A 70,821-nucleotide genomic window follows, 5' to 3' on the forward strand; every position below is an offset into this window, starting at 1 on the left:
ATCAATTCCAAAACAAAGCTTCATCTCATACTTACCGTAGGGATGGGGCCGGTTTTTGAGATGGCCCGAACTTTTGAATCCATCGATGCTTGGTTTATGAGCCCTTAAAAGAAACTTGAAGATGTGTTCTGCCTTGCATTTGTAGTTGATTGGTGGCTCCCCACTCAACAACGGTCCCGTGATTGAAATATTTTAAAGGCGGCCATGTATCGGGGCAATGTCTTGAAAGGTTTCAAAATCACCAAATACCATTTCAATAGCTTTTATGCCCCTTTTAAGCTTTTCTATAACTAGGAGTAAACAAATGCAATCTTTTATTTTTTCCCCGAACCGACTTAATACCGATGTATGGATCGACCATAATACATGGTATCAACATAGTAGCAATTCGGTGACTGTTCAAATTGAAATGATCCTTTCTGTAATCATCCGTGAGACAACTGTGGTGGAGATCCGCTTTGCCTGCCTTCCACATACCACTTGAAATTTCTCTGGATCCATTGTAACACCTCGTGCATTCGGGCTAAGATTTGACTCATAAGACAGGGGTATAATGAACCCAATTTGAATAGTGTATAAATGGAGTTTGAAACCCAATCAAGACATGAGAAGAGTCTTTGAGCAAAGAAAAGTCGGAAGCTTCTACGGAGCGTGTTTTCAAGTGAGTTTGCACCACGTCTCAATTAAAATGAGTATACGGAAAATATGTAAGGAATTTGGGAAAATTTCCTTCTTTAAAGTTGTAGATTTTTGAAATACCTTTCCAATGGTATATTATGGAGGTCAAATAGACATCTGTACAAAAAGTTATGCCCGTTTTACTAAAATAGTATTTTGCCTATATACGGTGAAATATACGGGCCGTGAAAATTATACGGGCCATATATTTAGACCGTAAAATTGGTCCAGAAAGCGCAAATCACTGTAATTGATTTACGGTGAGACATACGGTCCGTAAAACTTTTACGGGACGTAAAATGGGTCCGACAAAGAATTATAAAATTAAATTTCATTTTTAAGGCTTTTTCACTTCATTCTTCACACCCCCTGCCCTAGAACGACCTTCTATTCTCTCCCATCATCAAGAACACTAAGGTAAGCCTACTCTAATCATTCCAAGTCAATTCTAATATATATCCTTGTAATCTAAACAAGAAATCATCATTCCTAACCTAGGGTTTTCAAGAAAAACCCATCTCAAGGTTCAAGAATTCAAGATTTTGGAAATCTTCTTCAAAGTTAAAATCTTTGATTCAAGTTTGGAGCATTACTGTGTATGTAGGGTTACTATCTACGTGTGGGAACATCATCGTTCTTCCCACGCCTCCAAAAATCCATAAATTATGGTTCTCTACTAAAACTAGGGTTCTATACCATGCTCATGATAACCCTAGGCCTATGTCCATGATTATATTATGCATGAATTGCTATTATTCTTGTCCATGATTATATTATGCATGAATTGCTATTATTCTATCATTGTGTTCTTAATAACTCCATATGATTATTGAGAATCACTCCGTAATCCAAGAAAACCCATTCTTGTATTCCATGGGTTCTTGAATGCATGTTTTAGCTAAAAATGATTATTTCATGAATATCCTACATGTCTACAAGTTTTCACGCAACTATATTAAATAATTACTTTCATGCTATGATACAAGATACATAAATGCTAAATACAAGTTATTTCATGAAATCACGTTTACAAGTTATTTCATGATATCCGTGTACAAGCAAGTTATATTCATGAAAACCATGGGCAGCAAGTGCCACTTATTTTACATGTTCATGTTTTGGGGAGTTGCATTAATTACCTAGAAGGCTTCAAACAAACAAAACTACGTAGCCACCGTAGGATGAGGATTGCTCCACCCTGCTTAGGACAATCTCTCATAATGACCGGATCCTTTCATAATATTATTAAATCTGTCCCCGGAAAGGTATGACTGCTTATCGGTAGGACGCAAGCACTGCAGTCATGTTGTCGGTTATATTTTGCTCTCCCTACTCACGATACTTTACACATGTTATATATATATATGTACTCATGTTCATGATCATGTTTTACCTCTAGGTCGTTATGTTATTTTCATGTCCTATGTTATTTCATTCGCCTGCTTTACATACCGGTACATTCAACGTGGCCGTCCCTCTTTATTGCCGGGGGCTGCATTTCACGATGCGGACGGATTTGCAGGACGACGCCTCCACTCATTAGGATGCACGTACTCAGCCTTGGTGGAGCCCCATCTCATTCGGGGTTTAGGAATTGTCTTTCTTTATTTAGTTTTGCATCTAAAAAGGCCGGAGGCCTTGTCCCGACAAGTATGTTACGTGTTTCGTACCATGTTAGAGGTTTCATAGACAAGACAAGTGTCATGCTAGACTTCGTGAGTTGGTTAAGTTTCGCTTGACTCATTTATGATATTGTCCGCATTCATGACTTAACCAAGTACTTCGTGTTTAATATTATGACTTATTATGTTTTACAAAAGCTCATCATGCACTTCACTTGATAATTCCGTCATGTATGCCTCATGATGATTCAACAAGCCATGGTTCGCTCGATCACACGCAATGTGCACCGAGTGCCGTGTTACGCCCAAGCCATGGTTCGGGGCGTGACAACCATCCACTCACATCCCAACATATGACGCTTGCAAATAACCCTCCAAAATTTTACCTTGACCGATCACAAATGAACTCTTTCTTTTCTTTGAGACAATATTGTCCACCGCGCCTTTCATTTCGCTGTGTTCCGAAATAACATACCTAATTACATAATACGTGGAAAAATTATCAACCCCAAAAATGGGCCAACAAATAAAAAGAATATTCATTGCCACCAAACTAACCCGATCGATAAATTCAAGTTTTTTACAATTCGAAAGTGCATCGAACGGACCGTCATCTCTCGTGAAGGCAAAATCATCCGAAATTTTCTTCTCGTGTTATCCAACTATGGAATCGCATTAGAATGGTAGCTAACGTTACCATCACTTCGAGCAAGAATGTCTTCATAAGAATGACCATCATCATCGACGAGTGATCATCGTCGTTTGCTTCGTGCGATCTAATGGGATATCACTATCCGACTCCATCGGAGTGATCATTAGCTACATCATTATTGCTCACAATTTGTGTGAGCTGAGTTAATACGGGGTTTTCTTCAAAATCGTTACACCTACAAACATAGGAAAATTCAAGGGGTTCAAATCTCAGAAATAATTAGTTAGAAGTCTCCTAGTTTTAAGTGAACAAAACATCATTATATTTACCTTTCCGTAAATGACTCCACTTGAGTAGCGCGACAATGAACTATACTGCCGCCACCTAATTCACTAGTACCTAGAGCACTACTCGGTCCAAGAATATCACAACTCTGCACAGTCCAACCAAAGTTATGGATCGGCTACCAACTCCTACCATTGTTTCTGTCAAGTGTACCTCTTGAAGCCCAATATTCATAGCGGGAAGATACATAGTACCCCGAATATCAAACTCATCGTCGCCGTGGGTGCTACAACATTAGCAGAGCGTTCAACGATGTGCATACATGTCAAGTGTCGCTATACCGATATGATTGCTAAATATATCGTGACTTCGAGGAAATAACGATAAGGAGTCATTGTCCGAAATAAGAGTTTCCTCGTAAACGGGAAACTTCAGCCGTAATTGATGTTGGATATCATCCAAAGATAACCACCGAAAGGTTAGGATCGGTAATGGCCATTTTGCTTATGAAAACACGTTGTAGACGATCGTATTTGAGGGAAATCGGAAACCTTTGTACGGCTCCTGACGACGGTTATATCTCACCGAACCTTTTCGTACACAACTTCACCACCCCAATATAAGTTAACTCTTACATAATTTTCCGCCATATTATTTTCAAAAGAATACAAATGTAAAAATTAATGGAGAATGCAAGAGAGAAGTGGAGAATTCTTGAAAAATGAAATCTACAAGGGAGAAGTGGAGAATTTAGAGAGATATGTAGAATACAAATCTAAAAATTAATGGAGAATGCAAGAGAGAAGTGGAGAATTCTTGAAAAATGAAGTCTACAAGGGAGAAGTGGAGAATTCAGAGAGATATGCAGAATACAAATCCAACTGGTATATAAAACAAATGATTCACGGACCTTTGAATGTCATAATGCTGATGTTGAAAAAAATATATTTACTGTTTGATTTTACGAATGCATGCTTGATTTGACGATTGCATAAGTGATTTGACGACTGCATGCATTTTGCGCTTTAACAACAAAAATTTTACAAATTATTTTACTATTTTGCTTTTACAGCTGCATGCGTGATTTGATGACTGCAAGGATTCTCTGGCGTAAAAATTTTTTTCAAGAATCAATTATTGCTTCGTTGGCCGGCCAAGTTCAACAAAATGACAGGCAGGCTAACGTTTTGCAACAAAATGAATTGTTACAAAACATTGGCAACGTTGGCAACAAAATGAATTGTTGCAAAACGTTGGCCTGTCAACGTTTTACAACAATTCATTTTGTTGCAAAACGTTGGCAGTTTTGCAGTAATTGATGCATGAAACTTTTTATATGCACGTTTTAGCCGAGAATCCATGCAACATTAAACCGCTATGTAGTCGTAACATCAAGAATGCAATTGTTTTTCTTGTAAAACATTATCAAGCATTCAAATCTAACCTTTATTTATTGTAAAACGTTGGCAAGCATTCAAATCTAACCTTTATTCAAAACACAATATATATTCTTGAAAGATTACATAACTATTGAGATTTGAGATAAATTCAATAATTAATAAAAATTTAATTTTTACAAAGGTGTCCTTTTTTCCCCCGTGCCACACCGAGTTTGTCGGCGCTCTCGTTTTTGATCTACGTTGGTGAACCTCCTCTGTATCTCACCCGCATCCCGTAAATGCCATAAAAATAGAAGTTATTTTTGTATGATTGGATTCGTTAGATAAATTTTCTTAGCAATTACTTTGATTGTCTACATAAAATCGGACAAAGACATCTCCCCCGTAATCAAGGACTTCCTCCAATACCATATACCAACACAAACAACCAAAGCAACCAAGACAAAACACCACATAACAACCACAAGTCACCAAATACTTTGAATTAAAAGCTAACCTGTGGCTCTAAAGTCTGTACATCCGGCACAGGAATGTGTGAGGATCCAAGATCAAATGCCATGGGAGACTATGCAAAATAAATAATATAGACACATAAGGTAGCCATTACATTAATGAAATTAAACAAGATACAAGCTATTTGAGTGGTTAGAATACTCACGTCGGTAAAACTCAGTCTCCTCCCAATTGAAGAGCTCTCGTCCAAAGTGAATGCAGGTAAAGGCCCCTCGGCTTATAGCATACCGCTTGTCAAGTTTGTAATTAGAAGGATCAATCCTCAAAGACATGGTCCCGAATATGTTGCTTCCTACCGAACCGTTCGAGAACGCGCCTACCATGTGCCACTCCTCGATAGATCCCACAAATAAGGGAACCCGTGCCATCCAAATAACTTGGCCACGCCGACACCACTGTGGAGTCCATTAATGATGGCCTCTGAATAAGGCTGCCACATAAACTACGATAGAAAGAACATAAAATTACATGATAATAAAATAAATAAATTACACCTAAGCGTAACTATTATATCAAAACGCCATTAACAACCATAATTATGATAAAATACCTGACCATCTATTAGGTTGTCCAATACATCCCTACATATGGGTAGCACAACACGTGCCTCATTTTCGCGAGCTTTACGATGAGTCCACTTTCGTGCAAGAGCCGTGTGGCCGAAGTGGCCCCTGGTGGTGGCCGTCGTATCATTCGCTCCCAAGCCCAAACCTATATTAAAAATTTAAAATAAATACATAAAAACCTTATAACTATCAAATAGGATAACCAAATAAAATTATATAATTTTAAAGGTCACGTACCTGCAATAAGGAAATGAATCCACACACATCCTTGGCTTTCTTCAATGAAGCGCAAGCATAAACAAGTATACAAATATGACAATGCGCTTCCCAAGCTTGTCTACTCATTGCTCTAAGGTCACGCATGTCAAGCAAATAGTCTAAATTAAGTAAGTCACATCTGGACTTATCCGGAAATATCGTGCCGCCACAAAGCCATAGCAAGTACAACCCTAACCCGCTGTTGCACAACAATTTCTGGGGTCTGATCTGTAATGTCATCTAAGCCTCTAATATATTCAATTAATTTATTTAGTTCTAACCTACTAACACCATTAAAACAATCCAGACCGGGTGCCCAACCAATAAGCTCATGGATTAATTGTTGCCACCCAACAATACTTATATTTCTAGCATTAACATCATTCAAGGGATTACCATCAACAACCATGCCAAACATTATCTCAATATCTTGTAATGTGATGGTCGCCTCACCCGTACGCAGATGAAATGTGTGCGTCTCAGGACGCCATCTCTCTATAAGTGCGGATGATCGCCCAATCATATGATACACATCCTACCTCTACTACTCCCTAAATCCACACAAAGCCAAAGTTGTCAAGGATGTGAGGATGAAAAGGATGACGCTTCACGTGCTTCCAAAATTGCAGTATCCGCGCAATGCGGGAAACAGCATCCGGCCGGTCCTCTCAAGGCACCATCGCACACAAACCGTGATCGATGCTTCTCCCGGAGTGTTAACACATCATACACTCGTCCCGGATGTACGCATACCCGTGGAAGCTCCATACCTTAGATATAAAAAAAAAATTAAAGTCCAGATCAAGCTATTTGGAGTAACTTACTATTAAAAAAAATATTATTCCAATTTTAGCAGAACAAATATGCACTGGTTAGATAAAGTCAACTTCCATTCGCCTTATTTAGAAACCCGATAATGGACCACATTAATACCTATAATGTATAGACAAAATAATTGTCCACCCACTTAGACTTAGGTCCCATATAATAAAGCATTATCATGACATTTTAAGTATCTTTTTTTTGACATGAGGCATCAATTAAGTTTCACTTTTCTGACTATATAAATATCACATTAAAGGTATAATGAAAAACAATTAGTTATTCAGATCTTTAACATAACAATAAATTTCTTCAAAAGTGCTACTAAAAAAATCAGACATTTTATATAATAATGCTTCTAACAATCATATCTTAAGTTCAAATTAAAATAACACAAATAAGACAAACATATATCTTGTACGTATTAAAATAACACAAATAAAAAATAACAATTAAGATATACAAGACAAACAGATATTCTACATCTACTATAAATATACAATATTATATGAGTTAGAAAAAATACCTTAATTTAGATAGCAACAAAAGATAAGGATGAAGAAGTTGCTCCAAAAATTAGACTGTAACGCAAGGTTTAAAAAGAAAATAAATGGAGGAGAAGGAAAAGGAGAAGGAGACGGAGGCGGAGATGAAATTCTGTAAGTTCAGAGGATGGAGGAAGAGGCGGAGGAGAATGGAGAAAAATTAGGGCAACAATGCTGAATGAGTCGTGGTCAGTACCACGTTTTACAAATATATGTTGTAAAACGTGGACTGATCCACGTTATACAATTTTTTTTTTTTTTCGTTTTGCGATTCTGACAGAGGGGAAAAAAAAAGTTGGGGTATAACGTGGATCAGTCCACGTTATACCCCTTTGGTATATATATTTTTCGGCTACCCCTTTTGGTTTATACCGTGTATTTTTATACCCTTTAGGCTCCGGACTCTCAAGTTTTGCTACATGATTAACACCATGTCACTTGTTGTATTGGAGGCTAAGGTTTATGTCCTCCTTCATGTACTTATGCTTTGTGGAATACACAGGTAGGGGTCCAAGCCTAACCCCACGGATTTTTGATTTAAGAAAAAAATCAACGACAATTAGTAAAATTAGTATCCACGCATTGATATTATTGAAGCATAATTTGTAACACTACTGAAGACCAGAAATAGCACCATATATTGACGAAACTTAGCTTTGCAATCAAAATTAAATATTGCAACTTGTAGCATGACTATCTATTTCTGGTCCAATTTGTAAAATGTTCACAACCTTCCCTAACTCTCCTCTAAAAATTCCTAGCGCACCAATTCTTTATAACGTTAAATTCTAACAATCTCAATGAGATTATCTCATAGTACATCTTAATTAAAGGCAGTATATATTAGGGGTGAAAAGATTAGCCCAAACCCATTTAACTCGTTCAAGTTTTAATGGATTTGGGCTAAAGTGATTTTGAAGATGGGCTGATTTGAGCTAGCCTAAGTTAACCAATCACAATTCATCAACCCAATTTTGACCCATCAAATGAGCCCAAACTGCCCATCAACTGCCCTCCGTTCATAAGTGAAACAGCTACAACATGTGATTAACTCTTTTTTTGGTTTAACAAATTTTATACTAATTTGAAACGTTTCATTAAATGCTTTTATGGAAATAAGTCATGACATACTTTTTTTTTTTGGTGACTCTAAGCTTATTTTGGCTTTTAGATTAATATCACCTGACTATTCTTGAAGCCATGCGAACCCTAACCTTTATATAATCCCTCTATATCAGATTCATATTCTTCTCGTCCATCGATAGGAATTCACCCAAAAGTTACCCCCTCCTTAGTAACACGCTCCGACCAGAAGCCTGCAGCTATATATACATTTGAACCCAAATATCCAATGTCGTAAGCTCCACTTGCCTAGGGTTTTTCCCTGGCAGAAGAGGTCGTAGCACTATTGGGCTCTGTTGATAGTTCCACGGATCACCCGCCATATTCGTGCATAGTCCATGCTATGAAAGAACTGGCATAAAAAAGCATTATTTTCAACTTCCTTGATAGCCATCTTCTTTTCTGGCCACCGGGTCTTTCCCAATAAAATACTTAAAGGATAGAATATAGATTGGTTTACCAATATAGACACGGCCTACCAGATTGGTCATCGGGAAATTTAACGTCACGCTCCGCGTCCTCAAATCTAAACACGCGTATATCGCTGCAAGGGCTGCATCCTCTGTGTTTGGTGCAATGAAGATGACATGGTGAAGAAAAAAGATTATGATTAAATAATTCTAGATTGAAAAGCCCAAAAACTTATCACAGGACAAGAGAAAAAAGAAACCCCTCACGCAGAAGGAAAGAAAAAACCCTATATGTTTGCCTCATCAATTTATAAATTCTTCATTGGAAGACCCACAAATTTCCACATGTAGTGGAAGTTTTAAGCCAATAATATATATATATTTCGTAGAAAACTTTAAGATGGTGTTTGGTTAAGCTTTTAAGTTGTTTTTAGCGGGTTTATAAGAATCTTTTAGCTTATCTACGTATTTGGTAACATTCAAAGTACTTAGAAGTCAAAATCAACAAAAACTATGTGTGTTGAGCTTATAAACTATATTAGTTCAATCAAGATTTTTACTATTTTATCCATTACTCTAATTCTTAAAATACATTTTCCAACGTAAAAGACGCATCTCCTTTTCATATTGGTCGTTCAACATTTTTCTTACAAATGTACTTTTAAAGTTATTTTACCCAAAATAACAGTTTATGAACATTTTTTTTTTACCAACCACATCACACTATTAGAAATAGAGGTTTTTCCTACCGACATTCAGTAGAAAATTTGTGCTATAAAATATGATTTTCCAACATCATTTCCACCGAACCGGGAAAGCGGTTCTCATGAAACGCCTGGAAAACGCATGGTGGGAAACCGGTTCCCATTGAAACGAAAATAGGGATTTTTAGTAGTAACTTCCTAATTTTTCCGTCTGTAAACATTGGTATTTAAGTTTTTCCTACCGACATTTAGTGGGAAATAGCCACTAAACATTTTTTAGTGGAAAAATAGGGATTTTTTAGTAGCATCAATTATTTATTATCAGTTTCAATATTTCTATCCAAATATATATATCTGTATATCTATAAAAATAATTTCGATACTCAAAAATACTTGTCAACACTTAATACTTATAAGCTATTTACAACCAGGTTAACTCAAATAGGCTTTAAAAACAAAAATTAATTGCTAATAAGCTTGTACATTGACGAAGACTTAGATCTGCAAGCAATTGCAACCTTCCAGTCTTCCACTATGATCATATATTTTTACTCCAGTACCTAATTTTTTTTAGCACGTTGCCTCAACTCTCCTCTATAAATAGCTGACAGACCAACTCTTTCTCACCACACTAAACCCTTAGAAAAAACTAAGTAATAATTGCATAAAGAAAAATGAGCATTTTCAAGTTCACATTCATTTTCCCTTCTCTTATCTTTGCTCAACTTCTCCTCTTCACTCACTCCGAGGCAGCAATTTTCGACATTCAAAATAATTGTCCTTACACTGTTTGGGCTGCGTCTGTGCCAGTGGGTGGTGGTCGACAGCTCAACGCTGGCCAAACTTGGACTATAGACGTGCCCAGAGGCGGAGCCAGGATTTGAAGTTTGTAGGCTAACTCTTCTTCTTTTGGGATTCTAATTCGTTTGGGTAATCCTATTTAAGTTTATTTATGTTCTAAAGTAACAATTTATACATATTCAATAAATTTTTCAAGACAAATGCAAGGTTTCAACCAAAGTTATTGAGTTGTTTAGCTAAACCCGCAACTACTGTGCTGGCTCCACCCCTGGACGTGCCTGCTGGCTCCACCCCTGGATGTGCCTGCTGGCACGTCACAAGCCCATAAATGGGCCCAAACAGGTTGCAATTTCGATGGATCGGGTCGGGATAGGTGTCAAACTGGAGATTATAACGGTCTCCTCCAGTGCCAATCTTATGGGCAACCCCCAAACTCTTTGGCCGAGTATGCCCTAAACCAATACAATAATCTTGTTTTCTTCGACATTTCTCTAGTCGATGGATTTAACATGCCGATGGAATTTAGCCCTACCTCCAATGGGTGCACCCGTGGCATTAGGTGCAGGACCGATATTAATGGACAATGCCCAAATGAGCTAAGAACTCCTAGTGGATGTAACAATCCTTGTGTCGTTTTCAAGACTGATCAATATTGTTGTAATTCTGGAAGTTGTAGCCGGACAGATTTTTCGAGGTAGATGATCAAACTAGCACTTTCACTTGTCCTGGAGGAACAAACTATAGAGTGGTTTTCTGCCCATAAATGCCATGCAAGAAGCATATTCTGCTACAAATGGCATGAAAAATTACCAGAATGAGTGTACTATGAAGTCTTGTTAAACTATGTTGTTTTAATGTGATAATGAGTTCTTATGCGTGTGTACTGTTTACACACATCCTTCAACTTATATATTTTTATCATAATGAAAAACAATAGTAATATGGTTTATCGTGTGTCATTTCCTTTAATTTAATTTACTGCAGTACTACATTATATTAATTCTCCTTTGCTCCTCCACTGATATAACCAATTTAATTAGAGACACATATAGTGCCAATTGTCGGCTTCAAAGAGGAAACCCCACCATGGCTACCAGCCTACAAAGGCCGATCTACTATGTAATATGTAGATTCGTCCCAACTTAATATTTTTAGCTCGAACTTTGTATAGATGTTACAAATACACTAAATACTTATAATAAATTTCGAACCCAGAAATTTAATGGATATTGGCAGCATCCCAAACTCGAACCCATATCAATGTTCGGATCAAAAATGAACAAAAATTAAATCTATATATAGTATAAAAGCTAGGCAATAAAAGAGTGATGTGACATCTCTCTTTGGCGAAGAATTCTATTTACCTTTTTTCTCATATTTTTGACAATTTCTCCTATTTCTTTTTATTTTTTTTATTGTACAACAATAAATATATCAATTACCACTCCATCATACATTCATATGCTTTAACGTAAAAACTTAATGGTTTTTATTTCCATTACTCCCACAACTTTTTATTACCATAACTCCTAAATTACTAATGGCTATGTCTTAATGGTCTTTATTTACATTACTCCCGCAACTTTTTATTACCATAAATCCTAAATTACTAATAGCCATATTCATGGCATTATTTGGTATCCCATATTGTAGTCCTATAAATAGAGAAATTGTAAGATTTTGTTGTAAAAAGAAATGATCACATTAGTCAAGAATGTCACCCTTCTTGAGCATCTAATATTGTAAGTTCATAAATTTTGTTTTGTGAGACCCAACAAAAGTTATTATTTCATTCCATATTTAAAGTAGTAATGTTATTATATTTACTGTAGCATTATGTCCATGCTTTAGTTTGGCTTGAAGAAGAAGAAGGCTCTTGAATGGTAATCGGTAGTGGGACTGAATGTTGACAAGAGCTCGAAAAATTATGCATTGATTTTGTACTTTTCCATTTTATTCTTTTATGATTAAGGTTGTATTTTATTATTTTTCTTAATTTTTTTGTATATTTTCTCTATGATTTCTCTTTTTTATTTTTATTTTTTAGATGAATTTCTTATTGTCGTAAGCATGTAATTTCTTTTGGTTCAAAATAGTAACTTCAGACTTTGTTGGATTCATTCCATATTTGAAGTAGTAATATTGTTACATTTACTACAGTATTATATTCATGTTTTATTTTGACTTGAAGAAGAAAAAGGTTCTTGAATGGTGATCAGCTTGTGGGAATGAATGATGACAAGAGAGCTTGGAAAATTATGCATTGATTCTGTATTTTTCCCTTTCTATTTTTTTATGATTAAGGTCCTAAGAACGATGTGTATGTTATATTAATTTCTTCTTTATTTATTTTTTCATACGTGCTCTCTATGATTTCTCTTTAGTTTGATTTTTAAATGAATTTCTGATTGTCGTAAAGTATGTAATTTTTTTGGTTGAATTGTACGTTTGGATATTTATATAGAGATGGCCAAGTGGGTGTAATTTTTTTTGTTGTATTTTTCTATTTTACATTCTTTCTATGTAAGGAGAAACTCTAAAAAATAATTTAAAAACTTTGACGTAGATACACATATATTAGTTACATATTAGATAAAGACATCGTTATTTATATAGAAAGGGAAAATAATTTTTTTTCAAACTTCAACGTTTTAAGAAATCAAAAAGATAATTGATATTTTTATATCCTTTTTAATTTATTTATTTTTTTTGACAATTTCTCATACTTCTCTATTTTTTATTGTACAAGGAAAAATATATCAATTACTATTTCCTCATTCATTTATTCTTTAATGTAAAAATTTAATGGCCTTTATTTCATTACTCCCACAAGTTTTGATTGTTATAACCCCTGAATAATTATTAGTCATGTTCATGGCATTATCTAGTATTCCACATTGTAGTGCTATAAATAAAGGCATGTAAGACTTTATTGCAATTAGGTATAATCATTTTAGTCAAGACTATCACCCTTCTTGAGCATTAGATGTTGTAAATTCATATTACAAATATAATCCATTTATAAAAGTCGGACTGTCTGTACGCTTTTATGGATATCTTCTAAAATGTCATATTGCTTGCAGTAAGAAAGTTTCCACCATATTATTGAAAGTACTTCCGATTTATGTTATTGTGGTCAGGCCCTTCTCCGAGCCTCGCGCATAACAGAGCTTAGTGTATCGGGCTGCCCATTATGTATGTATGTATGTATATTGTAGATTCCTTTTTATGTATGTATGTATGTATGTATATTGTAGATACCTTTTTATCTATATTATATTTAATAAATAATGATGTCTTTTATGACCGCACAAAGCGTAGACAAATTCACTAGTTAATGATAAAGCTAGAGTAATGTGCGCCCACATATTTGATTTTGTAGTTCATTACAAATGGTAATATGATTCTTTTTCATAGGAGATTAGTATAGAATAACACGAGAGATCTGCAGAAATGAAAACTAGGTACTGCTTCATGATGTACATTGTACATAAAATAACTCAAGAGATCCTATTAAATTATATTAGAACTATGAAAGCTAAGGAAAAATTATTTAGTATTTCGCCCCTCTATATTCTTCCGTTCATTATTGAACATGGACATCAAATTAGACTTCTAGATACTGCTTCGTTTAGTTACATGTCCATGCAACATCAGAATCGGTTTTGAATGAAATAAATTTGGAATGGTGACATGGAGAGTTGTGGAGTTAATAGGAGTAAATATACACATTTGTATGCATATACACAATTTTTTTATCTTTTACATTTCGGTCAAATTTACTACCATATCATATCTCTAATTTCTCTATCTTTTTTTATGATCAGCAATTAATGTATTTTTGATTTGTTTGCATGTCTGAGAAAAATCTAGATAGATATATTAGTTAACATAGGATAGAAGGAAAATCTTTTATTGTACATGTCTCAGAAAAATCTAGATATATATATTAGTTAACACAGGATAGAAGGAAAATCTTTTATTGTACCATCACAATTTGTTGCCTATGAGCCAACATCCCCTTCCTCTGTCAACCTAACCATATTCATTCCTGGCAACAAGCTTAGAATGCAAGGGCATATCAGCTTTATGATTCACTACAAATATTTTTTAGTTATTATATTATTCTAGCTCTATACAGGAAATCAACAAAATATCCTAAGTACTACAGAAGATCCGGAAATAAATCACAAGAAATTTACAGTAACTAAGAGTCCAGTTATATTCATTGGCAGAGTCTTTTATTTAAGTTTGAAACCCCACAATCTCCAGAAACTTTGGTAGTAGTAATTTTGTAGTTTGGTAATTCAAATTAGTCTAAACAGACGGTATATAGCCATTATCATGCAGGTCATTTCATTCTTCGTTGGAAGACTCACAAATTTCCACAATTTATGTACTGGGAGTTTTAAGCCAATAATATATATATATATATATATATATATATATATATATATATATATATATATATATATATATATATATATATAATGGTGTTAAGATGTGTTTAAGCTTATAAGCTATTTAAATGAATTTATAAGAAAATTTTAGTTTATGTACGCATTTGGTAAACATCCAAAGTACTTACAACAACAAACATTCAAAGTACTTATAATCCAAAATCAGCTAAAAGCTATGGTTTTAAGCTTATAAACACTTTTCGGTTGACCAAAATATATACTATTTTTTCTTTATTCTAATTCTCAAAATACCTTTTAAACGCATTTCCTTTCCATAATCGTTCAACATTTTCCTTACATACGTACCTTTTAAAGTTATTTTTAGTAATTTTGCCAAAAGAACAGTTTATCAATATTTTTTTACGTACACATCAACTATTTATTGTCAGTTTTCAACATTTTTATCTAGACTTATTTATAAAATAATTTCAATACTTGATACTTATAAACTATTTACAATCAGCTAACAAAAACATGCTTTAAAATATTAATTGCTAACAACGCTAACTAGGTTGTGCATTGACGAAAGACTAGTTAGATCCGCAAGCATTTGCTACTTCCACTATGATCATCTATTTCCACTCCAATACGTAAATGTGTTAGCACATTGCCCCAAGTTCTTCTCTATAAATAGCTAACAGACCCATTTTTTCTCACCACACTAAACCCTTAGTTTGAAAGACTAAGTACCCATTTTCACAAAAAGAAATGAGCATTTTCAAGTTCATTTTCCCTTCTCTTCTCATTGCTCATCTCCTCTTCTTCACTCACTCTGAGGCAGCAATATTCGACATTTGAAACAATTGTCCTTACACTGTTTGGGCTGCATCCGTGCTAGTGGATAGTGGTCTCCAGCTCAACCCTGGCCAGACTTGGACAATCAACGTTCCAGCTGGGAAGTCAAAAGCCTGTATTTGGGCCCGAACCGGTTGCAATTTCGATGGTTCGGGCTGAGGTAGGTGTCAAACTGGAGATTGCAACGGTATCCTCCGGTGCCAATCTTGTGGGCAACCCCCAAATTCTTTGGCCGAGTATGCCCTAAACCAATAGAGTAATCTTGATTTTTTTCGATATTTCTCTTGTTGATGGATTCAATGTTCCTATGGAATTTAGTCCAACATCCAATGGGTGCGCTCGTGGCATTAGGTGCTCAGCTGATATTAATGGACAATGCCCAAACGAGCTAAGAGTTCCTGGAGGATGTCACAATCCTTTTACCATTTTCAAGACTGATCAATATTGTTGTAATTCTGGATATTGTGGCCCAACAGGATTTTCGAGGTTCTTTAAGGATAGGTGTTATGATGCTTATAGTTACCCTAAGGATGATCAAACTAGCACTTTTACTTGTCGTGGAGGAACCAACTATAGAGTGGTTTTTTGCGCATAAATGCCAAGAAGCATATTTTGCTACAAATGGTATGAAAAATTACCAAAATAAGTGTGTACTTATTATAAGTCTTGTTAAACTATGTACTACTGTGATAATAAGTTCCTATGCGTGTGTAATGTATACACATATGTTTCATAATGAAATATTATATATATATTGTTTATCGTCTGTCATTTCCTTTAATTTACTGTAGTACTATGAAGATGTTTGGATTGACTTTTTAAAATTAGCTTATAAGCTAAAAACTAAAAGTCATAAGTTGAGAATACCTAAATTTTGGTTTTTGGATTATTTTTGTACTTTTCTTGTTTAAAAATAAGTGCTTCTAAACACTTTTTATATTTGCCAAACACCACAAAAACTAAAAAAGAGCTTAAAAGCCAATAAGCACTTAAAATAAGTCAATCCAAAAGCACTTTATATATATCAGGTGATAACTTTAGCTTTCGACGCTTTCTGATTTGCTCTGTCATACTCAAATGATCAACTTGTTTATATTTGGCTTTTTTCTGCATTTATTTACCTTTGTTGTCACACCCCTTTTTTTTGCGCACCTCGAAGGAAACGATTTATTTATTAAAGGGTTTTTCCATTTGAAGTGACGGTTTTGAATAGGGATTATTTAGAGGCTACAAAAAAATGGAGCCGCGAATTTAATTGAGTTTTGATGTTTCAAGTCACCTTATGAATCCCTAATCAAAAGGAAATGACTTTTTTATTATTGGTCCTTGGCGAAAACAAAAGACCGAGTAAGGAATTCGTTGACGGGGAGAAGGTGTTAGGCATTCCCCAAGTCCCGTGGTTCTAGAAGACGGTCGCTTATCGACTTATACTTAGCTTAAACTATTTTTGGATAAATTATATCCCAAGCCTTGATTTGCTTGTACTTTTATTATTGAACTTTTATTCGTCTGAACCCGGATGCGTAACCGCATTCTTAATGGAAACAAGATTAATTATTAAAACGTGTTTGGCCAAGGTGCGTAACCGCATCCTTGAGTTGTTTAAAGCGTCTCCAAATAAAATGCGTAACCGCATTCTTAATCGAAACAAAACATCTTGAAACGTGCCTGAAGCTCATCTAGCGTTAAAAGCAATTATTTGTCTCTAAAATCCGAGACATAAAAGTATTTGATTAAATTTTCACTCTTTTGACAACGGGTTTTGAAACTTGTTCGCAACCCATCTCGCTCCCTTACAATTGGTTTTACCACTCTTTTCTTTTACACTTGACAACGAGATTTGAAATAAATTCGTATCTCGTCTCGCTCAACTCATAATTAATAATTATTAATTAATTAATTAGGCCTGTGGGAATTAATCTAGGCCCGAGATATATATGTCAATTAATAGAAGATAATGGTTAAAGACCTTGTATCGTCATTACACCAAAACAAATGAATACAGAATCTAGTAATTCAAAATATTCATTCGTCATAAGCTAAGCAAAAGATCCAATCAACCATACATGCACATCAAAGTTTCTATATTGCAGTAAAACATAAGATGAAAGCCAACTAGTGCATGGGAAATTGTCATAATACTATGCTTGTCCGTTGTGCATGGAAATGATTTCGGATCCAAATTATACTATTCTCATATTGCTAGCTTTTCTAAAGAGTAAATTTTAAACACAAATCCCAAATATTGAACTCACAACTTATTAATATGATGCTTGCAGGTTTAAATGCTCATCAAGATAATTACTTCATGCCAAATGAAGAATCTGTAGCTCGAGAGCCACTATTTTTACATTTTTTGTTTTCTTCCGGGACATCCCACCCGGGAATGAATACATAATATCCAAAAGCAAGTAAATGAAAGCACACACAAATATACAATCCTAAAATTTGCCTACCCGACCCGATTTGCAAAACAAGTAATAAAATTAAAGCTCAATCTTATTATTAAAACCCAAATCAGTTCCCTTTTTTTTCTTTTTTCTTCGTCTCTTTTTTTTTTTTTTTAATCCTAAATCCAATACAAATAGATTAACATCCAACTTCCAAGTTAACAAGTGATAATTAAATATCAATCAACAACACTAAACATCCGGCTAAATCACGACATTCACCAACCAAATCATATCACCTCAAAAATCAGATAGCAAGTTAAAAGAATTTTAATAAACAAAGAAGGGATAAGAATGGACCTCTACAGTAGTAGATACCTTCAATATATTGAATTAATCCTCCAAGCAAGTAGAGACATCAACAATATTTTGGCATTTGTAAATCAAAAAATGAACTTCAACAATCAATCCATACCCAAAAACTGGACCCAAAAATCGACTCAAGACCGGAAACGAACCCGACTGACGGAGCTTCCGACCGGAGACCTCGACGTAAATCGAAAACCCGACAAAAATTCGTCACCGAATTGACTCCTTTTGTGTTAAACCGCAACACCCAGAACTTTAATGGTGTTTAGGCCATGAATGGTGGTGTGGGATTGATTTTAGGTGGTCTGGGTTTCCGATGAATAAAAACGGAGAAGATGATGAATATTTTTTTTTTTTTTTTGGTCCTCTCCGTCACTCACCTCTCTATATTTCTGTGCCTTCCTCTCTCCTCTATATTCTATAATATATCTTCTCTATCTAAAATCCCCTGTATCTATTCTCTTTCTTTTCTTTTTATAATAATATATGTTGTTGTCTCTCCCTTTGTCACGTGTCCCTTACCTTTTTCCTTTCTCTTTTTTTTTTTTTAAAAACTATGTAGGCCCCACCCCTAACAATGATATTCCTGCAAATGCGTGTGCCCCCTTTCCTTTTAAAATCTGTTTTCTTTCTTGTCTTTTTGTGTGATGTGTATATATATCCAACAGAAAAGATTCCCTTCTTTAAAAAAATATCTCTCTTTTTGTCATGTATTTTTTTTCATTTATCTTTTACTTAAATACAAAATAAGAAATGTTTAATAACTATTTCTAGATAGAGAAAAGTATACTATTTACAAGAAAATGATTAGCTAAACAAAAATTAAATCCTAAAAAAAAACATATTTTTGTAATTTTCATTATTTTGAACACAAAACTTATACTCTAAAAATAGCAAATATTTTTGTTCTTTTTATTTTAGCAACTAAGCTTACTAAATAAAAATCGAATAAAATCGACACGTCAAAATTAAAATTAAAAGAAATATTTAAAAACTATGAGGTGAAACACACGGGAGGGTCAAAATTACGTGTCTACATTTGTCAATTGAATTTGAAACTAGTGAATTACCTTTAGTTCCTGGAGGACTTATTCCCTTGAATACTACTAAAGGCAGAAGATGAAAAATGTTAAACAAAGAATAGTTAATTAATGGGAAAAAAAAACCGAGTTATGGCCTGGGCTCTGTAAATAACTCTTTTAAATTTAATTGTTGCACAATATGAGCAGATAATTGATTCAAAATCCAGTTTCCGTAGTTGTCTAAATTCTTCATACTACTAGCCAGAAATATCCTGTGTAGCACATAATTTTTTAAGCACTGTTTTCTTTAAGCAGTGTTTATTTGAAAAAATGAAAAAAGGAATAAATCACTAATAATAAGCAATGTCATTTTCATATTTATAAACAATATTTTTATTTTATTTATAATCTGTATATACATATTTAGTTAAAAAAAAAAAAAATAGACAAAACAATGTTGTCCCATGATATCTTTTAGGATAATGTATGTCCGCCCGTATGTATGTCCTCTAGAGAACGAAAAGAACCAAACAACTATGATTTACTTCTTAAATTAAAAGAGAAAAAAAGAGGTAGGATGATATACTGAAATTAAAAGCCACATTTATCATTTATTTATCAAGAAGTCGTGGAGTACATAGAGACATAACAGTACGGCTCCAATTTATTTTCTGGGCTCCATCACCTAATACATCAAACTTGATGTAAAATTTATTTATTTATTGGTATAATTATCCGATGTTGCAGGTGAGTAATTTCTCCCTTTAACCAACTTGGGGAGTTTGTACAACAAAGTCCAACACATTAACAAAAAGACGAACTCGATTACATCTTAAATCTTCTGTGACTGGAGTACCATTCAGTACAGTTAGAACATTGGTTAATTTTGGATTTTCCTTCTGAATTATTTGCATAGCAAACTTAGCTGGTGTCCCAAGAAGTTCTGGCCATTGTTCCTTTGTCACTCCTGTAATTTATACATATAATGAGAAAGGGAGATAAGAGATAGATTGTGATTATATGGTGAAGAAAAAAACATAAGAAACATTAATATGGACTATATATAAACTTAACCAACGGAACTAAATGAATTGCGCTTTTGACCGTTGAAGATTTTTTTTTTTTTTTTTTCATTCTAAATCATCAGACAATATGAACTTATGAAGGATTATGTTAAAACTACTGCTGCAACATAGATGCTCTTACTTTTTCATATATATCTTGATCTTGATTTTCATAAATTTAATGTCACGCTATTGTCGTCATAATTCTTATTTTTCCCCTTCATTTCCTTCAAAGGAAAAAAAAAATAGAAGAAACACCCGATCTTGATGTCAAACATAAAACTCTAAATTAGGTTCAATCTTTTATATTCGTTAAGGGTATTCAAGATTTAATACATATAAATAAAAATAATATTTGACCTATGCATGAAAGGTAAAAACGAACCTGGGCAAAAGGACTGAGACACATCAAGTTGCAAGATATTAAATTCATCACTCATGTCGGCTTCCAAATCTCGAGCAATGAGAGGTTGCAAGCCTGTACATAGAATAATTATGCATAATTAATTTTTTCAATAAATAGAAATACATGTAAAAGAAAAAAAAAATAGAAATAAATGTAGGCATGAGAGTGGAAAATGGCTAATTACATGATCCAAGAAGCAAGAGAGCAACCAGGTGAGCTAACTTCACCATAGACTTCTTTGCCTCCATTCAATTCTACTTGCTTTAAAGAATCGAAACTGATGAATAAACTGTTTTTATTTGTTACAAGTGTTGGATTCATTTGGTTTTACAGGGATATTTGTAGGAGATATTTTTTGCATCAATTATATACGTAAGAGCCACTTGTCTATCTAAAAGCAGCCATAAGTAAAGATTATTTTAATGTTGATGATAAACTTGACGATTGTTCGATTTGCCCCTTCCACCTGGGGTCCCCACTTTTTATTTTTATTTTTTGACTTTTGCATCAATTGGGGTTCTTTTAATACTACACTGAAAAGTTGTTCCGAAAATTGAATTGTATATATATTTCATGTAGATCTAGCAACAAAAAAAAAAAACCATAGAAGCAAATGATCCCTATATACGACCGAGTAACATGAGAACTAATTAATTAATATTATTATTAGCACAAATAGGAGACAGTACAAGATATAGGGAGAGACATAAATTTTTACTGTGTTATCGCAGTTTTCTCGAAACACCACCAAAGGTTCTGTGGGGGTGAATATTTTTTTTTTTTTAAATATATAGTTTAATTAGAGGTCTCAAGTTCAAACTTTGAAAATGGAATAGGAGTTCTTTACAACCTGCCCCCCCCCCCCCCCCACCCCAAAGTGAGATTTCAAAGCACAATCTGAATTAGTTAGTTATACCATGGAAGAAATTGCACTTTTTGTCCTTCAAATGAGCTGGTACTTAATTTTTATCCTTTAGCAATCGAATTTATGCTTAGTAGGACATAAGTTCTTGTCATGCGCAGCATAACTTATGGGTTATTATGATATGAAAATATAAAATTATGTCCCATAAAAAAGTCGTATGGCATGAGGGACAGAAATTAAAGACCTACACAAAATAGTGGCATTAATTCCCATTAATGATCCTATATCATGCCAATGTTTTCATTTTGGACTTCGGCCCATGCTTGTGCTCAGGCAGCCCGCTAAGAAGTAAAGAAGAGAAAAACTGAGAACTATTGTTCTGTTCTCCTTTACTAAGGTGTACATACATATAATAAAGAATGGCACCAACTCATTCGTATCGGTGCTGTATTAAATCAATGAATGCATGACTTATATTTATCGATAATTTTTTCTAATTTCACTAATATTAATCAATACATATTTTCACATCATTAAATTACTTGATTATGATATGTTTTTATCAAATATATACACACACAAACCTCTTACGGCTAGGAACGGCATCGGTGACTATTCGATTTATTGATAATACTCCTAAACTATATGAAGAGTTAATTAAATATATCGATGTCCCTCAAATTTGACATAAATCTTTATTTATATACTTTGAACTTTAGTAGTAGCCTATTGAACACTTGAATTTGGCAAATATATACCTATTAAATACTTCCTGAATAATCGGTAAAATAAATAAGGCGTTTGAAACTTAAACAAGATGAAAGAAAAATGGCATAGGTAAGTATGGAAGAAAACTTTGGCCATGAAATAAAAAAAGGGTTGCTTCTTTTTATTTAGTTTTGAGAAAAAGTACCGTCATCACGTGACATAGCTTATAGTAATAGATAAGCGTTAGCACCAAACATAATTGACTTCTATATTCATAAAATAATTTATTATTAGGCGGCTCTTATACATTTTGCCACCTCAACCTTTAACCAAGCATATCTCAATATTATTCGTTTACTTAGTCAAGTATGATATCTATATTGATATACATTGGATTAATGTTCATGGTACCAAAAGCCGCCATACCCCTATATAAACCATCAAATAATTTGTCACTATATCCAACAACTTGTTAAAAAAAATTGTCCACAAACATGGCCAACTTGAGATCTTCTTTTGTTTTCTTCCTCCTTGCTTTTGTGACTTATACTCATGCTGCCACTATCGAGGTCCGAAACAACTGTCCGTACACAGTCTGGGCGGCATCAACCCCGATAGGTGGTGGTCGACGTCTCAATCGGGGCCAGACTTGGGTGATCAATGCCCCGAGGGGCACTAAGATGGCACGTATATGGGGCCGAACTGGATGCAACTTTAATGCTGCAGGTAGGGGTTCGTGCCAGACCGGTGATTGCGGTGGGGTCCTACAGTGCACTGGGTGGGGTAAACCCCCAAACACCTTGGCCGAATACGCCTTGGACCAGTTCAGCAACCTAGATTTCTGGGACATTTCTTTAGTTGATGGATTCAACATTCCCATGACTTTCGCCCCGACCAACCCCAGTGGTGGGAAATGCCACGCAATTCATTGCACGGCCAATATAAATGGTGAATGCCCTCGCCCCCTTAAGGTTCCTGGAGGATGTAATAACCCTTGTACCACGTTTGGAGGACAACAATATTGTTGCACGCAAGGTCCATGTCGTCCTACAGAGTATTCAAAGTTTTTCAAGAAAAGATGCCCTGATGCCTATAGCTACCCACAAGATGATCCTTCAAGCACTTTTACTTGCCCTAGTGGTAGTACAAATTATAGGGTTGTCTTTTGTCCTAACGGTGTTACTGGCCCAAATTTCCCCTTGGAGATGCCTGGAAGTGATGAAGTGGCTAAGTAAATTTGAGTTTCTATACTCTGTTTAAATTGCTTGAAGTGGTCAAGTGATATATGCTGTAATAAGCCTAAGAACTGAATAAGAGTCACATCATAACACATGTACTTTTGTCTTGATTTTTATGAAATCAACAGTGCATTTGGATAACTATTTTTATGTTTTTGTTTTCTTTTTAATTTTTAGTGAAGTCTTAAGCCTTGGATCAATAAACCAACAAAAAAGTATTGATAATGTCCTGGCTAATTATGGTAAAGGGGAAGTTTTTGCTTTTGAATTTCGATTAATTAAATTTATCGCCTAGAATATTTCCACGATATAACACGATTTATTACTATTAACTCGATGCTTCTTGTTAGACGTGATCAATGAGAATTAATTAATGGGAGCAGACCGATAAAATAACAATAGTTATAAATACATTCTAGCACAGGCCCCAGATGTGGAGAATATAAAATGGTAGGGATAAGAATTAAGATAAAGTATTAGGAGCTCATTATTTTAAGGTCTATAGTCAATAGATGAAAATATTTATTTATAGGCGGCTTTTAGAACATTTTCAAGTACGTAAGTAACTGAATGATGCTGCACGTGCTACTTGAATTCTATGCAGCAAACTCTGCAAATAAGCAAAATCATTGACACAATGGAAAATATTAATATTATTATTCATTTCAGTCTATTTTATATTGCACTATTTCTTTATTAATACATCTAAAAAGAAATGATTATAAATGTGTATGTAAAAACTTCACTTTTTTTTTTACCTGTAACGGTATGTTTTTAATCTCATGCCATATCTAAGATCATAAATTTCGCTTTTTATCTCTAACAATATGTTTTTAGAGATATAAAAAAATCTCAAGACATATTTAAAATCACAAATTTCATAAAAAATTATTTTTGTTTTAAACTTCATGTCTAATCAAATTATGTCACATAAAATTGGAACGAGTGGGTAATGTTTATCTGTGTTCCATTATATGATTGTGTCAATGCCTCACTGGCTATGAGAGAGTCACTACGCCCATTCTTTACTTTACACCCAATCAATAGTAAATATTTATTCTCATCAGGGGTTCACATAAAATCAAGACAACTTATTATAGTTAATTAATTTAATGAAATGGTAATATATTTTAATTAATTGTGATTAAATACTAATTATGTATATTCTAACTCATGGTATGTATTTATTGATTTGATGTATATACAAATTGATAAGTGTTTGCCCCAAGTGAACTACTTGATTTGGCCTTAACATAAATTGGTGGAATGAAATGACTTATTTTGAAAATATAGTAATCATAAATTAATGAACCACCAAGCAACGTAATGGCCCCACGCACCTATATCCTCAACCCCATTTTCTTGACTTTTGACTGTAGATGCACATAAGTATTCTTTTAATTATCCACTTGGCATTTTTTTTTTCTATTAATTATATATCCACTTGTTATATGTGTGTTCTAATGGTGGAGATTTGGGAGGAAAAAAAAAAAAAGCCTCTTGTGTACTATCAATAACCGAACATCAAAAGCCACTAGCTAGACTATAAGGTCGAAACCACATTCTTTTTCAAAAGATAATTTGGAAATAACTAACGAACTAATACATCGTAGTTAGAGAATAAGTCAAACTCAACGGCATTTATATAGAAGACAATGAAGTAGAATTGTGAAATTTTTGGTACAGAATATTACCTCTATATAAGGTTTATATATGCAACATGAATTTGAGTTATTTGGTGGATTTCGAATATGAGACTCTTTTCAAGAATAAGAAAAAGGGCGGGTGAAACTATTTAAATATCTCTTGATATTGATCTGTCATTTCCAAACAAAAAAATCAATCAATATTCAAGATGAGGCTAAGTAGATAAATACTACTATGTCAAGGACTTTGCTTATTATTTTCAGGAGTAGTTGTGTAAAAGTCATGGAGCATGCATCATGAGGTGCTAAAATACACGTTGTGGTGGAATGATAATATTTATGTTTATTTTTTATTGAATATTCTTTTTTGGAAAGGAGCACTTCATCCTCAAGTGAGATTTTTCCAACGCGAATTTGAGTTAGCCGAGCTCAAAACAGATATTGAACATTGAGGGTTTGAAAATGTTCTAAAAGTTGCTTATAAAAAAGATTTTCATCTCTTAACTTATTATGACCTGTCACAAGATCTCCTGAAGTAATTTTATCTTGTCCCTACCTGCAATTTTATATTTTCAGATCTGGGTATTGTAGAATGTAATCAAGACTATTTTTTTTAATTCCTGCTTTTGGTCTAAGGTTTAAGACTTTAATAATTATAATTAAAAATAAAAAATAAAATGAAACTCCAAATGCATGCGCTCTTGAGTGAAAATTTAAAATACCATGTGCAAGACAAACTACAATATGTGATCGATTGATCGATGGTTATTCGTATCTTAGCCACCTCAAGAAACAAAATTAAAAGAAATGTGCATGGGGGAATACAAAGACAAATAATGACCAAAATTCAAGCAAATAAAACAAGAAAGAGATGGCTCCTCTTATGAATCTACTTAATTAAGCCACTTCAAGAGTACTTGTAGGCATCTCCAATGGAAAATTTGTTGTTTCATTGTGAGTAGCGCCATAAGGACAGAACATAACCTTGTAATCTGTAGTCCAACTCTGGCAAGTAAATGTGCTTGTAGGATCATCTTGAGGGTAACTATAGGCATCGGGGCATCTTTGTTTGAACCATCTTGACAACTCTGTAGGACCACATGGACCTTGGGTGCAACAATATTGTTGTCCTCCGAATGTGGTACATGGGTTGTTACATCCTCCGGGTACCCTAAGTTGACCAGGGCATTCACCATTTATATTGGCAGTACATTGAATTCCGTGACATTTTCCAGGCCCAGGCTTAGTTGGTCCAAAAGACATGGGAATGTTGAATCCATCAATTACAGAAATGTCCCAGAAATCTAGGTTGCTGAATTGGTTCAAGGCGTATTCGGCCAAGGTATTTGGTGGTTTACCCCATCCTTTACATTCCAGGACACCACCACAGTCACCAGTCTGACACGAACCTCTACCAGCACCATCGAAGTTGCAATTAGTACGGCCCCATATACGTGCCATTTTAGTACCTGGTGGGGCCCAGAACCACCAACTTTGACCTCTCTCAAGACGTTTGCCACCGCCTATGGGGGTTGCTGCCGCCCAGACTGTGTATGGGCAGTTGTTATGGACCTCAAATACGCCGGAAGCATAAGTATAAGTCACAAAGGCAAGGAGTAAGAACACTAAACAAGTTGTCAAGTGACTCATTTTAGTGGACATTTTAGTAAGAAGAAGATTTGAGTGTTGGATATATTGAAATTTGAGTTAGGGGAATATATAGGGGTATGGCGGCTTTTTGCACTATGGACATAAAGCATTTTAATAATGACACTTGATTTATTAATATATAGATATATATAAATAATCTTTAAAGATGCTTTTGCAAAGGTAGATTGCTAGGCGGCTAAATGAAAGGGCCTGACAATATTATTATGAACAATGTACATATAAAGAAGCAAAATAATTTTTTTGGGGATAATCTGATAATGCTCACGAGCAAACTTTGTAGCGAAAATATCTCCGCTTGAAACGAAAAGCCGCCAATATAATATACAGCCTACAAGTAATATGTTTTGTTCACACTGGTCATAGACATGAGTCCGGAATCAAAATGCCCCCAAAAAAATTATTTTGAACCAAAATACCTTAACAAAAAAAAAATGTTACAAAAGTACCTTTAGCGCAGTAAAATACTGCGCTAAAGCACTTAACCGTAACGGCCTCGTTAAGTGCTTTAGCGCAGTATTTTACTGCGCTATAGCAGTTAACTGGGAGGACCTTTAGCGCAGTAAAATAATGCGCTAATCTATAGCGCATTATTTTACTGCGCTATAGTAGTCCACCATTTTCCTAACTCTTATTCCATTTTCACTCCTTTTTACGTAGTTTAGCCGTATATTAATCATGCTTTGAGACTCCGGAACTTCAATATTTTAGATAGAACCCTACTTATATTTGTACAATTAACAAGATAGGCTCAATACATAAAGAATACGCAATACTTTGGATTGTCGTTTTAGTGGTTGAAAAGTGCTCGAAGTCCTTTTTTGTTTGAAGACTTGTAGCCATTAGCTTTACGTTATTTATCTTTTAGGGTTTCGTCTTATTTTAAAATTAATGCTTAACTTTATTTCGAATGTGTCAACTTTTTTTTTTTTATCAATTTAGGATGTGAAACTATAAACAATAATAAAAACTAAGATAATATGTATAAATATGCAAAAAATATATAATATTTACGATAAATTGTATAACACTAATGTATATACACTATCGAGGATGGGTCCCACATGTAGTATGCCGGAGACTATCCCTAGGCCTAAGGCTCATGCCATCCCCACCGCCCTCGCCATTGTCTCCGTCGTCCTTTTTCCTCTTAATAACCGGGCGCTCCAAGTCATGATCATCTCCTCTTCCCCTGGCCCGTGCGCCCTTGACTAGAACGTGCTTCTTCTTGGGATCTGGTCCCGCTAGCACGCTCAGAACCTCAGGCTGAGTTAGGTCTGGAAACTCGACCTCTTCCTCGTCGGGAGTCGCTACCTCAGGCGCCGAAGGATGAACTTGAAAAGTATATAATAATTAGTACCATTTCTTATTTATATTGCATACATTAACGTTATTTATTTAATCAAACTTGTGTGTCAACGGGCGCCTGAGTAGGCTCCTGAGATGGGTCTGTAGGCTCCTGAGATGGGTGTGGTGGTGAATATGAGGTAGTCTCCGGACGAGATCTCGTTCGAAGTCCAAGTAAAGGTTATAAAAATTAAATAAATATTTACCTTTTATTGAATAAAAGTAGTTTTAAGTAAAAAACTTACATGCGCCTCGGTAGTCTCATGAGAAGACACCTCTGCCTCGGCAGGCTGATGAGAATGCTCCTGAATGGGTCGCTCCTATGGACCCACTGGCCCCGAATCCTAAAATATCAAAAAAAAAATGAAATAATAAGTAACATACATATTTAAAATAAGTACTTTAAATAATCAAATATATATATTAAATATTGACCTTATATTGAATAAAAGAAATTTTAATAAAAAGCTTACATGTGGCTCGGTAGTCATATGGGAAGACACCGCTGGCTCGGCAGACCCATGAGAAAACGCCTGAGTGGGTGGCTCGTGGACGGCGCCGAATCCTAAAATATAAAATACTACTAAATAATGAGTAACATATATATATTTAAATAAATAATTTAAATGAACAAATAAGTATTTTAAATACTAACCGGGATCAAAAACTCATCGAAGTCAAGAATCCTGGCTCCCTCTAAATTCCTCACAGGCCGCTCATCAGCTAATGAAGCGCGTAACGCCGCCCAATCAACGTTATCACGCTCCTTCCATGTATGCATTCTCGGGCCGTGACGACGACCCGGTTATCTCGGCAAGTAAGAGTGCCGGCGTAAACGTAGGTGAGTCCCGGAGTGAGCTTCCACCGCACTGAACGGCCGCGGATGGACTAGACCGCGAACGCCCCTCGGAAACGAGATCGGCCTCATCCGCCTCATCTACCAGATGGTGTCCTCCACCATCGGGTCCTCAGCGCGCAACGCGACACGCGGCCCCCCCCCCCCGGCGTCCCCGGCGGCCCGGCGTCCTCGCCGGCCGCCTCCTCTGGGAGCACCCGGTCTCGCCTGCCTGCCGGATACCATCCTCCGATATCCGTACCATCTCCGCCGCAAGCCCCGGGTAAGGCATATGCTCTAACCCCAAGATGCGTAAACGTTGTACGGCCACCAGCTGCATTTGTGTTCAACAGAAAAAAAAAATTATTTTTTAAAACGTAACAATTAATGCAAATTAAATAAATCTAAATACGATAAACTTACCAATGCCTCATACTGCCCCGCGAGTGCTGAGTATCCTACATCTCTAGGGGGACGCAAAGCTGGGTTGCCGATCAGTCGGCATGTGATCTGATGATACTAGCGCATGTAATGCTCAATGGGAGTCAAATGGCCGACCACCGCTAAAGTGCCCAACCTGTTCTCCCAACGGTGGAGCTGAACATCCATGAAAGCCAAAAAATCATCATCAACGCGGCCCCGATCGTCCCGCCGGTAGTGTCGGAGCTCATGACGGACATCGGGGGTATACTGCGCGTATGCCCAAAGCGTCGTAAGGCACGCTCGGGCATGTGCTCCTCTACGATGTCCAGGGTGTATCAATGGACACCGCGACCTCCAAACCCCCCGACCGCCCTACGTAAGGCCGGCAAACTATCTAATATAGCGACGTACGGCGTCCATATAAATAGCCGCATAACATATACATACAAATCAGTGATCACCAAGTCGAAAAGACGTTTAATTAAATTATTAATGTAAATTTAAATTGTTTTACCGCATTGTTCGTTATGTGATCAAGCTGGTCCCGGAATGGTAGAATATTGTGGTGCGTATCCACATCCCGATCAAAACCGCCGTCCCCTCCCCGCATAAGGCATGTCAATCTTGAGATGATGCTAGGTACGGCCGAAAAGGCAAGCATCTCTCTCCCATGCCCATAACTGTAAGCGATATTAGAAAATACGATTTTTAAGTCGTCATTTCAAGAGGTTTGTCTACATTAAAGGAAGGCACACTTAAAATATTAGCTGGAGAAGAGCAAAAAATCCACACACATCTCTGACAACACCAATAGACGCTCGGCACGAGCATCCGTAAAGATACGCCAAAAAAAGACACCCCCACCGTAGTCCCGGTGCGGTCCGGATGCTCCAAGAAAATCAAATAACGTAAGCCGACAAAGGCACCCGATGAGTTCGGGAACAAGATGCCCCCGAATATAATAGCGGTACAAACGGGCATGACGATCACGAGCGTCTCCGCGGGGTGCCGTCGTCAACCGGATCAAGACCCTCCAAATAAGTGCGAGTGCACTAATTTGAACCCGACTACGTCCCGAAATGCGGCCCCGGGTAGTGCACGAAGTGGGTGAGCCTAGTCAACTCTGTCGCCTACGTCTGACCAGGAGGAGGCTCGTACCGAGTGTATAGTGGCTCTCCATCTACCCTATAGTACCGACCCATAATAATTCTGACCTATGATTGTCTTGCAAAGACAATACTGATCTATCAGAGGGTCCCGGGTGAACAGAGGGCCCCGGGTAATCATCGGCCCGTGAGCGTGAGCATCGGGCCCGAGGGGGAACATTCGGATCCATGAAAGACGGTTGTCCGACAAACTAAATTAGTCATTATTCTTGAAATGAAAGATAAATTATATTAACTAATTAATAATTTGCAGGGAATATGTGAATTATGTAGTATTTGTAAATAATTAACATGGGATATGCAGTAAATTTAATATGTGATAGTAAGGACACATATGTGATGGCAAAGACTTTTAAGTTAATTACTTTTGAATTATGTGATGGCAAAGACTTGTTAAGTTAATTAGTTTGAGAATCGAAATTCAAAGCATAATATTTGTTTAGAACTCTATTTTGAATATGTGATATATTTTTAGTTGACCAAATAGCCAACACAACTACAATAAAATTAAACAAAAAGAGTATATTCGTCGACCACATATTTTCCTACAAACTTGACATTTTTTTTGTTAGCTTATGTATTTATGAAAAGAAGAACTTTAACTATTCTTTTTAAGATAATCTTTTTTTATTTAACATATATATATTCACGCTTTTAAAATTATATAGATAACAATTCATAATCATTTACAACTTGTCTGGATGGTTGTTACCTATTGTATTATATTATGTTGTTAATTTAAATACAATGTTTGTTTTGATTGTTACTTTAATATTATTTTTATGTAACGACGAAAGATCCAATTTTATGTAACGACTGATTTGGTCCTATACAATACAACACAATACAAAAAATGTCAAAACAATACATAACAATCATCCAAACAAAGTGTTAACAACATAATAATTCATTACCAATCAACTTCTTTCAATTCATAAACACTATTTAACAACAAATAAATTCATAATCAATATTTAACAAAATAATAATTCATTAACAATTCATAAATAATTAAAAAATTAACAACTCATAAACATATAACAAATTAACAATTCATAAACATTTAACAAATTAACAATTCATAAACATTTAACAAATAATGAATTAAACAAAAAAACAAAAAAAACCGGAACAGTGGCAAAAGCCACTGCCCAGTCCGAACAAGTTTTTTTTGGAAAATAGCAAGGATTAAATGTTAAGCATGCTTAGAATATAATGTATATAACAAAATAATAGCAAAAGTTCATAGTAGAAAACCTTAATCGAAGATTTTTTATAGAGTTATTTTAATCGAGTTGTACGCCACTTTTCCCCAACATTCGAACTTAGAATCTTGCTCCTCGACTTGAATATACCGAGAATCTAAACTTTCCAGACGAAATTTAATAGAAAATGACGTTTTTGGATGTGGGGACCACCTCATTTTTTCCTTCAATGGCGGTTTCTATTTTTTTTTTTAAACCACTGGAGGGACCAGTGGTGGAACCCGATGGGTTTTATGTGGAAGGATATAGCGCAGTATTTTACTGCGCTATAGGTGAGAGAATAAGTGATATAGCGCAGTAAAATACTGCGCTATAGGTGAGAGAATAGATTTGTTATAGCGCAGTAAAATCTTTGCGCTAAAGCACTTAACGGGAGTTACGGTTAAGTGCTTTAAGCGCGATATTTTCTTGCGCTTAAAGGTACTTTTGTAACATTTTTTTTTGTTGGGATATTTTGGTTCAAAATAATTTTTTTGGGGGCATTTTTGTTCCGAACTCTATTGATATTCCCATGTGGCCATGTTCAACAAATTGGTATTTGGGCAAATAACTTAATTGTATCTATATTTATAGCAAACCAATAAATACATGATATATATATATATATAGCCTTACTTTTGATTAAATTTTTACTAGACCGAGTTCACTCATTCCACATGTAATTCTGGTGGCTAAAGACTAATTGTCACTCTAATGTTGGACTACTAAATTTAAAGTACTTAGTTTGATAACACCGAATGGGAATAAGTATTTAGCCTAATTACATGCTCTTCATTTTTAATTGATCAAGTTTTCATAAATAAAAGAACTTTAAATTGATGAATTACTAATTTGTAGGATTAATAATTTATTTACAGACATTTGCTTTCCCCTTGTTTAGAAAAATATTGTTTTCTTTTGTCTTATATATCTACTGGCTTCTTATGTTTAATTATTTATAACAGATCTCTTAATTGAGACTTGAGAGGACTTTTTTTTCCCCCAAGTCCCACCATTAATTCAAAGCATATATCTAGTGGATAATTAATAGAAAACGTTTATGCATCTACAGTAAAAAAAAAGTTAAGCAAATGGGGTGGCGTAGAGGTGACTAGTGAGTGGGATATTCTAACGTTAATTTTGTTGCAAATTTTTTTGACACGTGTCTGTTGTAGTGTGCGAGAAGAAAATGGCTTTCAACTTGTACACGTACTGGGGGCAGCATTCATGGCAATCATGAATCATCGCCATATTCTCTCGAGAACATGGTATGACTTTGTTCATGATTTTGGTTAATAGGTCATGTTGAGTGCCGCTTTTTCATCCGAAAATCTCCATCTACTCTAAGTAGGCGCGAGCTATCCTTCTGTCAGTTTGGTTGTTCAAGAAACTTCAATTGTCGTAACTTGATCATCTTCCATGTTTTTTTTTGAAATGTGCTTAAGATATAATTAAGTTTTAAAAAAAGTGCTCTCTTTACAGCTTAAGTCTTTAAATGGGATGATCACATAAGTCAACACGGTAGCAGAGTAGGTAGAAGTCCTGCGCTCGAGTCTCAGTGTCAGTGCCGGCACCATCACTCATTATTAAAAAAGAATTTTTACGAGCTAATTATAATCTATAGAAAAAATCAGACTCAGGTAATGTTGAAGGCATAATTAAATAAATAAATAAAGTATGTCATCTCTAACAATTTAAATTTTTAGATAAAATGATCTCATACTTTAAATAATATGGATAAAGAGCTTTAAATCTTTTTCTTTTTTTAAAAAAAGCCCATGATACACGTCTTCTCTAATGGTGGGACTCTGAGAGAAAAATGCCTCGTGGTTGCTGTAAAAACTGAACATCGAAAGCTACCTAGACCATGAGGCCAAAAGCAGGATTTTATTTTTTATAAAGAGAATTTGGAAGTTATTTGAGAAGTAATTAATTGTATATATTAAGAGATCAACTAGTCCAACTCGACATCATTTTGTGAAGAAGACAACGAATACGAAAGGTGAAATTACGTTTGAATATCTCTTGATTATTGATCTGTCAATTCCCAAAAAAAAAAAAAAAAGCATCGATCAAAATCCAAGAATAATGTTGAATATCTTACTTAGGCATGAATCTAGTTGAAAGTAAAACCCTCTTTTGACTTTTCAAGCTATTAATTTAGAGATCAGCTTAAAGAGTGAAAGGGACAACTTTTTTTTAGAGAAGGGGTGAAGTTTGTCTTATCTATTTCCTAAAAGTCACGTGGTGTGCTTTTCCCTAATGTAAACTGGTACATGTTAGTATATAAGGGTCCGTGTGACATAACTCGTAGGCAAGCCCAACTCGTATGTAGATGGGACAATACGGATACGTTAAACTACAAGTCTACAAAGCAGGATGCAGTGACAAACTAAGTTTTTTTTTGTGCGGATTGCCCTTCAAAAGCACTGGTCTTTAAGTTTTGTCCCTTAAATTTTAAATCTTTAGTTTTTTCCCTGTGCCTAAAAATTCATGGGTTCCGGATTCGAACCCCTGCTCAGACAAAAATAAAAATAAAAATCGCAAGGCAGAGGTTTAGGCAAACTATGCCTGATGGCTTGCAAAACTATGCCCGAGGCCTAACTTTGGCTTGCAAAATTATGTCTGAGGCCTAACTTTGGCTTGTAAAACTATACCTGAGGCCTAACTTTGGCGGTAGAGTTTTGCATTCAAAATTCTGCATGAGGCTTAACTTTTGCCCGAATAGGCCTAACTTTGCTACAAAACTCTGCCTTGCAATTTTATTTTTATTTTTTTTACTAAGCCGGGGTTCGAACCCCAAACCTCATGGTATTAGGCGAAAGCCAAAAATTAAAAACCACCAATTTGCTGGCCAAAAATTAAAGACCACCCCAAAATATGCGAATTGTCCACAAACTATTGAGCTACAGCCCATATCCAACTATCCAATCTACATTGGGCCTAAGAATATACTCCTAATCTTTTGTAAGTTGGGCACACGATAAGTTTGTCAACTTTATGGCATTCCATCAATCTATTGCATCCTATCACCATCATGCAAGGTGGGACACATTAGGATTAGGAGGGATTAAATTAAAACATGAAAAAAGGTCAGGTGGGCAACATTATTCATGCAAAACCATTTGAGCTGGCCATCATGACTTCATGACTAACCAAAAGAAGGCACACTGTTTAGAGTGGTAGCACATTGTTTAGTGGTTGATAATTGATATTTTAGGTTTTGAGGCGCATAAAAAAATTAAGGTTTTAATTACTCCAGCTATAAATAATTTTTTGTGGGAAACATTTGTAGTTTCTTCTTTTTTTCTCACAACAAAATATAAAATAGAATCTATTGTTCAAATCCACACATATGCTGATACTTTCCTGGCAAGTTCCAACTTCGTTCTATCCAAAACCTTAATCCAATTAGGTGTACACTTTTAACCTTCACTTTCCTTTTGACTATATTAAGCTAAAGTAGGCACAATTAGAGGGAAATTGCATGTGAGTTTGCTTATTTCTCTTGACACGCTATTCTGCATAGTTGACCAAAGTAACATGTGCTTTGCTTTCAGTTTCAATCCCCCACCCAAACCCCACCCATATTTCCTCTTAACATTAAGGGAACTTTAATTAAGAAATAGATTTTACAGGTTATTAATCTATTTATAATTAATGTTTTATCATATTGGAACTCATAGCTACCTCCGGTTCTACATTTTGATCATAAGAAAAAGGATAGAAGAGAAACTCGTAAAAATTATATAGTAGTATTTTCTTTCATGTAATTACCTTATAAGTCATCTTAATACGTAAATATTTTTTACACAATTAATACATACGACTTAAATTCATTAAAAAAAATACTAAATTTAAGAGACACATTGTGATTTTCATTTTTCAATATAACAGTTCAACCAGGAAATGACGCGTAGTGTCCCCAAAAGAATCTACTCTTGAATTTTTATCCTCGCTTGATAAAATCTTTAAAAATGACCTTCACTTGACAAAATTCGCCAGGAAGAACTTTTGTTGCCTATCAGGCACACGTTCTAACTTTTGTCTATAAAGCAGGTAACTTGATCAATTGAGCAGATATACTATTAGATAAAACTAATTTACGTCCACAACTTATACCTGATAGATTACAAAAGCATTGCCTAGTTTTCTGAAGAGGGTAATATTTTTTAAATTTTTATTTAGCGGGATCAAAAGATCAAGACTAGAAGGCCATTTGTTAACTTAACCCAAGATCAACAACTCACACCAGATCTAACCCCACCTAAACCGGTTTCCTATTCGACAGTATAAAAAGACGGGCTTAACATATTGTCATCGAAAAAAGATCCAATTTCTGTCCGAAAATTCCTGCAAGAATCTAACTTTTTTTGTTCCTCGGAATTAGCAATACTTTTGCATTGAAAATGACACGAGGAAAACTTGAAGTACTTCTTGTTGGGGCTAAAGGCCTTGACAACACTGATTTTTTCAGTAAGTTTTATTTCATTCAATTCTCTTTTCTTTTATTCTTCTTCCATTTTCCTGATCTGATAAGTTTAATAATTTAGATTGTTTTGAGAAAATAGAAGAAAGATTAATTCACCATGATGTAAGGAAAAGAAGGAGATGTGATCATGATCATTGATCCATAAGCACACGATTTTGTATCATGGATCTGGTTCTTTGTAATTGTAATTGTTACTAATGTGATGTACTAGTGATATTAACATTTAGCTATGTGCCTAGTCAAATGATGTCAAATAACACGTTTTCCTGATCTGGTCAATTTAATAATTAGAATTTTGTTGAAAATAAAATAGAAGAAAAATCAGTCTTTAAAAAGTTTAATTCACCATGATATAAGAAAGAAAGGGAAAAGAATTAAGGAGAAGTGATCATGATCGTTGATCCATGAGCACGCGATTTTGTATCTTGGATCTTGTTATTTGCTGCTAATTTTTTTAAAAAATTTAGACTAATTTAATTAGTATAGAGTTTGACTTGATGTTCTGTTAATCAAACTAATTTTCAATTGTTAATTATGTGATATACTAGTGACATTAGTATTTAGTTTGTGTCTAGTCAAATGATGTCAAATAAAATGGAATCCAGGAAATAAACTATAAAGAATCAACATTCATCTTGGCCATTTGACTTTAATAATTTGTAAGAGCATTTACTCTCATTTTTAGGTATATTTGAGGATCTGTATTGATTAGTATTGTTTTCACATAATACTCATTCGATTCCTACTCTGTATTTTGCCTGTTGAAAAATGTAATTTTGGTGATACAGATAATATGGATCCATATGTGGTCCTAACTTGTAGATCTCAGGAGAAAAAGAGCAGTGTTGCAGCAGGTACAATTGTCATAATATTCTTTGTTTAATTTGTCTTAGTTAGTTTTCATATACGTATTGCTTAAGCATAAAATGAAGTTGATCAATAAGATTAATTATGATCGTATTGATATTGGCTTTCCATAGGGAAGGGATCTGAACCAGAATGGAATGAAACATTTGTTTTCTCCATTTCTGAGGGTGTTGAAGAATTGTTCTTGAAGATAATGGACAGTGATTCTGTCGGTGAGGACGATTTTGTGGGGGAAGCCAAGTAAGTCTTTATTTAATTAGAGGCGAATCTAAGATTTATAAGTACTTTTCATATATATAAACATTGTCTAAGTTTAATAGTGTGGTTATACGTGCAGCCTCTGCCAATATGTTGAAATCGGTTATATGTCTAATTTCTAGTCAAATGTTACACAAAGCGTGGTTGGTCTAAGCGGTTCAGATTTTACTAATTTATGGAGTCAAGTAAGCATTTATCCTATTAGAGGGGAATCTAAGATTGATACGTATTTTCTATGTACAAACACATAGTCTGAGTCCGATAGTGTGGTTATACGTGCATAGTTTGAGTACGATAGTGTGGTTATACGTGCAGTTTTGTTAAAGAAGTCGATTGGTTGATATTTGTTTTTGAACTATTCAATGGTATGATATTTGCAGGATAGCAATTGAGCCAGTTTTTTCAGAAGGGAGCATCCCGACAACATGTTATAATGTAGTTAAAGATGAAGAGTACTGTGGAGAAATTAGAGTTGGTCTTACCTTTACTCCTGAGGCAAGTTACTTTCTCAAATTTTATTTATATGCTTCGCATTGACTAGATTCTCTAAAGAAAAAAAAAATTGTGTGTGAAAGAGCTAGTGTGTGTGTGTGTTTACGTCCATGACATTTGGAAACCCCGGATAAACAGCAAATGTTCCTCAATGCCAAGCAAGTTGAAAGCGACTATATGAATCGTCACTATCTACGTCAGTTCATTTAAACCTGTCTCAATTGAATACTAAAACGAACCCGGATAAAGAACTCTAAATTGTATTAGCATATCTAGACATGCAAAAATAAGTGGTGTGCTAAGTGCATTATATCTTTTGCTATGTTGCAGGAATATTCTGAGAGGGGGTGTGAGGAAGAAAGCTTTGGCGGATGGAAAGAGTCTTCTTATTGATGTGAGCATCAGTCAATTGATCAATTTCATGTATTGTGAAATTGGTTCCAGATGTTGTGTTCCAGCACGTAGTTGAATGAAAAACTTTGATATTTTCTTTTCATTTTTTGTGGTTTAGGGGAGGGTTTTATGATGCTATTTCCCATGATTTTAATTTTATTTGTATCATGCACTGCAATTTAAGGTTTATTATGCAGAATGATTTCACCGTTGCTTCCAAAATGTCAAGTTCTGAAATATCTTGAAACTCTAGTGAACAAATCACTCTTAACTTGCCCACAACACTCTTTATTTCCTTTATATTTTAAATAAAATAATGGTGTTCGAGCCGCCTTTGAGAACGGTTTTTAATGTGAACAACCTTAGTGAAACACAGGCCCTCCGTCTCAAATTATTTGTCGCTTTTTTTATTTTAAACGCCCCTTAAAAAATATTAATTATGAGGGATATTTAAGACGGAGGGAGTAATTTGAGTAAGGGCACGAACCTAGAAATGTCATATGGGAAATAGATGAGAAAGTGTGCACCTCAACACTCGGACTATTTCACCTAATACATATTAGGTTCCACAAACACAAATATCGGAAGGATTAGGCAGATAGAGAAGAAATCAACTAACATCCGCTTTGTATCTACCGGAATATGAACCTTGGTTTTCCATAGTTTCAGATCACTACACCACACTTTTTGAGTGCATTTCTGATCTTTTCATAAAGTAGCCTGTTTGAAGAGGCATTTTTGGATGCATCCACAGGCGATTTGTGTCTAACCACAGTCCACAAGCTGTAATGCCTCAACAATCCACTTATAGTGGAGAGAACAGAGACAAATTTACATGTTACAAAAGCTTAGAGATCCAACCTTATACAGAAAACATTTAGCAAACATTTGTCTGTAATGCCTTTTGAAGTCGAAAAAGACTGTCTAAACTCCAACAGATCGTGGGTTCTAAACATTCAAAAAGCTACATCTACATTTCGACAAGCTATCCGGTTTGAACAAATCCTAATTTATCTGTCACCTCCACGTAGATGTGATGAAGCATCATCTGTGGTCAATCTTCAACCAATTATAGACACCCCCAACTCTAGAAACGGCGTTAAAAAATGTTAAACAGCTAGAGGGTAACAGCTGCACAATAATGCATTCACAGAAGCGCAGCATCGGGTTATTAGTTGATCCGTTGATACACCTAACACTTCTCTCTCTCAAGGCATTCACCTTTGAGATTTAAATTTAGAATGATAGTCCTTACCCTGGGTCCCCCAAACCCCACTTGTGGGAATATACTGGGTATGCTGTTGTTTGTTGTTGTAGTCCTTAGCCTGGGTGTCAAAATCTGCATTTTGAGAAACATCACTACTGCAACCTGGTATGCTATTATTTCCAGCGGGCAAAAAGGTCTGATTTATTGGCGGAGCAAAAAAGGTCTGATTTATTGGCGGTTGCTCCTTGACGACGTGCTGCTCCGGTGGAGCACAATTGTTTGGAACATCATTCATGTAAAAGCCGGACGTGTTGAATAATGGCAGTTCAAAGCACCCATCATCAGCCTGAGTGTAGTTAGTATTGTATTCATGATGGGCAGATCCCTGAAAGGGCAAGGTATCTTCAACTGGTAATGCACCTGTAAGGGTCTTGAATGCAAACTCCATGCATGGGTCTGACCAATAGTCCCCAAATGGAAAAGAAGCTAGTTGCGCATGCAATCTTCTGTTCTGTTCATCTTGATTCTCAGTTACCAGCTGCCCACCTGTTTGCTTTTCTCTAACAGGCTGGTTTTCCACATTAAGATCCATTATTCTTTGTGATGGTTCAGCTACTTGTGGATCTTGCCATTGCTGGTTTTCCACATTAAGATCCACAATTCGGTGTGATGGTTCAGCTAGTTGTGTATCTTGCCATTGCTGGTTCTCCACATTTAGATCCACAGTACTTCTCCATGATGGTTCAGCAAGTAGTTGTGACTCTTGCCATTGCTTGTTCTCCACATTAAGATCCACAGTACTTCTCCACGATGGTTCAGCTAGTAGCTGTGAATCTTGCCATTGCTTGTTCTCCACATTGAGATCCACCACGCTTCTCCATGATGGTTCAGCTAGTTGTGAATATTGCCATTGCTTGTTCTCATAATCTCGTTTCTCACTTACCTGCTCTATGGCAGACCTTTCAGAAACAGACAGGTCCTCCACAGGGAATACCCTACTTATCGATGCTAATTCAGCTGGTTGAGAATTGTTCAATAATCTCTTCCGGCTGTCTTGTTCTTCTTTAACAACCTGGTGCTCCAAGTGAATCTTTCCACTTTCATGTGATATTCCAGCTAGCTGAGAATCTTGCAATGTTCTCGCATCATTTTGCTTCTGACTGGTCAATCCGTTGGCAACTTTAAAAGTTTGGCCTTCTGATAGACACTTGACAACTTCCACTGGGTCATCTCGTGATGAAGCATTTTTACTTAGAGAGGGCTGATCAGAAACTCCAGTTGCTAGATCAGTTTGCTGGGGCAATTCCTGACCAGAGACATTCAGAGGCAGGACTGAAGAGGCCGAATTATTAACCACAGCTCGAACAGAACGTTCACCTAGATCTAAATCAGCCACCATTTCTGGATTGTGGCGTGAAAGTTTCTTTGAGACCCGACGAACTGGAGTAGATGACTTACTATTTCTAAATTTTCTCGACCCAGCTGGCACTCCTTTATTACTATGCTTTTCCTCCTCATATTCTGGTAATTGCTGCTCTGGGGGGAAGTTCGACGGGGAGGAAACAGCTAATGACCTTGTAACATCAACACTTTCCACAGCTATAGCTTTTGAGTCTCTTATTTCTGTTGTATCAGCTACAATAGATGAAGTACTGTTATTGGGGTTGAACACACTGCTTTCAGGATGTTCATTGGAACTCTCAGCTTGTAGTTCCAGCGAACAAGTCCCAGAACACTTCCTACCTACATCAGCAACTCCAGTTTCAGAATTGAGAAATAAATATCAACATTTAGAGAATTTGGCAGGACATATATCAATGACAAGACTAATAGCCTGTTTGGCCAAGCTTCTAAAATCAACTTATTCTAAAGAGCGCTCTTTTAGAAGTGCTTTTCAACAAGTACTTTCGGTGAGAAGCAGTTTGTGTTTGGCTAATCAATTTAAAAAGCGCTTCTGAACAGCAATTAGTGTCTGGCCAAGATTTTAAAAGGTGCTCCTAAGTGTAATTTCTCAAAAAGTGCTTTTCAAAAAAATACTTTCGGGAAAAGATACTTTATTCAGCTTCTCAAAAACAGCTTCTGCTTCTACTCAGAAGCACTTTTTTTTCTCCTAAAAGCTTGGCCCAACACCTCAACTTTGAAAAAGTCCTTGTTTTTTAAAGGAAAAAAAAGCACTTTAGCCTTGGAGAGGCGTGGCCAAATAGGCTACAAATTGGAGGAAATGAAATGACTGCCGATACAAAATAATGTTGTATCTCCTATCAGAATTGGAGTTTGAGCAAACTTCCCAACTAAATCTAAAATGTATCACCTTTTGATTCCTCGGTGGCAGAAAGTTGTCTTCCGGTCAAAGAGCATCCTAATTTCTTCGAACCGGTGTCATGTGTTGAGGGCTATCAAAAGAAAGAAGCTTTCAACCATCAGAAATTTCTCCCTTTCAAGGTAAATCAACATACACTCGTATTGAGAAACCAAAAAGGAACTTGCCGAACTTGAATCTTGGCATGAACATTGAAATGCATAAAGGATCTCTGATAACAGACCTCCATTAAACCAAATAAAGAGTAATCAAGAATGAAGTGAAGGAATTCCCAAATTATTTTGTCAGATAGAAAAAGAAAGTAAAGACATGCTGCGAAATGTTAATTCAACGGAAGGGCACTCTACTTGAATTTTCCGCATGGATGATTATATTCGTATATGCAAAACGCTACACATAAAGATTTTCCTCCTAGTTTAAGAACCCGCAAGGGGAAAAAAAGCTTACATAATGCTTGAAATGGTGGTTGAGATCTGGAAATCATTAAGGTAATTAAGTCCTTCCTCCAACTTTCTATTAATCATTTTCAGCTATAGTTTATAAAGATTATACTCATTGAAAGAGCTTACAAGACAGGGATAAATCTCAGAATGGCGGTCCAGTCTGGGAACTATAAGGTACTGAGTCATTCATTTTAACCTTCTTTGACATCATCTTTACCTATAGTTTCGTATAAACTATTCTCTCCGCGTATTCCAATACAAATACTATGATGTGGAATTATTCTCTTTAAACTTGGATAAGGTCATCACTTTCCAATTTATCCCTTCTAAAGCAGCGACTCAGTCTCACACGAAGCAGGCCTGTTTAAGAAGAGGTGCTTCAGCACCTCCAATACATCAAACAAAATTTCATAGAAGACACAAACCTTTCCACTGTTCTTACAGGATCGAATATATCTTCCTAGTACGACCAACAAGATATATACACAAGCTGAATAGCAGTGACATGGAGAACAGGAGTTATCAAACACGTAGCACGAATAGATTTGATGGGAAACACAGGTGGGAGATCCAGAATGTGCAGACTTACAGAATCATCCTTCATTGTTGAATCCGGATCCCTTTTGGTAGGTCTCATAGCACAACTTCTGATGTCTCCAGTTTGCAGATAGCGCATAACATCCTTTTTGGAGCGAAATACATATCCATGCACTGGATCCGTGTAAAACTGCAATGACAAAGTTAACTTAAAATTCTCACTACAAAATACTAATGCAGCATTCTGTGTCTGCCACATAAGCAGCGATATAACCCTTCTCTAGAAGCACCCTTTCTCATGCATATATCCCATCTCTGCATAATGGTGTAAAACAGACTTCTTTTTTTATAAATTAGTAGGTGTAAAACAGACTGCTTAAATAGGATGATGTGCATGAGAAAGAGAGGGCGAGAGAAGCCTGCAGGGGGGAGAGGGAAAACAGGAATGCTGAGGAAGAAAGAGAATACCGGGTCCTTTTTTATCCCACGAGTGGTATTTCTCATTCTGAATTCCGTTTTCCAGCCTGGTGGTAATTCATCCACTGAAGCTTCTCTCCTCAGAAAAGACCGATCAGAATTGTAAGTTCCTACTGATGGATTTTTGTTCCTGGCAAGTATTTCCTTTTCCCAGCCTGGAGGTATATCATCCAGTGACCCAGAGTTGCCAGTTCCTACTGTCGGATCTTTGTTCTGGGTAAGCATTTCATTTTCCCACCCTGGTGGTAATTCATCTGCTGAAGCTTCTATTCTCAGAGAAGCCTGATTAGAATTGCCAGTTCCTATTGTAGGATCTTTGTTGTAGGCAAGTATTTCATTCTCCCAACCCGGGGGTATTTCATCCAGTGAAAATTTTCTGCTCAGAGAAGCCTGATTAGAATTGCCAGTTCCTACTATAGAATCTTTGTTCTGGGCAGGTATTACATTCTCCCAGCCTGGGGGTATTTCATCCAGTGAAAATTTTCTGCTCAGAAAAGCATGATCAGAATTGCCAGTTCCTACTATAGGATATTTGTTCTGTCCGAGTATTTCCTTTCCCCGGCCTGGTGGTGTTTCATCCAGTGAACCTTCTCTGCTCAAATAAGCCTGACCAGAATTGCTAGTTGCTAATGTCGGATCTTTCTTCTGGCTAAGTATTTCCTTTCCCAAGCCTGGTGGTAATTCATCCCCAGAAGCTTGTCTGCTCAGAGAAGCATGATCAGAATTGCCAGGTCCTCCTGTTGGATCTTTGTTCAGGTTAAGTATTTCCTTTTCCAAGCCTGGTGATAATTCATCCACTGACGCTTTTCTGCTCAGAGAAGCCTGATCAGAATAGCCAGTTCGTTTCTTGGTAGACCTTTCTGAAACAGACCGGTCCTCCGCAGGGAGTACCCTACTTTCTGATTCTAATTCAGCTGGTTGTGAATTGTTAAATAATCTCTTCTGACTGTCTTTTTCTTCTTTCGCCAGCTCAACTGTAGGCCTTTCTTTAACCAACTGGTGCTCCAAGTGAACCTTTCCGCTGTCATGTGATATTCCAGCTGGCTGAGAATCTTGCAATATTCTCTCATCATCTTGCTTCTCATTTGTCAACTCGTTTGCAACTCTTTGCTCTTTAAAAGCTTGGCCCTCAGAGAGACCCTTCACAACTTCCAATGGATCATCACGTGATGAAGCTTTATTGCTTGCAGGGGGCTGATCAGAACTGCCAGTTGCTAGATCAGTTTGCTGGGGCAATTCCTGACCAGAGACATTCAGGGGAAGGCCTGAAGAGGCAGATTTCTTAACCACAGCTCGAAAAGCACGTTCACCTAGATCCAAATCAGCCACCGGTTCTGGGCTGTGGCCCACAAGTCTTTTTGAGATCCGACGACCAGGTGTAAGTGGCTTCTTAGTTTTGGATCTTCTTGATTGCTCCAGTTCGTCTTTATTACTATGTTTTTCGTGCTCATTTTCTGGTAATTGCTTCTTTGGGGGTAGATCTGACAGAGGCGTTGAGACAGCTGAAACAGCGACACTTTCAGCAGCTATGACTTTTGTGTCTGCACTTGAGTCTCTTATTTCTGGCTTTGTGTCTAGACTCTTTTCAGCAGTCTCAATTACATTTTCATTTGAATGCTTTGCATTTATATCAGCTGCAGATGATGTGATAATAGCGTTCGCATTGGACACACCGCTTTCAGACTGTTTCTTGGAACTCTCGGCTTGTACTTCCGGTGAACAAGTAACTGAATGTTTTCGACCTACATCAGCAATCCCAGATTCAGAATTGAAAAATAAATGTATGTTTAAAGAGTTGATAAGACATAAATCAAGGGGAAAGAGTAGAATGAAAGAATTGAAATTACTGCTATTGATGGACTAACACTTGGTCAAGTATATATCCCCACTAAAAGTTGGAGTGCAAGGGAATATTAACTAAAGAAATATCACCTTTGGATTCCTTAGCACCAAAAGATTGCCTTTTGGTCTCAGAGCACTCTAATTTCTTCGAATTGGTGTTAGGTGTTGCAGGCTACCAAAAGAGAAAACTTCCAACTGTTAGAATTTTCAAAGTAAATCAACATCCAGTAGTCCTGAGGATAAAAGAATTAAGCTTGCCAAAATTGAAACTCATCACAAACAGTGAAAAACATAGGGAATTCGTGATTACAGTCCATGAGTATAAAACGACTAGTCAAAAACAAGATGCAGAAATTTCAGGGTCACACCAGAGAATATTAAGTATGCCTATGAATGCTGGAGCTCTTGGCAGTTAGTAAATCAATCAGGAAAATCTGGAAAATACCCTTGCAAGCATTTCTTGTTCTATTTGGACAGAAGGAGCTACAGATGTTTTGATGGAATAACAACTCCAAATACTCCCTTGAGGCTAGTAGTCTTAAAATACTCCCTGGAGGCTAGAAGTCTTATGTTTATTTAGCTGGTGCCATCTATCTCCTATTTAGATACCCCTTATACCTCTGACAATTTTTTGGACTCTGTTAGCTCCTTAATCCTTAGCAAAGAACTTCATGTAATGGAGCCAACAAACTCTCTTTTGTAATCATTATCTTTTGCACTCTTTGCATCTTTGTGACGCATTAATGAAACTACTTACTCCATCAAAAGAAAAAAAAATCAAGATTATTCTATTATATTATAGAGTTGAGACTTGAGACATGCAGTGAAATACACCGCATACATCCTACCCCACAAAGGTAGGGATAAGGTCTGCGTACATCCTACCTTCCCCAGACCCCACTTGTGGGAACTTGTGGGAATACACTGGGTATGTTGTGTTGTTGTTTAGACATGCAGTGGAATACTAATACAATGAAAAGACATTCAACTTCAATCCTACACTTGAACAGTTATATTTGATATGCAAAATACTAGATATAAACATTTTCCCCATTTTAACCTTCTACAGCATTAGCTCCAAAAATGTTGCCGTACCCATGTCGGATCCTCCAAAAGGGCACTACTATTGGAGGATCCGACACGCACCCAGGGGCATTTTTGAAAGAATCCACGCAGCAAAGGTCTCCGCATATTTAAATTCGGATAGTATGATGTGAAGTTATTCTCTTCAAACTTAGAAAACATCTGCATCTTCAGAAAGGTAGAGAGAGTGTAGGGTAAACTCCAGCGCCCAAATCCAGAGTAGTCAAAAGCGAAAAGCACAAAAAAGCGCTAAAGTCTGTCGGAGCTTTAACAGCAAAGCGCAATTCAAGCATGGGCGTTAGCGGAGAAAGCACTATGAAGCAAAACAAAGAATAGAAATGTAATGCAGGAAACGTAATTATAAACAAAAAAATTATTATTTATGTTGCTCTGCCCCTAAAGACAAAACCCATCGATGAAGGTGCACGTGCCTTAGCACCTTGATACCTACACTAAAGCACCAATTCAGGGTTTAAGCGCACTTAAAGCTAGATTTAACAACACTACCCAGATCCCCCTACACCTGGAGTCCAACAGTTGACCTTCCCCACTTTGCTCCGTTCATGACTCGAACCCAACCTGGATGGAGGTGGAGAGTCTTTACAATTAGGCTATCGCTTCTCTTGACAAGTTGTAGTGTGACTTAAAGTTTCATTGGATTCCTTTGACTTGGTATTCCACTAAAGGAGCCTCTCTGTCTCAGAATAAAGCATACCTATCTTAGAAGAGGTTCTTCCTGATCTCCAGTACCTGAAACAGATTTTTACAGAAGGCACCAACTTCACAAAGTTCGTACTGGATTGTAATATGTTTTACTAGTAAAGGAGGGAAACGGCTTCATCTCACTGGAGGCACTATCATACTAATATGACCAACAAGGTTTAGCAGTAACAGGGAAAATAGAACTTATCCAACAAATAGCAACAACAAAGGTGACAGAAGAGCCGGAGGGGATTTGAGGGAGAGGGGGGTGGGGGAGAGAGAAGAAAATCAGAAATGCTATGACTTACAGAACTCTCCTTCGTTGTAGCATGTAGATCTCTTTTGACAGGTCTTATAGCACAGCTCTTGATGTCTCCAGTTTCTAGATAGCGAAAAACATCCTTCTTGGAGTAAAATGCATATCCATGCACTGGATCAATGTATAACTGCAATAAAACTCAACTTAAGATCCGCACTAAAAACTTCGAATACAAATCTACTTATGCAGCATTCTTCACACAAGCAGCCCTTACTCCTGCTAACGTAACACAGCCTTTCTCATGCATAACCCGTCACAGCATATTGTGCAAAATAGACTGCTTGAATAAGATGATGTGCATGAGAGAGAGAGAGAGAGAGAGAGAATACCGGGTCTTTTCTTATCCCACTGGCTTTTTTTGTAATTTTGAATTCTTTTTTCCAGCCTGCGGGTAAGTCGTCCAATGAAGCTTTTCCGCTCAAAGAAGCCTGATCAGACTTGCCAGTTCCCGTTGTAGGATCAGAGTGTTGAAGCAATTCCTGACCACAGACATTCGGGGAGAGGCTCGGAGAGGCAGATTTGTCAACTACAGCTGGAAGAGCATGTTCATCCAGATCTAAATTCGCAGCTGCTTCTGGATTTTGACCTGCAAGTCTTTTGGACGCCCGACGACCAAGGTTAAGTGACTCTCTATTTCTAGATTTGCTTGACTGCTGCTTCGCTGCTTTATCACTTTGCTTTTCCGGCTCATTTTCTGGTACTTGCTTCTCAGGGAGGAGATCTGACTGGGTGGAAACCGCTGATGGCTGTTTAACATCAACACTTACAGGTTCTATTTCAGCATCTTCGATTAAATTTTCAACGGAATGGTTCTCATTTATCTCAGCTAAAATGGATGTGATGATGGTGTTCGGATCAGACACACTGCAGTCAAGCTGTTTCTTGGAACTCTCAGCTTCCTGTGCAGGTGAGCAAGTACCAAAACTTTTTGCCCCTACATCAGTAATTCCAGTTTCACAATTGAGAATTAATTACCAGCATCTAGAGAGAGAGAGAGAGCAGGTAAACATATTAACGAAGAAAAATAAAATGACTAGAACAGATGACCAGATAAAATAAACAATATGCGTCCTCTCAGATTTGGACAATGGAGCAATATTTCCAACTACAGATTATCACCTTTCGACTCATCATCATCAGTGGGAAAAAGCGGTCTTCCTGTCACAAAGCACCCTGATTTCTTCAAGCTGGCATCATCTGTTGTGAGCTATTAAAAGAAATAAATTTCTGACCATCAGAGATCCCTCCCATTCTGGGTAAATCAACATCCACTAGTCTTGACAATAAACAAATTGAGCTTGAATACTTCAAATTTTCAAAAATCATGTCTACAAAGGATTAAGGCCTTCATGATACCAAAATAAAGCTAGTCAAGAACAAGGTGGAGGAATTTCAAGATCAATCAGTTACACAAAGAATAAACCCATTCTACGAAATGTTAATATGGTGATAAGATATTCAACTTTGATTTAACACTTAATGATTATATTCGGTATACAATATCAGACAAGATTCCTCCTCATTTAAAGGACTTACAACGAAAAAGGCATAAATAACATTTGGATGGTGGTTCAGACTTCAGATCTAGAATTCAGGTATTAGCGAAATTTTTTGTAAGTTACTGAGCCTGTTTTGTCATAGTATCTTGAACATAGTTGCATTCCCCTCCACAATTTGCATAGTAAGATGTGGAGTTATTCTCTTTAAACTTGGAGCTTTCTAGTGTGACTAAAATTTCACAAATTCAATGACCCTCTGCTTTAGAAGAGCTTCTTCAGTACCCCCAACACACGAAATGTGTTACAGAAGGCAGCAACTACACTACTCTTACAGGATGTAATATATTTTCCTACTAAAGGGTTAAGACTGGTGCATCTCACTGGAGGCGACATTATAAATATGACCAACAAGGTTCTGTATGCAAGATGAACAGTAACATGAAAAAGAAGTTTTCAATCCAAATAACAGTGGCGATGGGTAGAGGGAGGGGGGGAATCCAGAAAGATGTAGACTTACAGAATTATCCTTCTTTGGTGAAGCTTCATTCCCTTTCGCAGGTCTTCTAGCAGACCTACTAGCGTCTCCATTTTGTAGATAGCGGAAAACTTCCTTTTTGGAGCGAAATTTATGTCCATGCACTGGATCAATGTAAATCTGCAATGAGCAAGTCGACATAAAATTCTCAGCTTTGAATATTTATCTATTGCCGCGGCATGCCATATCTATCACATAAGGAGCCACGTAACCCTGTTCCCGTATCACCCTTTCTCATGCATGCTAAAGTACTGCATAAAGGTCCAAAATAGAATGTCCCCCTTAAATAGATTATTCGTGTATATAAATATGGGTTTTGTAAACCTAATACATGAGCGTAGTAGGTTAGCACCATACCCACTTTTAATATACCCAGAATGTCCATACTATCTATTAAAGAAGGAAAACTTTATGTCTTTTAACCCAAAAAGTTGAAGTTTCTCTCCGTACCCTCCACCCCCACCCCCAAACGAGATCTTTCCCTCCCCTCCGAAAATCCCAGCTCCTTCAATGGAATTCCTGCTACGGCTTCGACAAGTTTCAAGCCTTCCATTCGTACATCCAAGATTAACCATGGAAGGGATAACGAATCCATTTTAGAACCAAGGTGGTCTTTGTGGAGATGAAAATGAGTGAATGGGAAATGTTGGACAAATGAGGGTTGCTTTCAATTGGGAAAAGTCTGTTGGAGTTGAAGATGAACAAGAAACACCATCGCAGACAATATTTCATTTTTTATTTTTTTTTTAGCTTTGTTATGAAAAGATGCACATTTTCTAATTTTTATGTTTTCAATTAATCCTTTTCTAACTTTCTCTTTCCTAATGATGAAAAAAATAAATTTACTCAAAACACATATTGTTCATAAGTTCTACTCAACAAGGGTCTTTAAAACTCAACCTAGATCAGCATATTTTGATTCTGGGGTCTGCTCACGCAATGCAATGGGGAAAAAAAGGCATGCAAGTTGGCTTCTCATTTCACAGGAAACGGGAGCTTCTGGTGATGGTGAGCTAGACAACCTTTAACCTCTTTATAATAACATAAAATAAAACTGTCCACTATTTATTGACAAACCAGAAAAATGAAAGCGGTAATTTGAGAAAATGAAAAGTGTGCATGGTGCTAACTACTACACTCATGTGTGGGTTAGCAAAACCCTTTATACACACAAACACAAGCATACATATATATCAATATATGGATGGATCAATGGATAGATAGGTAGATAGACAGACAGACAGATAGATAGATAGATAGATAGAGAGAGAGAGAGAGAGAGAGAGAGAGAGAGAGAGAGAGGAAAAAGGAGAAATACCGCGTCTTTCCTTGTCCCACGACCATTTTGTCGAGTTATGACTTCTTTTTTCCAGCCAGGGGGTAATTCATCCACTGAATTGCAGTTAACTGCAGCCTAAATGTTACTACAAAAATCAGCAACCCATGGTGAATAGAGAAGCTATAAATCATATGTATCAGAAGCATCTGAGGTATTACAGAAGAAACACTCTTTGTAGATGGACTGTCACTGCCAGGTTTCTGCCTTTTGGATAGGGGACTATGGGCCCCGTTCTCTTTGGAACCTAGAGATGTTTTCTCATTTAAAGGGAAGTCCTCTCCAGCACCATGCTGAAACAAGAACATAATTACATGAGAATACTTGCAATACCTCAAGGCTACACCCATTGAATTGCTTTCTACAGCAACTTAGATAGTACTGAGAATCAATAAATCCATAGTGAACTAAACAATCAAATCTTTTCAGAGGTATCTTGAGTATATTACAGAGGGAGAAGTCTTTGTAGAGGGCCTCTTAATGCCAGATTTCTTCCTTTTGGATATACAACTCTCTTCTCCAACTTCAGATTCCTGAGATGCTTGCTGCTTCGAAAATGACCCCTCTTCGAAGCCATGCTGAGAAAAAACATAAATTAACGACAATAAGTTGCAGTGCCTAAATGCTACACCCAGTGAATTGCTTTCGACTGTCACCTATCTGTTACTAGAGAAATCAGTAACCCATAGTGAACTACACAGCTAACAGTCAAATCTTTAGGCGGGGGTATATTACAGAAAAATTGTCATTACCGTGGGCTGGTCAATGTCAGATTTCCGCCTTTTGGATATGCGACTCTGGCCCCTGATATTTTCGGAATCCTCAGATGCTTTCTGATTTGAAGAGGATACCTCACCATTTCCCTGCTGAAACAAAAACATAACTACACATGAAAACATTGTAATAACCCAAGGCTACAAGAGCTACCATCAAATATCTGGAACTAGCTTCCTCCATCAAACTTTTACCTACTTTTCCTATCGGGTATGTCCAAATATGAGTCAGGCTGCCCAAAGACAGATTTTTCCATTTCAAACTAGTTACAAATGCATGGTGAAATTTGGTATCTTGAGAAAAGATATCTTCAAGCCCAATAGAAGTGTGTGCATGAATCATTTAGAAAAAAGTAAAAACTACAAACAGATTATATCATGGTGAGAAAGTTAAAAGGTAGAGGGCCTACTATCTGTCCTTCTCCCACTATGTTGTTCTGCTTTATACTTTTGAGATATCTAGTCACTTCAGGCTTCGAATAGAATTTGTTTCCAGTTGATGGATCAACGTAAACCTGGAACATCAAAAGTAACAAGAATGTAAACTAAAGATGAGGTATGATTGGAGCATTTTATCTGTAAAGTAGCATCATTCCTGCTCTAGAGGACATGGTTATTACTGAGAAGCGGCAAAACTAGGACAACTTCTGCTTAGTGTTGCAGCAAAAAAAAAAAAAAAAAAAAAAACTTATGAGGCTACAGGCAAGCTACCAGAATAAAGAAGTTTCTAGGAATACTTGGTTGAAGTTCCTATGACAAAAAGAACTCAAAATTTGTATGATTAAAAGTTAAAATCATGAAGCTTCTTCAAGTTCAGTTTTCTCTATGATGTTCCCCTAATTATCAAACCCCGCCTAGATGCAGCAGATCACTGTTTCAGGAGTTGGCCTGATGATTAAACTGGTCTGAGGTTTTGATCCATAAGTAGGACCAAATTTGACTTTGCCAAAACACATTATATATATATATATATATATATATATATATATATTTTTATTTTTTTTTTAATCAAGACCAAAAACATTATATTATTATAAACAATGTTCTAAAATATTAGCATTTTTTTAAAGCTCACAGGGTATGTTGCCCTCCATTATACTTTGGAGTTTGGGGTCATTTACCCCTTCGTTAGCAAATCCTCATGTTTGCCCCTGACCCAAATGGAGCTCCATTCTGAACTATAATGGAGGGTAATTTTAAGCACACTCAAAAGCAGAGGGTAAATTGGGACCATTTTCCAGAAGTATTTTTGAAATGTGAATTCACCCGGCCATGCTAGAGTGTCGTTAAAATCAAGGGCAAAAATGAGGCATTTTGCTAACAGTAAGGATATGAATTGCCCTAAAGTATAACCGAGAGTGAAACTAAGATATTTCATATAGTAGAGGGGCAGTGTTGTCAAAGGCGCGCTTAAGCCTGAAGTGAGCCTCAAAACATGGTTAGCGCTTCGCATCGCTTTATGTGCGCTTCAGTGTCATAATCAAGGTTCAGACATACTTTTCCTTGCCAATGAGCCTCTCTTGAAGAGGTGACACTAGATAATTGATATTTCACTTTATCGTAATGTTTTTACAATTTTTTTGTCCATATATTTGCTATTCATGCTTATTATTAGTAGTCTTGGACTAAACATATAATATTTGTATTTTTGCACCATTGAGCCTTTTTCCATTAAAACCCGCACTTCATTTGTGCTTTGCGCTTAAAGCCCCAGCTAACCTTAAGAGTTTTTTTGCGCTTTTCGCTTTTGATAACACTGTAGAGGGGTAAATTTGGACTTATTCCCTATATTATAAACCTTATATAACTAGTCTGTGCACCACTCAACCCCTTAAGGGAAGACTTCTGATCTTAGAAAAATAATCAACAGAAGTAGATTTGCCGAGAATCTGCATTCTCATCATTACATCAACTAACAAATACTATTGACATTTTGGGATTCAGATAAACTACCAGCAGAACCAAAAGCAGCATGACCATTGTATGCCACAGACTTTGTCATCTACATGGAATTCGAGTGAACACCGTTATCTGTTTATTTTAAGCATGAAATCTTGCAAAAAGACATGCTGATACATCACCAAATTTGACACATTGCTAATATTCCCAGAGGTCACACTAAAAGTCAAAAATAAGAGATGCATATTTACAAATCATCGCCACAAGTATTTCAGAGGTCGGTATGTTTCCATTTTTATACCTTGTAAGTCGTACCAGCATGTGTGCCAGATTTACGAGTCTTCAACTCAACTGTCCACCCTGGAGGTAACCATTCATGAGAATCCTTTGTTCCCTCAACAATCTGATAATAACATGTGACAGAACTTAGAAGATAGGAACCACGTAGCAAAAAAGTAGAACGTAAGAGTTACTTTACCTTCAGAACTCACCTGACTAACATTGTTCTCAGAGCAGCTCTTATCTTGATTATTCATATGACTAACATTGTTCTCGGAACAGCTCTTATCTTGATTATTCATTTGACTAACATTGTTCTCAGAGCAGCTCTTATCTTGATTATTCACTGCTTGAGTCACATCATGGCAAGAATCTTTTGTGTTCATGTACCGAGTCACTTCCTTCTTGGAATAAAACTTTTTCCCAGTCTCCACATTTGTATAGTACTGAAAGAGAAATGACAACAATATGTGATGCAAGCCACATAAGCAGAAAGACTATGCACTTGTTACATGATATCATTTAACGGTGGTTGATTCTCTATTACACAGGCAACAACCTTTTATAATGCAGATTCTAATGTTGCAACATCACTGCATACATCAAGATTAGCGAAGACAATACGGGAACACAATTATGCTCTTTATGAAACATATCCAGAAAGAGTTCCAAGACCGGGGAAAGTTTTAATTCCTAAAGAAAATAACATTATGTTAGATCCATCAACAACATACCCAGTATAATCCCACCAGGTGGGGTCTGGGGAGGGTAGAGTGTAGGCTATGTTAGATCCATCATTCTTATAAATTGAGTCAACAAGTTGATGCCATGTTTTTAGCATTTAGCCAGATACACATGTTGGATGATAAGATGTATGTGACACGCAGATAATTTTCAAATAAATCAAAGACTGATAATTTATAACATAAGGATAATGGCCAATTAAATCAATCAATCAACTACCTGCCCATCCCATATTCGTTGCGGTCGAATATATGATTCATCTATAACCATTCCCAACTATTCGTCTTTGTTACATTCCAATACTATTTTTCTACATTTTAAGGCAAAGTAGGGGTTTTGTAAAAGTGGAGGTTCTCTAACTCTCACTTATTGCTACACCTCTACTCTGAGTCTCTGACATAGAAATTTCTAACCAAACTAAAAAGATTCTGGCCTTAATACCAACTAGTAGTTGGTAATTTGGTATGCATGTATGGATCCTTTTCTTCCAGGTTTTAGCTATGCCTACACGGATACCGAGAGACCATTATTGTACTCACCTCATAAACTTAATTTTATAAAAGAAGAAAGAAAAACCTTGAATCCCACTCGCCCACCTAAAGCTGCAACACAAAATCTACAACGGGGCAAATTGACTTAAAACGCTGTATTTGGCTATTTGCTATGCAGAGCAGAATGATACTCGAGTAACACAACTGATAAACCATTCAATAAAAAGGGTAATATCAAGATTGTACATGGAAGTAGTTTACCAAGTTGATCATGCCCAAAAATAACAATAACAATGCTAATATCCCCATTTTGAATAACCCTATCAAAAAGTGAACTTCAATTGAATTTCTTAACCTTTCCTCAAACCAAAAAAAAAAAAAAAGTGAACTTTAAATCGGAGTTGAAGAAATGACAGGGAAATTGAGCTAAGGAGCTGGCCCAGCATAATATCGGTCGATGCCCCCGCAAAAATGAGCAAAAGCAAAACAACAACAATAATATCCAAATTTTGGATAACCCGTGAAAATTTACGGCAAACACATTTGGATTTGAATAAAATATCCCAAAACAAACACAATAACAGCAACAATTTCCTAATTCTTTTAATAATCCCATGAAAAATTCAATAGACCCGTTTGTAATTAACAACAAAATCGACAGACTACGTACTTATAAGATTCAAACTTGAAAAAATGATGAGTAAAATTTAGCTAAATAAGTTCACATGCAAATCGTTTACCAAGTTGATCACGCCCAAAAATAACAATAACGACGCTAATATCCCCATTTTGAATAAACCCATCAAAAAGTAACCTAGACTCATCTGGAATTAACTACAGAATTGGCTCATCATCAACTTTAAATCGAATTCCCTTAAGCTTTCATCAAAAAAATGGTATTGAAGAAATGACAGTGAAATTGAACTAAAGAGCTGGCTCAGCATATATCAGTCGATGCCCTAAAAACAAAAGGGCAAAACAATAACAATTTCGGATAACCCATTTGGATTTTCACATCATTTCCAAGAAAAACACACAATAATGACAACAATATCCTAATTTTAGTAATCATCCCATGAAAACTTCAACTAGTTAACCACAAAACTGACTAATTACGCACTTTCAAGATTCAAAATAGAAGAAATGATGAGCGAAACTTACTAATTGAGCTAAATAAGTTACAATTTTTACCTTGATTTTTCTACCGTTTGTTACTTCTACCACAAACCCATTTGGATTTGAACACAATATCCAAAAAACACACAATCACAGCAACAATATCCAAATTCTTTTAATCAACCAATGAGAAATTCAATCGGAGAAGGGCCAAATATACCCCTGTACTATCGGAAAAGGGCCAAATATACCCCTCGTTATACTTTCGGTATAAATATACCTCTGCCGTTATACTTTCAGTCCAAATATACCCCTCCTCCGTTAAAATTGTCCAAGGTGGACACTATATCTGACGTGGCACTGACAACTCAGTGAGGTGGACCCTGGACACGACGTGGCATGCCACCTCACCACCCAACCCATTTATCCCTCTCTATCCACCACTGCTCCTCCACTTGGGGCAGGAGAGGTAGCGGCGACGATGATGCAATGTCACTCAACCGTTTTCCCCTTTCGACGATCTTTCCCTCTGTTCCGTTGGATTGTAATGCCGAGAAGATAAAAGCTTGTGAAAGGATTGAAAAGGACAAGGAACTAATTATGCAACGGGAAAACGTAAGGAAATAATTTTACTGATTTTGAAAGAAGTAGATTGGAATGTAATCCCCCATTTAGTACTTACTATATATAGACTTTATGCTGCAGTGGACTTAAGGCGGCGGAGACCGGCATCCATTGACAAGAACATGGCCAAGGAAACAGAAGAAGCGTGTACCCTGTAACAAGGAAATTGACATTGCATCCTCGTCGCCGCTACCTCTGTCACCGCAAAGCGGAGGAAACAGGTGGCGGGAGGGGTGGTCAGGTGGCTTTCCACGTGGTGTCCACCTCACCGAGTTGTCAGTACCACGTCAGAACTAGTGTTCACCTTGGACAATTTTAACGAAGGAGGGGTATATTTGGACTGAAAATATAACGGCAGGGGTATATTTATACCGAAAGTATAACGAGGGGTATATTTGGCCCTTTTCCGAAATTCAATAACGCCCATTTGTATTTAACCACAAAATGGACTGATTATGTACTTGAAAGGGTAATATCAAGATTGTACATGTAAGTGGTTTACCAAGTTGATCATGCCCAAATATAACAATTTTCCTTAACCTTTCCTCCAAAGGAAAAAAAAATGAACTTTAAATCGAAATTGAAGAAATGACAGTGAAATTGAGCTAAAGACAACATATGTCAATCAATGTCCCAAAACAAAAAGAGCAAGAAAACAACAATAGTATCCCAATTTTAGATAGACCCATGAAAAATATCCTAATATTTTTAATCATCCAATGAAAAATTCAATAAACCCATTTATAGTTACCCACAAAATTGACTAATTATGTTAAAATTGGAGAAATGATGAGTAAAATTTAGCTAAATAAGTCCATTTTTTACCTTGAAAAAAATTACCCCAAACCCATTTGGATTTGAACACAATATCCAAGAAAAACACATAATATCCAATTTCTTTTAATCATCCAATGAAAAAATTCAATAACCCCATTTGTAATTTAACCACAAAAATAGACTGATTATAAAGATTCAAACTTGAAGAAATATAAGAGCAACAATATCCCGTGCAAAATTCAATAGACCTGTGTTTGTAGTGTTAAAATTGAGGTCTAGATTATGTAGTTTCAAGATTCAAAACATTAGAAGAACTGATAAAGAGTAAATTTTACTAGTAGTAAATAAGGTTTCAATTTATTTTTACCTTGATTTTTCTACCGTTAGATACTTTGAGATCCTCAGTATAGCCAGGTGGAGGCCAATCCGATGAATCTCGGACGTCCATTTTCGCCGGAATCTGGTACCGATTTTGTTGAGTATGTCGAGGTTGAGTGGGGGTCAATAGAGGCTGTTTTGTAAAGACTCAAGTATGTGGAAAAGGTTATGTTAGGCAACTGGGACTATTTCCTAGTGGAGAAAACACGTGTCAAATATATTTTCCTTTAAATTTACTGCAGTAACAAAATAGTAATACTATTGGTGGTCGTTGGGTGCATGGCCAAAATTATCCCGGGATTAATTTATCCCATATCTTGAGACTATTTTATATCATTTAGGAGATGGTATAAAATAGTCTCAGAGTAAGTGGTATAAGAAGGTATATCCCGGCTTATATCATGGGATGCATTTTATACTTTGTTTGGTACAAGATATAAATTTATTCCAAGATAAATTTATACCTTTTACAAAATATGGTATAAAAATTAGTGTTGGGATATTCCAGCTTATACCTTCTACCAAATGATCCTTTGGAATTTTGCTTTAAAGTTTACTGTTGGAATTTTAATCTACCAGTCTCTGATTTTAGTAATTTTTCTGTCTAATAAAATACTGGTATTGATGGATGGAAAATTGAATTATTTAGAAATACAGGCGGAGTTTGTCCACTGTCGATGTTGGGGTGGGTGAGTGGTTGGGGATCGAGGAGGCTCTTTTGTAAAGATAAAGAGTATATGGAAAGGTTATGTTAGGGAAATAATGGACAATTTGCTAGTGGCGAAACATGTGTCAAACCATTTTCTTTAAATTTACTAATAAAATATAGTAATTATGTTGGGAAACTTAGTGAATCAGCTAACAAGTTTACCAACATGGCCGAAGTATACACTTTGGTTGTATATCTTGTATATAGCTATGTATATTATATGTATAGTGTATGTATATTTAGTATAAAGTATGTACCATCTACGTAGTATGTATATATTTTGTAAACTCGAAGCTGTATGGTATTTGACTATAATTTTTACCTATTATTTTACATCATTTCAATTTTATCAATACAAAATTTATTATAACTAGTTGAGTGTGCTAACATTGCTTTTTTCATTATCATAGCTATAAAAGCAATGAAAAGTTATAGTTTATGTGTATGATGAAACATTGATATGTTAATGGTAAAAACAAATTGTTGAAGAATTTCTTTTTGCGAGAGAAACCTTCAGTACGAAATAAATGGAGTTGAAATTCATATTAAAAGTTTGACCATTTCAAATAGATTTATTAGCAACTCAAATATGTATGGTTTTCTTTGTTTTCTGTTCTTTATTATTTGTCACAAATTCTTTTCTCTAATCTATTTCTAATAATTTAGTGTTGAACTTGTTGTTAATAAAATAACCATTAGATGAGTTTGTTACCAAATTTTTAGTAGCCACAATTATTGCAAATGTTACTCCAATCTGATCATTACAGTTGATTAAAAAAACAGTTTCTCCGAGTTTCCCACCAACCCTTAAACTATAATTCATCACAACTAATTTGTCTAGTTTCTTATGACATATTTGTTAAGCAAAAATGAAAGAATGAAAAAATAAGAAAAGATATGCTTCTATAAGAGATTCGTGTCTCTATATGAGAAAATCATTACTCCTGTCTGAAAATATTACTATTAATTATTTGAAGACTCGTGTTTCTTTTTCCTTATTAACTTATATAATTTGTAATGTTTATAATTTAAAATAATTTTCTATGATTTTCAAATACATATTTTGTTTCCAATAAAACTAAAAACAATTCCCTAAGTCATAATTCCATGAATTAAGACTCAAAACTCCAACCATTGTGGTATTGGAGCTATTAATCATGTATAAACTCCTACACTAGATAATGCAGAATTTGGTTGGTCATGTAAGAAAAATATGTAATAGTCATATAATTAATTTTATCAATAAGAATTGTGGTGAGATGAATATGACTTTTTCATCGTTAATCAAAAGTTTTGTGTCCGAAATCTGTATTTGGAAAAAATCTTATTAGGGACCGTTTCCGCTAACGGGATGCAAATAGAAAGTGAAATAATAACAAGCTAGGTATATTAGCAATGAGGGGATTAAACTATTTAAATACAAAATGCCCTTTAAAAGTACCATCCACCAACTTTGTTATTATTATAAGTATAAAATACAAGATTTCGCCCAACTCTATTACATATTTTGTTTCCAATAAAACTAAAAACAATTCCCTAAGTCATAATTCCATGAATTAAGACTCAAAACTCCAACCATTGTGGTATTGGAGCTATTAATCATGTATAAACTCCTACACTAGATAATGCGAGAATTTGGTTGGTCATGTAAAAAAAATATGTAATAGTCATATAATTAATTTTATCAATAAGAATTGTGGTGAGATGAATATGACTTTTTCGTCGTTAATCAAAAGTTTTGTGTCCAAAATTTGTATTTGGAAAAAATCTTATTAGGGACCGTTTCCGCTAACGGGATGCAAATAGAAAGTGAAATAATAATAAGGTATATTAGCAATGAGGGGATTAAACTATTTAAATACAAAATGCCCTTTAAAAGTACCATTCACCAACTTTGTTATTATTATAAGTATAAAATACAAGATTTCGCCCAACTCTATATAAAGACCATATCCCAAAGTTAAGCATCTCTTGATTATATAAATGTTACTATATAACATATTATGAATCCAAATTTCCAGTGTAAAACTTGATAAGTACTACGGTATATATTTTCTCGTGCTGCATTTCATCTGTTTTGCTTGGCTGTTGCATCTTTGAGGTGAGTTAATTTGAAGGGAAATCCTTATGTTTGGCAAAAATATTGTCACACCCATATCGGATCCTCTGCAAATGTACCACTTTTGGAGGATCCGACACACATTCATCTGACATTGTTGAACAATCCGAACAACATAGCTATAAAGTAGTAATAAAACTGAAAAAGGACAGTCAGACGACTCCGATGTTCCTTGTTGTTTTCAAATATGAGTCATGTATTTTTTATTGGTAAATCTGAGAATAACGTTGTAATGAATCGCCCTAGCCCACCCTAACAGCTATTGGGCCAAGAAGAAGCAATAGGGCAATTTGCACGATTGCCTTCGTATGGACTGGTCTTTAATTTTTGTCCCTCAATTCGCTGGTCTTTATTTTTTGTTCTTCACTTAAAAAGGTGGCCGAAAATATCCCAAGGTTCTGAGATCAAAACCCAGCAGAGTGAAAAAAAAAAAAATCGCAAGGCATATGTTTGTATGAACCTATGCCTACTAGGGCGAAGTTACATAGAACCTATGCCCGAGACGACAGACTTTGCCATGTAAGGCAAACTTCTAATAGGCGTTTGGACATGCGATTTCATCTCTGATTTCATCTTATGAGATGAAAATCCCAAATCATCCAAAAAGGCTTGATTTGGGATTTGAAATCATGATTTCAAAAAATATAAATGTAAAATTTGACCCATACATTTATATTTTGTAAAAAAAGACCCATAAGTTGGTTGATATATTTACCAATCATGTTTACCAACCATTTGTATTAAATATTAATCTGCAAGTTGGTAAAATATATTTACCAATCATGTTTACCATGTGGGAGGATTATATTAAAGAGTAATTACATTACTATTCATGTTAAATTTTTCTTTTTATTGAACTAAAGTTTGATCAATTGATGTTGTATTTTTTAGAAAGGCCTTCTAGTAGTGTATTAATTTTTATTATGAACTATGATTTACTTATTTGGTAAGATTGTATAAGAATTAGGAAAATTTTGATTGTTTTCACAACTTGTAGGGTTTTTATGTTTATAAAAAAAAAAAAACTGAAACTTAAGAAATCCAAATTGCATGTCCAAACATAATTTCATCTCGTGATTTCGTCTCATGAGATGAAATCATGTCCAAACGGCTCCTTAGAAGCCTTAAGGCAAAGTCTGTTGTCTCCGGCAGACTTTTAGTTATGCCTTAAGGCAAAGTCTACCGCATAAGGCAGATTTTTTGCAAAAGTCTAGTGATTTTTTATTTTTTTTACTAAGCGCGGGTTTGAACCCAGAACCTCCGGATATTCTCGACCACCTTTTTAAGCGAAGGACAAAATTAAAAACCAGCAATTTGAGGGACAAAAATTAAAGACCACCCAAAGGAAGGGCAATCCGTGCCAAAAAAAGGAAGCAATAGGGTCAAAAGGCTTTCACAAAGGCTGATTTCGGATCCAGACCCATTTAGCAACTACTAAAAAAGACGAGTTAAAAAGAGCAGTTATGAGTATTGTGGAGAAAATGTGTCTAAGCATCTCATCCCCAATCTTGTCTCCATCCCTAGTTACTTGTTATTTCAGTATTTTTCATTGTAATTTAGTAGTTTGAGTATTGCAATTACTATTCTAAAGCTGTAATCGTGTTCCAGTTCTTATTAATACGGTGAGGAGTTTGGATTGTTACAAATGCACCCATTCTACATTGCATTTGATTTCAAATGAAGAGATTCTACATTTCTCTTAATCATACTACTGTGCATGCCACTACTAAAAGTTTCTGCTGGTTCTATTACAGAGTTTAGCAGAAGAAAATACTCTATAATGTAAAGATACAGCAGCAATGTAAAGATACAGCAGCAACATGTACAAATCAGAAAATTGATCCTTAATCTTGCACTACAGCAACACCACCTCACCATATTTTTGCACCTCATAAATTACAACATATTGTTGAAATACCTTCTTTTTTATTCTCTGTGAAGAAACAAGATTGTGGCGAAAATCAAAGTAGTTGTTTGGTTATCCACAAACACAACTCATTTCTTTGTTTCGTAGCCATTAGGCTTGTTTTACTGTTTGTGTGTTATAAAACATTCTCAGCCAAGGCTAAAACTAGCACTCTAATGTACTTTTCATATCATACAAGCGCAACCAAATCACTGTCTATTATAACGGCGAAGCTTCAAATTTTGACCCTCGTTGGACCTTACACCATAAACTTAAGGACCCTTTAGCATATACGGGTGCAAGAGTGGTTTGGATTCGTCAGAAAGTTACACTGTATTTATTAAATCAAAATTATATTTTATGCTTATATAATAGATATTGAATTCTCTTGGCTTCTTCGTGTATTTACCTTTTTATATTTTGAATCCCTTTAGTGAAAATTCTGACTCAGCTACTACAGCCTGTTTGCAGCAGTCATATGTATTTCACTTGTATAATGTATATATACTTTGGCAATATAGGCGCAGCATACGAAATATTTGATCTACGAGGCACGTCTTTCTGCAGCATCTCCTTTTGATACGCAAGAGTGCTCATGACTTTAACATTTCTCAATTTGAAAATTGTCAGAATTGTCTTTGGGTACTTTCTATGACAAATAATACTCATTTCTGGGCCAACTTAATTTCCATGTTAAGGAAGTAAGGCATATGTCTATCTTTTCAAAGACTTTCATCATCTTAGTTTTCCAATTCATCTATGGGCTTAACATTTCTTCGTGTAGCAAGAAGTGTTGGAAAATAGGCATATATACGCAGCGGAAGCAAGCATCCAAGATCATATCCTTATATGTAAACTAGACAAAGTAATCATCCATTTACGAGATTGTACCTTTTGAAGTGCACAAGTCTTCAATACAGTTCTCCTTAATAGGAACATGTTATGATTTCCGAAATAATAATCATCACTTAGGGTTTTATGGTTTTCTTTATATGTTTTTAGGGTAAACTATAAAGGATATATTATTTTTTCCTTTTATTTTTTTCATTAGGCATATAATAATTACTCTACTTAAGGCATTGATCAAGTCATTTAATTTCGAAATCATTCATTAAAAACTTATTTAACTCCATGTTAAGATTACGGACACCAATCAAATAAATTAAATTATCGACAATTTAATTCATCGACTAATTTAAATCTAACTGTAAAAGTTGAAAACTTAAAGCATTATCTCAAAAGTCGAGCAGATTCTATCAACTAATTGTTATTTCACAAATGAGCCTTTATCCAATAATACAAAGTTACCTTTTAATAAATCAAAATAATGAACGAAGCACATCGATCACAACAATCATATCAAGATTAAGAGTATAAGAACATTTAATGAGCTAGAGGCAAAACACTTATCTGCAAAAAGATAAGAAGTTGGAACATAACCATTCCCAATCAAGATAGATTATATTTTAATCTTATGCTACAATCATCAAAATACTTTCAGTATCTTTGATTGTGAACATTAACTTTATAACTTATAAGAACCGACAATTTAATCTTTTGAGCTAAAACTCCATACACTAAATCGTCTACTATATAAGTAAAGGGCACACATGAACAAATGATCTACTTAAATTAAGACTTTATTGAATTGAATAAATAAATAAACAATTGTTCCAAAAGAAATAAAAAATAATACTATAATCAAACCGCATGGTTAATAGTATATCCTAACAAGAAGATCATCCATTTTTTGTTTACTTCTACTTGCAACAAACAGTCCTTAATAGGAGTGTTATGATTTCCGTGTGGTGTCAACTGTCTTTTTTCATTAGGCATATGATAATTACTCCACTTAAGGCATGGATCAAGTCCAGGAAAATCTGAGATACGAGTATGAGTCAAACTGTAAAAGTTAAAATTTGTCAAAAGTGAAGATGCTACGTGAAGAGAATAATCAAAGTTGTACATCTTGCAAATATACAAAAAAGGCACTGCAGATTTTCCTCTGAGACACTCCAGTAGATGATTAATTTAGACTTCAATTGAATTGATTGGTTTCCTTACGATTGACTTAAGAACATAATCCTATGTGCCTGTTATTTATTGGTAATTTTCAGTTAATTAGCTCCAGACCGAAACATTAGTTCATGTTAAGAGCAAGTTTTGTGGGTTTAATTGAACCCATTATTTTTGGCTCGAATAATATGTAACATTTAGAATCTATATCTATATATATATATTGATGTTCTCATTTATTTTTCTCCCTTTTTTGGATTTTTCTCCCTTTTTAAATTCTCTTAGTTACACCTTTTTATTCCTCTCATTTTTCTTTTTAGTCATTTTTTGGCTGACCCTTACAGAAAATCAACAACTAAACCTACGGTTACAGGTTACTGCTATTGAATTAATTTTGTATTGGTCACTAAAGTTGGTAACGATTTAATTGAAATAATGGTCATTAAAGTTGGTAACGGTTTAATTGAAATAATGGTCATTAAATTTACATAAGTACCTTTTGGAATTGTGAACTTTTCATTGCAAACTACTCTAGCCTGACAGAGTTGGAGAGGTTTTGGTGTTTTCTCTTTCATAAAGGATGAAGCATACAGACGGTTATTCATGGTGAAAATATTCTGTAACCTCTCTATATATTGATATTGTTTTAAATATTTTGTAACCCACTTTCCGTAACGGTTGTTTTCAGTTATATTTTCTTTCCAGGTTTCAATTCCAGGGGCACCGAAGGCAGGGAAGAATCCAAAATAGGAGGGGCAAAATACATCAAATTACCCTTAAACTAAATCTGTATAAGTATGTCTCAAAATTGACTTAGCAGAATGGCTACTGGATAACTTCTCTTGAAACAGATGCTTGACATTGATTTCGCTTGTGGTGAGTATTACATTCTCATTCTTCAATCACGTTGCTGGCAAATGGATGTGTATTCAATCTTTTTCTGTTTTTGATAGTGTGATTAAAGTTGACAATTATTTTTTATTCATAGGGAGAGAAACACCTTCTGTTTCTGAAATCATAAATCGACGAAATTTGAATTCACAAGGTTCTGTATCCAAATTGGAGGTTCCTTATTATGTGGCTATGTTACTGTCCTTCTATTGGTTGTTATCTTCTCATGACTTTCAATTACTCAGGCTTTAAATAACAAAAAGTAAGATGAAATCAAGTAGATGTTGTTGAAAAACATGAAAATATTGATGGTGATAAAGATTAATAGTTCAAATTTCAGAAAAAATTACAATTTTAAATGTACATATCTGGAACTTATGAACACATTGGTGGTTCAAACTTCACACATATATGCTTGAAATTAGGGCTCAATGAACCAAACTTCAAAACACGTATATCGGAAGTTTGCTTGCACAAGCAAGAAACGTGAAGCAAATTTTGTAACGTCAGACGAGTTTTTGTAAATTCAATTGCATATATTGAAAATTATTTCCAAAATAATTAGAAATTAGAAAGTTTTATAAACTTAGACCGTGGCTTAAATAGGAGCTCTATTCCCCATGTGCACTTGCCGTATCTGAAATGGTTGGATCTGTTTGATGAATTATTTTATCATAATAGAGCACTAAGATCTAAGAATGGGATGAATAAAAAGGGCGATTCTTTTGTACAGAATGTGTTGCTTTCTTCCAAGTCAATTTACTTATTGTTGTCTTTTCGCTTTCGTTTAGGGCTTTTGTTTAATGTTGTATACGCAGTTTAGCGCTGTTTGTTTATATATTTTAATATACAAATATTTATTTTAAATTTTCTTTTCTAATTTATTTTTTATTTCTATTATTTAATTTATTTTTTATTTTTAGTCTTGTGGTTCCATGTAATTGTAGCATAACCGTATTAATATTCTAATTTTTGAAACTTCTTAAATTAGTCATTAACAAACTTAACATATTCATTTGTTATATTTTCCCTTTCTTTTTTTTTTTATATTCGAAACTTATTAACGTTGGAATTTGACATAAGAGTATTATATTTTTTTTTTTTGGATTTTGAATTTGGGTTATATTTTTTATTTTAAAAATATTTGCTTTAGTACTATTAGCATGTTGTTGTTATTTCATTGCAATTGTTTAGATCTTTCATGTTGATAGAATTATTGTAAACATTTGAATAATGTTATGCATTAAATTTATAAATATTATTTTTTTTAACATCTAAAATGTTCTCACAAAAAATGTATGCTTTAAGTTTTATAATCAATTAAAATTAAAATATTATTAATTTGAAATTATTTATCAATTATTTTTCACAATATTAGTTACAAATATATGATTATTAAATAAACATATTTTCAAGAAACAATGTATTATTAAATAACTAATTTAATATCATTTATAAAGGCACATATTTTTTAAATATTAATTTTAAATTTTTTATAATCAAATGTTATTTTTAAATTAAACTAAACGTAATTACACTTGTACGACATTTTTTAATTATTATGACAAACAAACGGGTCATTGTAACATATGTAATTAAACGAGGCTCTTAATGTTTATATATTTTAATATACAAATATTTAAAACAAATAGTTCGTAAATTCAATTAGATCTTTCATGTTATATTTTTTTTTTATATTCGTATATTAGAAAGGATTAGTTCGTAAAATCGATGAGATCTTTCATGTTTATATTTTATAATATTAGAAAAATATTCGTTTTTAAATTAAATTAAATCCTTTATGACCGCGCAAAATGCGGATAAATTCACTAATGCATACATATTATAAAATCATACTTATTCAGTTATTCTTAATCTACTAACTTTTTTTGGATTCACCTCTATCAGTCACCGAATTGGGCAACACTTTTAAATGATTACGTGTTGTATGTACTTTTGATCGAATAAAGTCAACATGGAGCTTAATTATATGGCCTTTTGGGTTCCAATTTCTTGTTTGAATCGTGTGGGAAAGCACAAAGAGATTTGTAGTCAAATATTCGACCTAATCTTATTTTACCAAACAAACAATAGGTGCAATAGGACTTTTTGTGGGAACTCATATCGTACACATGCACACTTGGAACAATAGGAAAGAAAAATATAATTAAGAATACTAGCAATACATGCCTGTAAAACATGTTTATTCACTTTAATCAGTCAGTTTTTAAGGTTTATATTTTGAAAATAATTTTTAAAAATATTTTAATTATTATGATATATAGCAACATATAAAAAATGTATTTTATGTACCATCACTTTAATTATAATTAGACAATGGAGTTTAAAAATGAAAAACATATGATGGAATTAAGTCTTTGAGATGGAAAGAGCGTGACTTTTTTCTAATTGTCATGACAATGAAAGTTATTCATCGATGTGAAAAAAAAAATTAGTAAGAATATGAGGGAAAGTTAATATTTTGATTCAAGATTTTTCTTTTAAATTCTTTAATATCTTATATGTATACTGACAAGTTGATATCTATCTCAATTAACTAACTGTTCAGATCCAAACATAAGAACCATTGTTATATATATTTGATCTTTTTAAAAGAAAAACTAATAAAATATTTTTATTAAATTAATTAAAATATATATTATACTTTTTTATATTAACAATTATAAATAAAAAGCATTGTTACAGAGAAATCAAAATTAGAAAGATACTAGCAAACTATGTCCGTACGATGCACGGGGCCCAACATGATTTATTTGGTTACTCAATTTAGTTAGTCTTTATGGTTTGTATATTTTGCAACGGATACCGTGATTCTCCTTAGTGAGTCTTCATATTTTTTTTTTGTCGTCTTATTTTCCCCTTAATTTCTCAATTGTTGTTAAAATTTGTCTTATTTTAGTTATGTCCGCTTCTTTTTATATTTAGTAAGTTGACAATTCAAATATCCCACATGTCAAGTTTATAATTACAATTGAAAGGATATTTTGTTATATTATATACATTTTTAATTTAGGATCACAAGATAGTTTATCTTTATTTCTTAAACTCCGTATCTAGTCAAATGTGAACAATTAAATTGAGAGATGGGGAGTATATGCTAAATGAAGGAAATGAAAGGACAATTAAAATACTGCAGACACATGGGGACTTAAAAAGTAAGCACACAAGAGGTACTATTAATGTTAAACTTCTGAAATGTACACATATTAGTCTTGGCTTAGGGTACAATTTGAGTTGCTTTTTGTACAACTTATTGTTGCTGTGTTCGTCCACTTGGGCATTTGTTGTTAAAAAATAAAAATAAAATTATTTTATTTTGGTTATTTCCGCCTCTTTTTAGATTTAGTAAGTTGACAATTCAAATATCCTACATGTCAAATTTATAATCATAAGATTCAAATGATATTTTATTATATTATACACATTTTTAATTTAGAACCATAAGATTTGAAAGTCTATCTTTATTTCTTAAACTCCATGTCTAGTCAAACGTAGACACTTAAATTGAGACAGAGGGAGTACATGCCAAATGAAGGAAATGAAAGAACAATTAAGACACTGCGGACTTGTGGGGACTTAAAAAGTAAACACACAAGAGGTAGAATTAATGTTCAACTTCTGAAATGTACACATGTTAGTCCCTGCTTAGAGTACAATTTCAGTTGCTTTTTGTACAACTTATTGTTGTTGTGTTCGTCCACCTTGGGCGTTTATATATAAGAAGAAGAAAAATATAGAATAGAAAAATAGACATATATTTTTAGTAATGTGGCCAAGTAATATGAGACGAATGGAGTACTTAATTTTTATTAATTTTTAAAGAATGTAAAAAGTCAAGTATAGTAATGTGGTCAAGTAATATGGGATGAAGGGAGTAATTCATTTATTAATTCTTAAAGAAGGTGAAAAGTCAAGTAATGTGGCCAAGTAATATGGGATGTGGGGAGTACTTCATTTATTAATTGTTAAATAACGTGAAAAGTCAAAAGTGAATAAGTAAAAGTGCACGGAGAAAATAAATAGGTGCCGGAGAATTAAAATTGAAGTGCATACATGTATACATGAGAAAATAATAAATATTCAGTAAGAACGCGAAAAGACAAAAGTGAACAAGTAAAAGTGCACAGAGAAAATAAATATGTGTCGGAGAATTAAAATTGAAGTGCATACGTGTATACATGAGAAGAGAATAAATATTCAGTGCTATGACATATATCCACATGGGATTTATTAATTCTTAAAGAACCTGAAAAATCAAAAGTGAACAAATAAAAGTGCAAGGAGAAAATAAATTTATGTAGGAGAACTAAAATTGAACTGCATATGTCTATATATGAGAAGAGAATAAATATTCAGCAAGAACGTGAAAAGTCAAAAGTGAACAAGTAAAAGTGCACGGAGAAAATAAATGTGTCGGAGAATTAAAATTGAAGTGCATATGTCTATACATGAGAAGAGAATAAATATTAAGTACTATGACATATGTCCACGTGGGATAAAAAAATAGTTGGATAAAGTGTATAAGTTATATAGCTTATGGTACAAGCATTCATTGCGTGTGCAATTTGTAAAGCTTTTGGTACAAGTTGGTGATGCTGTGTTGGTCCTCCTTAGCCACTTATATATAATAGAAATATGTTATATCGTAAATCACTAAATTTTAATTCCAAAATGAAAATATAAAGTAATACATTTTATAAATGTAAAGAAACAATAATCAGAGAATGCAAAGGAGAGTAAAATAAGTAAAGTATTGACAAATAAGTAAAATGGGGATAAAAGTCACTCCCTCCCTTCACTTTTACTTGTCCATGTTGACATATCAGGAAAAAGAAATTTTTCTTCTTCTTATTTTACTCTTTACATTAATTACTCATTTTCAAATCATTTTCTAAGGCTATTGAGATCATACACCAATAAATATGGATATTATGATAAAATATATACTTCATTTATTAATTCTTAAAGAACGTGAAAAATCAAAAGTGGACAAGTAATAGTGTACGAAGAGAATAAATATGTGTAAGAGAATTAAAATTGAAGTGCATATATGTATACACGTAAAGAGAATAAATACTCAGTACTATGACATATGTCCAAGTGGGATAAAAAATTGGTTGGTTAAAGTGTACAATGTATATAACTTTTGGTACAATTTGCATTGCTATTATTCGTCCTCTCTTCACGTTTATAGTATTGACAAGAAAGAAAAACGGGGATAAAAATCACTCCCTGCGTTCACTTTTACTTGT

General features: G+C 35.0%; 6 protein-coding genes and 1 pseudogene across 8 annotated transcripts; 4 read left to right on the top strand and 3 right to left on the bottom strand.

The window, feature by feature from the left end:
* The first annotated feature begins 10,251 nt into the window (after nucleotides 1-10,251).
* LOC132069456 (thaumatin-like protein) lies at nucleotides 10,252-11,076 on the top strand. Its single transcript, XM_059462797.1, has 2 exons — nucleotides 10,252-10,431; nucleotides 10,675-11,076. Exons 1-2 carry the CDS (start codon nucleotides 10,252-10,254, stop codon nucleotides 11,074-11,076), a joined length of 582 nt encoding a protein of 193 aa, XP_059318780.1.
* A 4,470-nt stretch (nucleotides 11,077-15,546) lies between these two features.
* Nucleotides 15,547-16,228, top strand: LOC132031850 (protein P21-like; annotated as a pseudogene).
* A 3,769-nt stretch (nucleotides 16,229-19,997) lies between these two features.
* Nucleotides 19,998-21,227, bottom strand: LOC132030491 (proteinase inhibitor I-B-like). The gene is made up of 3 exons (XM_059420144.1): nucleotides 21,069-21,227; nucleotides 20,864-20,956; nucleotides 19,998-20,381 (listed from the first exon to the last, which is right to left on the bottom strand). The coding sequence occupies exons 1-3, from the start codon at nucleotides 21,130-21,132 to the stop codon at nucleotides 20,179-20,181; spliced, it is 360 nt and encodes a 119-aa protein (XP_059276127.1). The 5' UTR covers nucleotides 21,133-21,227; the 3' UTR covers nucleotides 19,998-20,178.
* Nucleotides 21,228-22,905: 1,678 nt separating this feature from the next.
* LOC132030490 (osmotin-like protein OSML81) lies at nucleotides 22,906-23,836 on the top strand. The gene has a single exon (XM_059420143.1). The coding sequence runs from the start codon at nucleotides 22,952-22,954 to the stop codon at nucleotides 23,690-23,692; it is 741 nt and encodes a 246-aa protein (XP_059276126.1). The 5' UTR covers nucleotides 22,906-22,951; the 3' UTR covers nucleotides 23,693-23,836.
* Nucleotides 23,837-26,042: 2,206 nt separating this feature from the next.
* Nucleotides 26,043-27,041, bottom strand: LOC132030489 (osmotin-like protein). The gene has a single exon (XM_059420142.1). The coding sequence runs from the start codon at nucleotides 27,001-27,003 to the stop codon at nucleotides 26,239-26,241; it is 765 nt and encodes a 254-aa protein (XP_059276125.1). The 5' UTR covers nucleotides 27,004-27,041; the 3' UTR covers nucleotides 26,043-26,238.
* Nucleotides 27,042-36,204: 9,163 nt separating this feature from the next.
* On the top strand, nucleotides 36,205-38,748 carry LOC132030493 (elicitor-responsive protein 3). Of its 2 annotated transcripts, XM_059420147.1 has the most exons (5): nucleotides 36,218-36,500; nucleotides 37,305-37,370; nucleotides 37,497-37,623; nucleotides 38,022-38,136; nucleotides 38,464-38,748. In XM_059420147.1, exons 1-5 carry the CDS (start codon nucleotides 36,434-36,436, stop codon nucleotides 38,524-38,526), a joined length of 438 nt encoding a protein of 145 aa, XP_059276130.1. In that variant the 5' UTR covers nucleotides 36,218-36,433; the 3' UTR covers nucleotides 38,527-38,748. The 2 variants fall into 2 exon arrangements, with proteins under 2 accessions (XP_059276131.1, XP_059276130.1); XM_059420148.1 differs by lacking the exon at nucleotides 37,305-37,370 and having other exon boundaries at nucleotides 36,205-36,500.
* A 368-nt stretch (nucleotides 38,749-39,116) lies between these two features.
* Nucleotides 39,117-58,083, bottom strand: LOC132030492 (uncharacterized). 2 transcript variants are annotated; one of them, XM_059420146.1, is made up of 17 exons: nucleotides 57,897-58,083; nucleotides 53,990-54,223; nucleotides 53,800-53,901; nucleotides 52,010-52,114; nucleotides 51,579-51,689; nucleotides 51,276-51,404; nucleotides 50,988-51,119; nucleotides 50,809-50,904; nucleotides 49,473-49,610; nucleotides 48,576-48,663; nucleotides 47,786-48,390; nucleotides 47,446-47,583; nucleotides 45,443-45,524; nucleotides 43,502-45,252; nucleotides 43,086-43,223; nucleotides 42,045-42,126; nucleotides 39,117-41,476 (listed from the first exon to the last, which is right to left on the bottom strand). In XM_059420146.1, exons 1-17 carry the CDS (start codon nucleotides 57,975-57,977, stop codon nucleotides 39,744-39,746), a joined length of 5,745 nt encoding a protein of 1,914 aa, XP_059276129.1. In that variant the 5' UTR covers nucleotides 57,978-58,083; the 3' UTR covers nucleotides 39,117-39,743. The 2 variants fall into 2 exon arrangements, with proteins under 2 accessions (XP_059276129.1, XP_059276128.1); XM_059420145.1 differs by having other exon boundaries at nucleotides 51,579-51,692.
* Nucleotides 58,084-70,821: the final 12,738 nt, after the last annotated feature.

This window comes from Lycium ferocissimum, chromosome 9, assembly GCF_029784015.1.
Source record: "Lycium ferocissimum isolate CSIRO_LF1 chromosome 9, AGI_CSIRO_Lferr_CH_V1, whole genome shotgun sequence".
In the NCBI taxonomy this organism is placed as follows: domain Eukaryota; kingdom Viridiplantae; phylum Streptophyta; class Magnoliopsida; order Solanales; family Solanaceae; genus Lycium; species Lycium ferocissimum.

Excerpts from the sequence above, each read along its gene's own strand:
- LOC132069456 (XM_059462797.1), top strand. The coding sequence starts at position 10,252 with ATGAGCATTTTCAAGTTCACATTCATTTTCCCTTCTCTTATCTTTGCT. Across the intron at positions 10,432-10,674 it reads CTGGCCAAACTTGGACTATA|GATGTGCCTGCTGGCACGTC; the intron begins GACGTGCCCAGA and ends GCTCCACCCCTG.
- LOC132030491 (XM_059420144.1), bottom strand. The coding sequence starts at position 21,132 with ATGGAGGCAAAGAAGTCTATGGTGAAGTTAGCTCACCTGGTTGCTCTC. Across the intron at positions 20,957-21,068 it reads TCTCTTGCTTCTTGGATCAT|GCTTGCAACCTCTCATTGCT; the intron begins GTAATTAGCCAT and ends TTCTATGTACAG. Across the intron at positions 20,382-20,863 it reads GTCTCAGTCCTTTTGCCCAG|GAGTGACAAAGGAACAATGG; the intron begins GTTCGTTTTTAC and ends TATAAATTACAG.
- LOC132030490 (XM_059420143.1), top strand. The coding sequence starts at position 22,952 with ATGGCCAACTTGAGATCTTCTTTTGTTTTCTTCCTCCTTGCTTTTGTG.
- LOC132030489 (XM_059420142.1), bottom strand. The coding sequence starts at position 27,003 with ATGTCCACTAAAATGAGTCACTTGACAACTTGTTTAGTGTTCTTACTC.
- LOC132030493 (XM_059420147.1), top strand. The coding sequence starts at position 36,434 with ATGACACGAGGAAAACTTGAAGTACTTCTTGTTGGGGCTAAAGGCCTT. Across the intron at positions 36,501-37,304 it reads TGACAACACTGATTTTTTCA|ATAATATGGATCCATATGTG; the intron begins GTAAGTTTTATT and ends TTGGTGATACAG. Across the intron at positions 37,624-38,021 it reads GATTTTGTGGGGGAAGCCAA|GATAGCAATTGAGCCAGTTT; the intron begins GTAAGTCTTTAT and ends TGATATTTGCAG.
- LOC132030492 (XM_059420145.1), bottom strand. The coding sequence starts at position 57,977 with ATGGACGTCCGAGATTCATCGGATTGGCCTCCACCTGGCTATACTGAG. Across the intron at positions 52,115-53,799 it reads ATGCTGGTACGACTTACAAG|GTTTACGTTGATCCATCAAC; the intron begins GTATAAAAATGG and ends TTGATGTTCCAG. Across the intron at positions 51,405-51,578 it reads CTGACATTGACCAGCCCACG|CATGGCTTCGAAGAGGGGTC; the intron begins GTAATGACAATT and ends GTTTTTTCTCAG.